Genomic DNA, 72,089 nt, shown 5'->3' with positions numbered 1-72,089 from the left:
TATTGTTGCTAACTGCACTGCATCACAGTGGTCACCATGGTGGCATATCTAAAGGGTATGTAAGAGTCCTGCAATATAACTAACAACCTGTCAGTGCAAGATGTGTGCACAGAGATGAACATAATGGTGGGACAAATGGCCTACAGTAGGGACATGTCTGAAACATCACCCTTATATAGTGCTACAACAGTGTATATACCACTATTACAATGGCAAATGTTACAGATCTACACAACGGCATATCACAATACTGCATTCCACAACCCTTAAAACCTGTAATGTGGTCCTAACATGAGCAATGAATGTGTAATATAGAATCCTATGTTAGGACAGCAAATATGGGGAATACATACCTTCACAAACACTGGAAGCATATGTGTGCATACACTCCAGATAACATATTGTGGAAGCAGCTTTTGAGGTACTGATAGCATTCGCTCTTCATAAGTATGGACCTTCCAGCAAGTACAGGTCCTCAATGTCAAACCAAGAAATGGTCTGCTGTCCAAGATGTTTGGCCATCAAATGTGCCCACTTACCTGCAGCAGAAGCAGCCGTGGCTTGCACACATCTTACAAGCCATGGAATGGATCCCATACCCAACAGGTAGCACCCAGTAGTTGGACATGTAGCCTTACTGCACCATTGCATATACCATGGCAAACATTGCAGACAGTCATGTATGTGGCGAGGATATATGGGACAGAATTAATGTAGAAAATAAACAGATGGCCACCCAAGACAGATGATGACACATGTTGCAAACTGGTCATGAAGGCTGCCTAGGAACATGCCACAACACTGAGGGAGTTGCAGGAATGTCTAGCAAGTACTAGCTGCGCAGTACCTGTGTTGGCAATCGCCTGGACTCTGCATAAGTGTGGCCCATGGGTTAGTGTAATCAGATGGGACAGTTTTCCACAGGAAATATCAGCCAGGGCTCTCTACAGGTAGTGTATGCATAACATCAAAAGTCCCCCAAAGGCATTCGTTGCAATGTATACTGGTGTACCAAGACCAAGTTGGAAACCTACAGACAGTATCAGTTAAGATAGATGTGCTGCACAACTAACACCTCACCCCACCTCAGACCCACCATCCCCATCTGTACCCTGCTGGTGCCAGTGTACACCTGTATGTTTGCCATTCATGAGCAGGGACTAGGCTGGTACACATGGTGTTCAGAGTTTGGGACACTGCAAAATGACACACATGTGTAGGCTATAGTTGTCAAGCATCTGCACAAAGGATGAGGATGGGGAGGGGGTGTCATCCTGAAACACAACAGTGCACTGAAGCAGAGATCCAAAGCTCCCTAAGAGTGGCTGTATATGCACACAGTCAAGGTCATGAATTCTGGCAGATATAACCCTGACTCCACAGCAATAGTAGCGGCACTGTGTGACCTCCAAGGGCTGTGCACATGAGTTGACCTTGCAATCATGCAAAGTTGGGGGACATTTGTAGGGCACAGTGACCAAATACTGGCAAATGCTGATGGCCCATGCTAGTATACCCCTTCCAGGAATAGTGACTGCTGTAGTACACATAACAGTTGGTGCAACAAACCATCATGATAAGGGTGTGCACACATGGATCACCTTCGATTTACCGAAACGCCAAAACGCCGAAACACAAATCATCGACACCAAAAGACCGACAACAAAAAATACCGACAACGCAAAACACCGAACACCATTACACTGACACACTACACGTAAACAACACAGTACACTACGTGACATATCCACTAGCCCTAACCCAAACCCTAACCCTAAGGTCCGACACTACTGCACACTTACCCTACCTGCACCCTAACCCTAACTCACTTACCCACCCCTAACCCCAAGGTCCGACACTACTGCACACTTACCCTACCTGCACCCTAACCCTAACTCACTTACCCACCCCTAACCCCAAGGTCCGACACTACCGCACACTTACCCTACCTGCACCCTAACCCTAACTCACTTACCCACCCCTAACCCCAAGGTCCGACACTACCACACTTACCCTACCTGCACCTAACCCTAACTCACTTAACCCACCCTAAAACATAAACCCGTCACTAACACACACTTACATTACCCAAACCCTAACTCCAACACTACCGCACACTCACCTTTCACACACCCTAACCCTACATCCCTCACTATTGCACACTTACCTGTCCGCTCCCTAATCCTAAATCCCTCACTATCGCATACTTACCAAGTCGCGCTTACACATTCCCCTTGTCGGTCTTCCAGCTGTCGGGATTCCAGCATGTCGGTCAACTGCGTTGTCAGTCCATTCGCGTTCCTCTTCCGCGTGTCGGCGAATCGGCGTTTCTGTCAACTGAAGGTGATCCGCACACATATGCACCCACAAATTGTATGCATCTCAATCAGCATCTACACAACTAATACATTTGTTTGATACTGCATTTGATTGCACAGGTCATATGTCACATATCAGGTTTGTGTAATGTTAACATATGCAGTAATGTGGCTCCATGGCATATCAGGGAAGAGGGTGCCATATCAATAAGGGTGTGTACACTCCCCATAGTCATGGTAAGGTTTGAAGGATGTCAGTGTAATTGTATTTTATTGGCCATACATGTACCACTGATGATGAGATCTGTAAATCAGACATCAGGCATTCACAAATTACATCTGTCCATATATCATCCCAGGTATGTGTCGGACAAACACATAGGGGCTGTGAGCAGCAGAGCAAACATAACTGACACATATACGCATTCAGCAATGGTGTGTACACCTGTGAGGTATGGTGCACAGTACATGCCAGGGTGCCGAACAGGTGCACAGCAATACTGTGTACATGGGTGCAGTGTGTTCCAGGGGAAGGGGCATCACCTATTAACACAACCCATGCATCACAGAGATGTATAATGTTGGTAACAGTGATTGACTATAGCTGCACTGCATGCTGTTGAGTGCCATAAGTCATGTATGTTGACAGATGGGTAATGAGAGGTCTGTGTGTAATATGTTTGTGCAACCTCACATGTAAGTGTGTGTGTGTGTGTGTGGGGGGGGGTGAATTTGTCTATAAGTTCCATCTGATGGAGTGGTTAGGGGTTGATGTATGTAGAATGCGTGTGTGTATGTGTGTGGGTGTGTGTGCTTGTGTGTGTGTCCATGTATGCACATGTGTGAGTGTGGGGTTGTTCATACCTCTCAACTTCCCTTAGAAATTGTGCAGTAGATGGAAATGGACAGACACATTAGACACCAGGTATACTTTTCTGAAATATAATCACAGGAAAGCTGATAGAATAATAAACCCTGCAGCATGAAAGATGCATTGGGAGGGAAAACTAGAAACCAGGGATACTTTTTTAATTGCAATCAGCAGAAAGGTGAAAGGAAACTCAAGTATGCAGCACTAAAGATGCACTGGGGAAATACTAGACAACACCAGGGAGTGTTTTCAAATATTACTGTTGTCCACACAAAAAGTTAATAGAGCAACAGATCTTGCATCTACTGAACAATAGTTAAGTATGAAACTCCAGTGCGTGACATTATTGACTGACTGTAGTAGCCCATGACATATGGGGGCCATGCTCAAGACTTCTGGACAAAACCAGGGTGAACACTTGATGACATCAGGGAGTCTTTGAAAAAATGACTCAAATCAAGTTAGAGTTAATGGAGTAACAGGTTATGTTTTGTCATAATTTTCAGAGCAATTAGAAGAATGATACGTTAATGATTGGTATTATTGACTGCAAGTATTCAAGACTGATGCAGGCTGGGGAAAATAAGAGAAAAACCTAGGGACATTCTGTAAACTCAGGGACAGATAAGTAGTATGGGGGAATGTCAGTGTGTGTGTGTGTGTGTGTGTGTGTGTGTGTGTGTGTGTGTGTGTGTGTGTGTGTGTGTGTGTGTATACTGTTAAGCAATGACGTACAGGTCTTAAAGTGCATTTCTTGTTTTCCCCTCACAGGTGGCGATGTGAGTCAGGGTCCCTCATGCAGACAATCTGAGGTTGGTGTCCATACAGACACTGATAATGATAATAGGTGTGTTGAGGCACAGGCGGGGTTGTCAGGGGCTGAAGCTGCACCATCGTTTGACATACCACTGTTATCCACCCCATCCCTGCACACAGTCACGTTGCCTATACATATCCCATCACCAGTGGCCATAGCTCAGGGACAGTTGGCAGTTAGTGGTATGGGACAGGACAGTGTGGTATCTATGGCACATGTGTCTGGACACAGCAGCCATAGCCGGATGTCTGGTGGGGTACCACATAGGCAGATGTACAGGAGTGCTCATAGGAGGGCTGCTGGTCATCATGCCCCTGGCAGATGTTCCACATCTGGTGCCACCAGACCCATGTTTCAGGCCATCATCAAGGCATAGGCATGTATGGAATGGTACACCAGACAGGGTCTGAGGCTGCAGAGGGCTACTCATTCAGCTGTTATTGACAATATCCATGATCTTGCAGGTGCCCACCATTATTTTGCAGAGGTCATGGATAGACAGTTGGGTGAGATGGTGGGAATCCTTGACCATGGAATGTCTGTGCTCAAGCATATGGTGGGAGTAGTGAGATGGCCATGTGGACATAGGCCAGCAACACCAACAGCTGGAGGTTGACGTGGATGTGCCAGAACTCAGAGCCACTCCCTTAGAGGCAGTACTAGCCCCAGCACTGCAGGAGTGGGTGCTGTCCACACCACACCACAATGGGCCACATGCACGTGGCCCTGGCCGATCCAGCGGACATATGTTATCATCAGGGGGGAGTACCATATCATGGCTTGTACCTGGTGGTGCCCGTGGAACCCCTGGCAGGCACAGTTCTCATGTCAGTGGCCAAAGACGGTGAACTGCACACCCTGCCAGGTATTGTCTGCAGTTGTCCAACAAACCCCTGTATAGGGCAGCCACATGGCAGAACTGTGTGCATGCACACACACACACATTACCAACACAGCTAGGGCAACCCCATACCTACACACACCACATCACAACACCCCAATTAATAATTAAACCCCCTCACACACACACATGGTGTCAAATGTATGGCTCAGCCTAGGCCTCTGGCAAACCAACAACAGACCCTGTTTATTTATTTATTTCACATTTGTTAACCGGGTTAGTCCAACTGGGTAAGAAATTACCCATTTTTCAATGGAGACCCGAGGGGAAAAGCCCTGAACAAAACATACAAATACATACAAATAGAGACAAGTTAACAATATAAAGAGCAAAACAAACGTATGGATACAATGGATAAGAAAAATAAATGTAATCCAATGAATAGTGCATAGCTATACACAAGGTCAGAAGAAGGAAAGTGCAAAAGAAGATAGGAGTAAAGGAGGAATGAAGTGATCTAGAGGGAGGAGAAAAAAAAGAAGAGCAGTAAGATAAAGTAAATTATATAAGGAGGGAGGGTATAGAAAGAGGAGCAGATTGGATAAAGTAAGATAAGAAAGAGGAAAAAGGTCTTAATGATAAGTCTATTGGAGAAATGGGAATATGGAAAGGGAGGAGATAAGTAGGATGGCTACAGGTACATATAGGGTTGTTATGGCGGTACAAAATAAGGTCATGTTTGAAGTTAGGAAGAGAGGTATGACTTCTAATATGGCGTAGAAGATTATTCCAAATAAGGGAGATGGAGTTTTTATAAAGTATAATACCTGTGCCACATCCCTGTCATCCATAACATTGATACAGGGACAGGCTAATATGGTTCTGATGCACAGGGTGACTGTACTATGGTGTATCAATGTAATGCTGTGTAACATGTTGTCAGCAGTAAAGTTTAATGCTTACATGTCAGGAAGTGTAGCTGTCCAGCCATGATGTATTATAAGAAGTTACGTCTTACCATAACGTTCCATATTAGTTGTCTTCTTCTCGCCTTCTTTCTTGCTGGATGGGTTCAGAGCCGAACCTTGGCTCCGACTCGGCCTATACTATAGCTCGAGAGCTATTTTTACCGGCTCGAGGCAGCCCTATATCCCGCAATACCATGCGCTAACTCCCCAGATTTCGTTTGGAAGCTAAGACATAGTATAAATAATAATATTATAATAATATTATAATCCTCTTTCACAAGTACAGATTACCTGCTAGTAACACTAAGGATACAAGGAAAAAGACGCAACATATTGTATCTCCAGAAATAGAAGGACTCAGAACCTCGAGTCTATCCAGGCTAGGGGGCAGGAGGGAGGGATGCAGGAAAGAAGGCGAGAAGAAGACAACTAACATGGAACGTTATGGTAAGACATAACTTCTTAATGTTAAGTTGTCATTCTCGCCTTCATTCTTGCTGGATGGGACTGCGTCCCTAGCATCTTAGTCCTGGGTGGCTCAATGGAACAGACTCCTGAGTACAGTGGAACCAAAATCAGCTCTATTTCTGGAGGTTAAATCAAGCTTGTAATGGGCAATAAAGGTATGTTTGGACACCCATGTAGCTGCTGCACAAATGGCATCTAGTGGTAACCGTGCTTGAAACGCCGTTGAAGTTGATAGTGCCCTGGTTGAATGAGCCTTAGGCCTAGAGGGAAGATGCCTGTGTCTCAACTCATAGACCAAGGTAATAATAGATGTCAGCCATCTGGAAAGAGTAACCTTCGATACCAGGAGCCCTTTCTTGCCTGCAGCATAAGAGAGAAAGAGCTGGTCTGACTTTCTGAATTGTTTTGTCCTGTCTAGGTAATACCGTAATTGGCTATGAACATCTAATGAATGTAATTTTTGTTCAGCCCTGCTGGTATAGTCTGGGAAAAAGACAGGCAAATCAATGGAGTGGTTTAGATTTGCTTCCGATAACACTTTTGGTAGGAAGGAAGGGTTTGTTCTGAGAGTTACCCTATCTTTATGAAAAACCAAATAAGGAGGACGGACAGACAAGGCTTGAAGTTCCGATACCCTTCTGGCAGATGTTATAGCTACTAAAAACAGCGTTTTCCAAGAAAGAAGTTTGAGGGAGCAAGAAGCTGCAGGTTCAAAAGGGGGCAGAATTAGTGAGGTTAGAACTAAATTCAAATCCCATTGTGGGGGTGGATCTTTGACTGGAGGTCTGAGCAAAAATATGCCCTTGAGAAAGGCTTTACAGAGTTTGTGGGACATAATATTTGCTTCTGAGAGTCCAACATGAAAATTAGCAATGGCCGCTAATTGCACCCTGATAGTGGCCGATGATGACCCTGAATGAAAAAGCTCTGCCAGAAAGTCTAGAACCTCATGAATGGGTGCATGGAAAGGATCTAAGGATCTAGTTTGTGCCCAGTGTGAAAAACGCTTCCATTTACTTGCATAAGTCTTCCTAGTATTGGACTTATGGGAAGCCCGAATCATATCATGAACAGGAGGAGAAATAAGGGGAAGCCTGGCTATGGCTGGAAGTGGAGCAACCAAGCTGTGAGGTTGATGGAATGTAGAGACTGATGCAGCTTGCCCGTGAGGTGGGTCAACAGATCCGGAAGGGGTTCCAGATGCCAAGGCTGTTCCAGTAGCTATTTGTGCAGGAACGGGAACCAAACTTGTCGAGGCCAAAACGGGACAATGAGGATCATTTTGGATCTCAATGCGGTTGCTTTCTGAATTAATTGCGGGATCAATGGAAAGGGAGGAAAGGCATAAAGAAGACCCCGGGGCCAAACGTGAACAAGAGCGTCTCTGAGGGGCTGGCCTGGTAGACGAGAAAGTGTGAAGAAGTCGAGGCGCTTGCTGTTTTGGGGCGTTGCGAAAAGGTCACAGCAAGGCTGGCCCCACTTCCAAAAAATTCCATCTGCTACCGCTTGATTTAGAGACCACTCATGAGGCATGATGATAGTTCTGCTCAATCTGTCTGCTATGACGTTGGACTTCCCGGGGATGTGCATTGCTATCAGAAACCGTTGAGATGAAATCGCCCATTGCCAAAGTCTGTGTGCTTCTCGACAGAGGGGGTAGGACCTTGTTCCGCCCTGCTTGTTTATGTGCCACACCACAGACATATTGCCCGTTTGAATTGCTATAGTCCCCATGGGAAGAGAGCTCTGAAGGGCTTGCAACATCAAAAGCACCGCCCTCATCTCCAGGACATTTATGTGCAGGTGGCATTCTGACTGTTGCCAAGTGCCCTGGACCGTCCTGCCCTGATAATGCCCCCCCCACCCGATCAGGGAGGCATCCGTTGTGACAGTGGCAACTGGAGGGGGGAGAACAAAGGGTCTGCCCTGAAAAAGCCGAGGGGAAACCATCCACCAGGAGAGATGTTTCTTGCAAGATGGGGTTATCAAAATGTTGTGGGTCATTGGTAGCTGTTGAAAGGACCACTGAGAAAACAGCATCCACTGAAGGAGCCTCATGTGGAAGCGGGCTAATGGAAGTAGAAGAATCGCCGCCGCCATGAGGCCCAACACTTTCAATACTAGCTTGACTTGGACTCTGTTGGGCTGAAACAGGAGCTGAACACTCCACCTTATGTCTGTCACTCTCTGAGGTGGTAATGTTGCAGACATTTCTGTGGTGTTTAATACTGTGCCTATAAAGTTTATACATTGACAAGGTGATGAGGAGGACTTTGCAAAATTTATAGAAATACCCAGACTGTTGCAAAGTTGAATAGTGTTATCCCTGGCCATTATGAGATCCTGTTTGGTGGTAGCAGAAATGAGCCAGTCATCTAAGTATGGAAACACCTAGAATCCTTTCTGTCTCAGGTGAGCCGTGACCACTGCCAAACATTTGGTGAACACCCAGGGGGCTGTGGTGAGACCAAAGGGCAGGGCCCTGAATTGAAAATGACTGACTCCCAGCCGGAAGTGGAGAAACCTCCTGGAGTGCCTGTGTATTTTTATATGGTAGTACGCATCCTGGAGGCCTAACGAGCACATCCAGTTGTCTCTGCTCAAAAAGGGTAGAATGGACTGCAGTGTTACCATCCGAAATTTTGTCTTTAGTACAGAGTTGTTTAACCTGCTGAGGTCCAAAATGGGTCTCTACTCTCCTGTCTTTTTTGGTACCAAAAAGAATCTGGAGTAGATTCCGGATCCTAGCTGATCTGCTGGGACTGCCTGGATGACTCTTTTTTCTAACAGCTTTTTTATTTCTAGCTGAGCCTGACCCCTTTGTGCGGGTGGTACGTCTGGTAGGGGTTTTGGCGGTTGTACCGGAGGGAAAGTGAAAGGGATTTTGTAACCCTCGGATATGATCTTCTGCACCCATGTGTCTTGGGAGAGGGATTGCCAGGCTTCCGGGTACAGAGATAATCTTTCCCCGACTGCCTCCGAAGACGGACAGTCGGGCAGCTTCTCAGGGATGCTGAAAGGGTTGGTCAGGGAAAGATCCCCTGGAACCCTGGTTCTGTGGACCCCCTCTGCCCCTGGGGTGGCGTCTGTTATTATTCCCCCCTCTGCCTCTAGGGGGAAATTCACCACGTGCGGCAGGCGCGACTCCCTGTGGTTTGCGGAACCACATCTTTCCACCCTTCTGTCCCTTAGGATAAGGTCTAGAAGGCGTGGAAAAACAGACTCCCATGGCAGAGAGAGTCTTACCATCTTGCTCGCATCTGGTGAGGGTATTTTTCACCTGAGGTCCGAACAATTCTGAACCAACAAAGGGGGTGTTGGTGAAGGACGCCTCGAAGGGATTGGCAAAGTTACAGAGTCGCATCCAAGCGTGACGTCTCAACGCAATGCCTGTGCCAGCGGCCCTACTCGCTCCATCGGCTGCATAAGAGATAAGCCGCCTGGAGAAGTTAACAATGGAGTTCAGGGTAGCCAGCTGAGAGTTTATTTTGTCCTTAAACCCCGCAGTAGAAGGATCCTGTACTGTTTCACCCAGCTCTTTGAGCAAGTCTCTCTGAAGGCGGGTGAAATGACATAAATAGTTCAGCGATTGCATAGAAAAGGTCGCTGAAGCAAAGGTCCGCTTGCCGTACCTGTCCATGGTCCTGGACTCTTTGTTAGGAGGATAAACAGATACAGAAGGATCAGCAAATTCCTTCTTAGTGGCTGCTGCTACCACCATAGCATCAACTGAAACACCTTTGGTGAGAAAGGATTTGTCATCTGGTGCAGAAATAAATTTAGAAGGCCTCCTAGGGGTAGGTTCCATTGAATCCGGAGCTGCCCACGCCTTTCTAGCCACTACCTCCATTAGTGGGTCGAAAGGGGGAGACACCCAGGAGGTGGAAGGGCGAGATCCAAAGGCGTCAAGGTAAATCGACTCGTCCTCGGAAGGTTTGAGAGTGGACCAATTTCCCCTCTGTCTTAGGATCTCCAGGATGTCTGAAAAGGAGACATCCTCAGAGGGGGATCTGGGGGAACCTTCCAACTTATCCAAGTTGGTGTCCAATGTGACAGACTCGGGGGAGTCTATGTGCTTCCTCTTGCACTTTCTTTTCCTAGGGGGTTCCCCTGAAACTTCAGGGGAGCCCTCGGAAGAGGAGGAGACACCCAAGGTGGGTACCCTATGCTTTGGATCTCTGCTGTCAGGTGTAGGAGGATGGCCAGAGACCGTAACAGGCACTACAGAGGGAGGAGCCACAGAACTTAACCTTGGAGTGGACACTGGGTCCAGCACACTCCTCATCACCTCGAAGGCTCCCCTATCAGATACCAAAGGTAGCCCCGGCTCCGAAGAGACTGGAACCGCCCCCAGAACTGACAGAGAAGGCTCCGAGAATGATGTTGGGGCCGAACTAACCAGAGCCGAAGCTCCGAGAGGGAGAGCAGGGTCGGACAAGGGTCCGATGCCACTTGCCCCCTCGGAGCCGACAATGGAGTCTCGCCGCCCGGACCTCTCCACAGACGGAACCAATGAAGAGGTCGGAGCCGACGGCTCCAGAGCCGAAGGAGGAAGTATCGGCTCCGACGTGGGCAAGGACACGGTTCTGACAAACTCCGGCTCCGAACTCGAGAGATGAGTCGGAGGAGGAATGGATAGCTGTATCGAAGGAGCCACAGTCTAGTGAGATGGGCTCTGGAGCATTTGGGCCAGCGCCTGAGATTTTATGAGTCTACTGACCACCCTCTCGATGTCGTGGTCGGAGAGCCTGGATGACCTCGATGAATGAGTCCTATGACTCTGCTCCGATAGAAGAGGGGACCTCGGAGCCGATCTAACGGACTCTAGTGAAGGGACCTAGAGTGCTTGCGCGCTGGGGTCGGCTCCGATGATGGTTTCGGAGCGGAAACCACTTTGCTTGCCTTGGAGCCAGACGGAACCGAGGTCGGAGCCATCTCGATAACGCCAGCCCTCGGCTCAGAAACTGGAGCCGAGGGTTTGGCGTTTTTTGACGACTTCCCCGAGCCAGACTTGGACGGGGAGTCATCAGGCTTTAACAAGCCCCTTAGGATGAGCTTGTTGCGCCTTTCCTGCAGGAGTCTTGAACTAAATCCGTGACAAACGAAACAAGAGTCCTGCAGGTGTAAAGGCCCCAAGCAATAGACACAAGAAGTGTGACCGTCTGTCAGAGACATTTTCTGACAGCACAAGTCACACTTCTTGAATCCCGAAACCTTAGGGTCCTTTGACATCCTGACAAAAAAGGAAAGGAACACAGTTAGTCCACACACACACACTTATTTAAGTTAAAGGGAACTGACTAAAAACCCACACACACACTGAAAGGGGTGGGGGAAAACTAAGGAAAAGCCCGTAGGCCCAAGATAAAAAACTAACTAAAGAAGGGGAAAAAGGGCTACTGAAAGGGTAAGGCAGTTAGAAGGGACCTAAAAAAGGGTAAGTAACTGGAAAGAAACTACTGAGACTGAATATATATATGAAAAAAGCACTTACTGACCAGAGCAGGTAAAAACAGACTACCTCGCAGCGAAGCGGCAAATGAGATCTGGAGAGTTAGTTCATGGTATTGTGGGATATAGGGCTGCCTCGAGCCGGTAAAAATAGCTCTCGAGCTATAGTATAGGCCGAGTCGGAGCCAAGGTTCGGCTCCGAACCCATCCAGCAAGAATGAAGGCGAGAATGACAACTTAACATTAGGTGTTATTAACACTGAATGATTATGGTTTCCATAATGTATTCAGTTTGTGTTGTAGGTGTCCATGTGTTAGCAGGATGATGGCTGCTGTTGTATCCTACAAGGGGTATGGCACTGTGATGACACCTTGGCTGTGCCATATCCTGGGTACAGGTGAACACATGTCACAGGTCTGTATAAGTTACTGCATGTGCCACATGGCTGATAGGTCTGGGGGTGTATACAGGTCAATGCATGGTGGTTGATGTCAGCAGCCCTTCCACAGTGGATAATGGTAAGTGTACTGGGTGGTACACACCATATGTTTGTGTATAACACACACAGAAGCTTTGGTGTTGATGCAATACAGAGAGAATACTGTACACATGGATGCATGTACCTGTGCAAGGAACCCATTTTAGCCAATGTAATTCCACCAAGAAAAAATAGGCACAACAACACATTGGGAAATAAGCAGTCTGCTAGTTTAATGTCAATGATGATGGTACTGGCAGGATATATGTCCCCTTCCCCAATATAGTGCAATCCTCAACTCAGTAAACATAGGTGTGCTGGTGTGGGTGGCACAGCCCTACTCTTTGGAGGGTGTGAGGTGCTGTAAAACCGGAGGTAGTGTGATTGACAACTACTTAACCTGTTAACATGAACTGTACAGTATTACAGCCAGCTAAGCGGGGGGATACACTCAACAGTAACTGTAATGATGGTGGCTGTGTCCACAAGAGCTCCACCCAGCTATATATACCAACCCCAGTATTGCTGTACACCTATACAGTGGGGAAGAGGGCATTTAAACGTCTACCACTAGTTGTGATGGAATGTATTTCCACAGGATGATACCTGTGAAATGTTGGCATTTGCCAGGCAGTTCTCAGACAGATGACCTCCTTGGACATGTATATTCTGCAAACAGAAGTAGATTCCTTCACATACATACATGCTCTTACTTGGCAACACTGGGACTAGAACCCCTACCAAGGTATGTAGTACTACTGATGTGTGTGGCCTTAACTGCACACACCACACAGCTTTTAGGATGAGGTGTGTTCCAGGTTAAATGTTATGTGAAGAACATCCCCAGTACCTGTACAGTATGGTAATGGGGGATGTACTGGTTGTTTATGGACAATACATAGTGTGACATACTGTCATATACACATTGACAAACACATAACAGTCATACACACATCTGAGAGACATGGGCTTATCAGTGCTAACCACCTTGTCAGTGTGTCCATTTTGTTACCGATAAGTTGCACACAGCACACGCATAATTGGGCTGGATAGTGTTATCAGTTACCTGTATGGTTGATGGTGACACTGGTCCCCATACAGTGGAACATGGGACATGTACTGGGGGTACCATGGTGTAAAAACAGCACACCCAGCACCCACACCCCACAGTGGATATTGTACGTACTGAAACCCATGATAATACTCTGACATACTCACCATCACTCATTGACCAGGACTGCAATACAACCCCTTGTTTATCCCAACAGTGCTACTACAGAGATATGCATCTAATGCACAAGCCACAGGGATAGTAGGGTGATGCATTGTCATGCCTCTCCTATGGTCAGCAACATCACTATCCCTAATACTGTGTGGCAAGGTGTATTGTATTAGGAGAATGTGGCCTCAAAATGCTGTATCCTACAAATATGCACACTTGCACACATACACACACTTGACAGAACTCAGAGGGTATCCCATGCCTATCAACCCATTTGTAACAGTGTTGTGCTGCAGTATTGTGCTGGTATTGCAAGCTCCAGGTAGCCCTTAGAGTGAAGAGTGTAACAAGGTACATGTAATGTCCAGTACAGCAGCAGCCACATCTAACTATGGCAATGGGGGTGCAGTGGGTGTGAAGGACCTCAGGGTATTATCAACTACAGGTCTACAAACACAGAGACACTGTTATTCTCAGTAATGCACACCTACACATTTGTCAGTACTGGGGTCCATCGGTGCAGGTGTTCATAGGTGTGTACCAGGCTACTGTCCATGGAGAGATGGGAAATGTAGGGATGTGTGTAGCGTGGTATCATGCCACCTGCCATGTGCCAGCAGGCCATCTAGAAACAGATACCACAGGGGTGATCCTCATGGTGAGAGTTACATGCAACATCCAATCATCTGGTTGCCTCTTGCAGATGGCCAGTGAGGTGCTCCAGTTGACATGTATGCAACATGTATTACATAACATGGTCAGTGTCTGTCTTGGAGACCTGTACCCAAGCATGTTCTGTTGACTGTGGTAGTGTAGTTGCGGTATCCATGGTATGTGGTGCGTACAGGGTGTGGATCCCTAGCTGTGGCACTCATAACACAGCTGGGCAGACATGTCAGTGTCACTCAAGCATAGATTGCCTGTATGCAGCCAAGATGGAGTCCCAACATCTGTACAGAGGACAGACAGACATCAGCTAGCCAACTGGTTATGCAGTAAGATGACTGTGTTGACAGACAGACGTCTGACACTGATAGGTCTGCCATTACTACATGACAGCAGCCCTCAATGACATGTCCTATACAAACAGTAGTCTAAAGTTAATATCCACATGTCAGATCAATATCTGGTAGCAAATACTTAATGACACACAGCTCATACACCAAGAACACGATAGTGAGGACTCAAGAGTCCATCTTTGCATGCAGGGATGTTGGGTTCCAGGACTACAATCTGCAATCTACTCTTACTTGGGAATGCACTGTCAACAGTAGTAATGTAATGATACACTACATGCCAGTGTGACTGCATATAATCTGGGATACTACCCATGTATCCATCATGCTTAGCAGGTTTCAGCATTGCTGCAATGTAAATGCTAAGCATATTTGTGTACTGGTAAGTGAAGCCTACACAGTGTAAGCGCCTTTTTGTTTAACCGTACGTTAGCAGTGTTTACCATCAAGCAAACTCACGCAAACCCACTTAAAGCTGCTCAAAACTGCTTTAACCACTCCGTATCCAACAGCCCTTGTTCTGCCCAACGAAAAAATAAACAGCCCTTGCAGGTCTTGAACACAGGACTTATAGTCACAGTAGTTAATCACTAAGACATCACAACTGTGAAAATGTTTGTTGTTTTTTCCAATATATATCTGTCAGTACACACACTGAATAGTATTGAACAACTGCTATGATTTCTACAATTGTGTAGTACTTGTTAGTGATATAACTGTTAAATCATGTATGTTATTATATCTAAATATACACGTATCAGATAAATACAGTGTGATACATCTGGGAAGGTATATACAACAGTCATGTTTACACATAAGGACATATATATATATATATATATATATATATATATATATATATATATATACATATGTTGATATATGTATACACGTAAATACACATATATATTTATATATATGTATTTATATATGTATTTATATACATCTGTAGATTGCGTTATATATATGGCCATATATAAATCTATCTCTATCTATCTATCTATATATATATGTGTGTGTGTATATCATATATGTATACAGATTCACTTCATAATCTCAAAAGACTGAAATCTCGAATTTCAGTTTTTTGAGACCATGAAATCGAATCCACACAACACCGAAAGCCCAAACCACAAAATATAAAACACCGAACACACAGCACACACCAGACCACACATATACCACAACACCCACACCACAAAATAAACAAAACAACACACATCCACAAACACATATCACAAATAGCACCACCCATGTATGGGGATGCGCTCCCCACACATCCCTACTTATATATACTAACTCCGCGATCGCACAAACAGCAAACAAAAGCAATCTCACACACACATTCTACAGTCCCACACACACACACACACACACACACACACACACACACACACACACACACACACACACACACACACACACACACATACAGACACACACACACACATACAGACACACACACACACACACACACACACACACACACACACACACACACACACACACACACACACATCAGCACACTCACATACACTCAAACTCCCACCCAAAACCCTTACAAAACACTCACTTACCTGACATTAGACCTAAATCCACACATGCACACCATCCACATACAACCCCGAACATTACGTAGCGTAAAGCCATAACTGTGAATTCGAGATATTCAAATTTGCGATTATGCACTTTCCCTATTTCAAAACTTCGACTTTATAGTCTTGAGATACTTAAATTCGACATTTTAGTATTTTGAGATTATAAAGTGTTTGCATGTAAATATATATATATATATATATATATATATATATATATATGTGTGTGTGTGTGTGTGTATGTAAATATATATATATATGTGTGTGTGTGTGTGTGTGTGTGTGTGTGTGTGTGTGTGTGTGTGTGTATGTATATATATGTGTGTGTGTGTGTGTGTGTGTGTGTGTGTGTGTGTAATATGTGTGTGTGTGTGTATATATATATATATATATATATATATATATATGTATATATATATATATATATATATATATATATATGTATGTATAACATATGTCAATAACATGTAGTGGAGTCATACCTCAGCACCAATAGTCACAACTTTTTAGTGCAAGTGGATGTCATGTAAGTATTGTAGGTATAAATGTAGACTGTTGCTACTGTAACAGGGGTTGTCTTAACAGAAATGTGTGTGAAGTCACATCTGATATTAACATGTTCGCCATCAGTTACTGACAGACATCATAAGATCATCATAGTGCAGTACCACAGATATCACAGTAATGATCCTGTGGAATACAGCAGAGATATTACCAATAAATGTGGACAGTCTGACACACTCTGGTCAGTCCAGAGGTATACACAGAACCCCTTAGTGCAAGATGTGTGGACAAAGCCTGATAAAGTGGATGTTTACAACCATGTAAATGGGGATATCATGAAAATACTGGAATAGATAAGCTCACACAGTTTATGCATTCACACACTCCTGTCTGTCCTGACACATAATAACTGAAGGAGCACAGGTCACAAGACCACATACTACCCATTAGTTAGTGACATACATCTGTACAGCATCCCACTGCTTTGTCAGAAATACACAACAGTTATGGTGGCCCAGCAACAGTACATCTGACAAATATCTGGACATAGCATCACACTGGGTAAGTACACTGAGCTGCTAGGCATATCACAAAGCACTGTGCAAACTACAGGCAGACTGCCACAACATTGGCCTACATTTCTTATAGGGGAATACACATGCACCTGCAAATATAGCAGGCTCTACAGGCATGTAGCAGCATGGAGTAACAGACACTTGTGTGAAAGTGCATACCCACAACCAATCTGAACACAGCCACAGTCACATATGGTAAGCATGCTTAATATTACAGTATATGGACTGTGTGAGCAACACCATCCTCATATGGGCCACTCACACACTAACCCTGCATATACTGGCCCAATACACAGTGTATTCCAATGCCTGACTGTGGTATGGGACATGTGTCGGTTTGGCCCTACAAACATGTACGCTGATAGGGTACCATATACTGGAGCAGCATGCAACATCAGACAGAACAGGAACAAGAACAATGACATCTACCACAGTCTGTACACAAGCCAAGGTACATATTCATAATACACACTCTGTCAACAATCACCATAAGTACACAAACCTCACTACTGTACACACTACAACAGAATGCCCAGGTTTTGTCCTCAAATATAAGCCCTACTACACATAACATGTCTAGCAGTCTGATATCTCACTGGCTTTTTAGCAGGTATGATGTCAGTAAATAATGATGTACTGAACATATGCACCTCTTACTGCATGACATATATATAAAGGTTGACAGAGTTGTGCCTGGAGGCACAAACACAGGGCCAATATTGACATGCTGCTGTGATAAACTCATACATTTACTGGTGTAACAGGGTTTGTTGTGACATATGTCTTCTGAGGGATATGAAGTCAGTAACTGACATGGCTGTCACCATGTACTGACTGCAATCCTCAGAGTATGCTACTGCATTTCTAAAGATAGGACAGGTGTGAGTAACACAACACATGTAAGACTCCAAACACTGGCCAGTCTGCAGATAGCCCTACAGGTGAAAGTTTCCTCAACCACATAACACTGTCAAGACATATATTAAATCATGTAGACCAGCCATATCCACACAAACCCCTTTTAAACCAACATTACTTCAAACGTAGAAGAGCAAGACTTACATTCTGTCCTCATGTCTGGAACATTCCCCTCCTGTTTGTTGGCCTGTCTCCACAGTGTATGTTGTAAGAGGTATATCCCACTACCCTCTGTAATGCTGTTTGCCAAACACTAAGATGAAATCCTGCTCACAGTGAATGAAAAGGGCCAACACCCACATGATGTTCCTAGTTATAGGAGTGTGTTTCCATGCAATTGGCTATGGGAATGTAATCACAGCTGTTCCACATGCAATCAGCTAGTGGGGGACTGCAATTCATGCACAGGCCATCAGCTGATCATGAGCATCACTTACAAAACACAAGCTGCTGCCAAAGCAAAAAGCAGGTGTACTTTTTCACATCCACCAGAGAGGGAGTGAGAGAGACAGACAGAGACAAAGTAAGAAAGGAAGGGGGTAGGAGAGTAAGAGCTAAGCATGTTTGTGTCACACACTTACCAGAACGGCGTTTCAAACCCCTGCCTGACTATGTATTGCTATTACATTTTTATGCATTTATTGCATGCGCCACAGAGCTTACATGTTGGAGAGCTGTCCAAAGGTATCTTTGAAGGTGAGTGACATCAGCAACAGTGATAAAGGAGGGATAAGGTTAGTGTAGTACATGTGCCTGTCCACAAAAGCAGCTGTCAAGGAAGACACAACCACACTCTCTCAGGGACTCACACACATTATCACAGTTGGCAGGGTCAGGATTAGAATTCCTAACTAACTAGTTTGCTACACTACAGTATTATGCAGGTATCACATGCACCACAGAGATTATCAGGCTGATATATTGGCAAAGGGTATGTCAAGGTGACTGACATCAGAAGGTATGCTATAGTAGGGCAAGGGGAGGTGTAGTGAGTGTGAATGGCTTTCAAATCATTAATCTCCACACACACACAGACACATATTTGCCAATACTGATATGCATGAGTTCATTGCTTCACAAGTTTGTAGTAGCTGACTGTGCCAGAAGGCTCTACAAGGCTAGACAAAAGGTATACCTTCGCATCAGGCCACATGACAATGGTCTGCAGTGAGACTCAGGGATGTAGTCCCTAGATTGGCCCACACAGGTGGGTATTATATTCACCAGCCACTCATCTGGGCTACTGTTGTGGGTGACCAGTGCTGTGCAATGCTCGCAATGTATATGTTCTATATTCCATAACACGGACGGTGTCTGGGTTGTGCACATGTCCCACATCCATGTTCTCTGACATGTGGAAGTGTACCTGGGGTGTCTGGGGCATGTTGTGTGGACAGATTGTTATCAGCTGATGTGGCATTCCTGACCTCATGTGGTGAGAACTGGCTATGGAACTGAGGTTGATCCTGCACCTACATTGACAGCATGATACAGGTATTCACTGGTGTTAGTGGCATCTGTCCATACAGGGCATGTATATAAGGCATGGTATTTCCTTTGTGTGTTACGTTTGCTGACTCTTCAGTTGTTGCATGTGTCCAGTGGGGAACATAACAAAGGACTACTGTAAGTAATTATTTGCCTATTGTAGGGATGGAACAGGGTGCTATGTCCTCTGTAGTCCTCTGCAATCACACAGTGGTTACTATCTGTGGGCAGTATGCAGGGAACTACCAACATAGTGGTTGTTGCCTAGCCAAGTGTGTTTGTGTATAAGACATGGGTGGAGAGTGTTCTCTGGGTAATACAAGGGTTGCCTATATTGTTTCCCAATCCATAATGTCATATGTAGGGGTATGGATTGTCTACATCAGCCTCTCTGTTGCTTGATATCTGTTGTCCTTGTAAGGTGGACATTGTGACATATAGTAGGTCCTCAATATAAGAATTTTGACCCCCCATGAGTCCTATTACACAATCACAGCTTCCCCCACACAGGATACTGATGACAAACACACACAGACTTGACAGTACTGAGATGCAGACCCCTACCTAGCTATGTATTGCTTCTACAGTGTACTACATTTATCAAACGTGCCACAGAGCTTATAGGGCTAGCCCTTCCCCACAGGTGTTCTTCAAGGTGAATGACATCAGCAGGCTTGCAAAAGCAGGGCATTGGACAGTGTAGTGACTGTGACTGGCCTCAAAAGCATTGATCCTTACATACACATACACACACACACACACACACACACACACACACACACACACACACACACACACACACACACACATACACAGTTGCCATGTCTGGGATTAGAATTCCTACCTAACTAGTACATCACACTATAGCATTACACAGTTATAGCACGTGCCATGGAGCATATAGGGCTAGCCTTTCCCCAAAGGTGTATTTCAAGGCGAATGACATCAGCAGGCTTGCCAAAGTAGGGCAATCTGGAGTGCAGTGTGTGAATGGGCCATAAACCATTCGTCTGGAAGCACACACACAACACTCAGTCACACACAGGTTTACATTTGACAGAAACATGTATACAACTGCTAGATGAATAATGACTTGTACAGTCATGTTACACAGTTATCACAAGCACCACAGACACTATAGTGCTGAGGGCTACCAGAAGCAAATGTCTACAGTGATAGACATTTGCACATCATGTGGTATTGGCCAATTGGATGTGTGCTGGCTGGGACAGACCTCATGATGGGAAGCTCTTTGTTACTGTCTGTCACTCTCTTCCACACATCTATGTATGTGTATGTTTGGCCTATTATAGTGTGTTTTATATGTGTGTATTCCTATCCAGTGTGAGTATGTGCAAAGCATGATTGGTGTTCAATGTGGAGTGTGTACACAAACATCTGCGACTGATAGATATGTGTAGTCCACTGTTGTTGCCAGACACGGGCTTCATTTTTGTAAGTGTGGGAGCATGCCCAGTATGACCTTTCAGTATGTTGTTGTCAGACAAGGGCTTCGTTTCTCTAAGTGTGGGAGTATGCCCAGTATGACCTTCTGTATTGAATGTGTGAATCCATTCCAGGTAGATTGTACTCCAGTGCAGGCATTTGTGTTCTACACCTACATCTAGCAACCTGTTTCTGCAGGATATCTGTAGATTGGTTGACAATATGGGGTCACAGTGGGCAAAGGATAGTGGGATACTGTAACTAATTGTGTCTGTGCTGCTTCTGCTACATGGTTTTGGTGTTAGCAGAGATATTCAGACATATGTACTGTTTTACACTGTGATGTTTTATATCATCTCCTGACAGGTATACATATTTGCTTGCAGTAATTTCCTGGGGAACACAAGATGAATGAAGCTGTGTCCAGTATTGTGGTCTGCAGCCTACATATTCTTGCACAATCATGCCATTCTGGAGGGGGAGCTGCAGACACTTGCTGATGGGTCTGTGTAAATGGTTCAGCACCTTGGTACTGTGGTGGCTGAGGATCCCATGCTTGTACATCTGTCAATGTGACAGTATGGCCATATCCTGCTGTGGCCATACCTCACAGCTGTACAGATTCACACAGGTTATCCAGAGGCAGGGCTCATATTTCTGGTCATTACCCCTTCACATTGTGGTTTACGAGCAGGTTTGTAGCCACCAATTCCTGTGTTTGCAGGCAGGGATAGTGTGTGCACACATCTGAGTTTCAGACTTCACATACTCCATGTTATCCATGCTTCTGCCCCCCCCCCGTTATTCTATCCTCTTCCAAACGTTATGCAAATGATATCTGATAAGTATCCCTATAGTTATCACTTCATCCCAGCAGTATTTAGGGGTTGGTCCACAGTTCATGCAGTAGGACATGGTAGACATGCTACTGGGATTTGTCGACATAGCCTTGCATTTGTGTTCTGTGGACTGTGTTATGTTGTTATTTGGGAGTCCATAAGATAACATACATTGGCAGTATGGGTGAGACACAGTCCTTTGACAGAGGACTGTAGGGCATTTGGTAGTGATGCAGGCCATCTGTAACAGCACAGTACATTGTGTCACTCCTACAGTCCCAGGGTGCAAGCCACTGTATTCCCCCGGGGTGATAGGGTAGGTATGCAAGGTGTTAATGTCAATAGTTTATGTCCTTATTGAGCCATTGGTGTGGATTCTGGCAGGGTGCTGCTTACAGCTAAGGACACACCTGCATGGGACACCTCTTCAGCATGCTGCTGTTCCCATACAGAGGTGGGGATCATATTGTACTCATTCCCAGCAGCAGGGATATGACCTGTGAGGTACCTGTGGCTGATGGTGGGGTGAGCTGGGTGCATGTGTTCTGTAGAAGCTACTTGCAGCTGACTCACAGATATACATGGGACATTCCACTTATGCTGGCTTGTGTGGAGACATCAGCAGTTTCTCAGTACTTCATACCTGTGCCTTTTGTGGTTTGCCAGTGTTTGGCCAGACTACATCAGTATTCCATACTACACAGCCAACCAATGTGCTGCTAACCTATATGTACAATTCCAAAGGTGTGTCCATTTAACAGTAACATTTTATACACTCTCTGTCTAGGGTACTTCCACCTGTGTAATGTTTGTATGCCTGGGCCCACATTCATGTCATGTCCATCTTTCAGATGGTGACAGATATTACATCCAAATAATTAGTATGGATTACTGCTGGATTGTGTCTTGCTGGATGCATTGTGTTTGGCACTGCAGTTGTGAGAACTTGGCCCTGTCATCAACAGTATTGGCCATTGGCCACCAGGACCCAACCCTCCATGCCTACGTGCTGACCACTTTCACACAATATACAACACACAACAACCTAACACACAGAGCCCTGCATATTTTATATGTGCAACAATCTATCCTGCTACTTTGGTCAGCTCAGGTAATCTGTGCTCCACTGTTATTATACCTACACGTACATGTTACTACATTTCTACAGAGGATTGTTGGGGGGGGCACACCTGACAACTGTAAACATTTGCTATGACTGTACTGGTATTTCAGGTACTCTGTTGGCTTCCATTTCATTCTGTATTCTGACCTATCCTGCAGACTAGAGGCATATCAGTGTACTACAGTTCTTAGGTTTGATTGACCTACATTTCAGTTTCAGACTTCTTACCCTTCAGAACTAACATTCCACTGCCTGACCTGTTGTAGTCTGTCTGTGTAGGTCTGGAAGGGGGCTGTTCTCCATAGCCATCAATCAGAGGCCTTAGCACAGCCTTTCTTTGTGTTTGTCTACACCTGCCCTGCTGGCTGAGACTGTTGTTGGGTATGTGAGCCTCACTGACATGCATGTGTGTGTCCTATGGACACAGATTTGGCCGACCACATGTCCTGCAGTGGGTTTTGGCACCTTGTCTAGTACTGCCTACTCTGTTGACACCAGTATTTGTTAAGGATTTCATGCTGCCGATATAGGTGTCTACTATCTGCTGCCATCCCATTCAGCCACCTGATTCCCTTACATGCTCACATCCATACCATAGATACAGGTAGCAGAACATACTACTACATTCAGCAATAGTGAGAGTGACTTACCTTGTGGCTGTGCCAGTATTGAGGATGGTGCTGGAGGGATGACTATGTTGGATGCACATAGTACACTCCCTATACATGGTTAAGTACAGGTTGTGTCATGTTTGGCATCCCTTTTACTGTATGTGCAAGTCAGAGAGAGGTGTCATTCCCTGGGTTCCTACCGTGTCAGTGTATGTGCTATGCATTGCCTCTTTGCCAAGGCCTGGGCATACTGGGCATGCCTCCTTCTGCCTACAGGGGCAGGCTTAGGTTGTTCCTCCTCCAAGTCACTGTGTGCCTGTGCTGGCCTTGGCAATGGTGGGGGGCTGTGTGGCCCTGCCCCATACTGTTCCTGCTGCAGCTGCTTCTGCAGGATCATATTGTGTAGCATGGGACATACAATGACAATTTGGGTACATGTAGCTGGTGAGTACTGCAAGGCTCCACCAGATATGTCCAGGCACCGGAACCGTGAATTGAGCATCCCATACACATGCTCTATTATGATTCTGGTCTGTGCGTGTGCCTCATTATGGAGTTCTTGTTCGGGTGTGTGTGCATTTCTGATGGGTGTCATCAGCCACGGCTCCAGTGTGTAACCAGCATCCCCCACTAGGTGGCCATATGGGATGTCCCCAGTGGCAAATCTCTGGTAGAACTGCATCATATTACAGATATGGGAGTCGTGATAGCTTCCATGGCAGCCAGCACACACATTCATTATAATGCCCTGGGCATCGCACATGACCTGGCAGTTGATGGAGGGGAAGCCCTTATGGCTTATGTAGACTTTACCCCGCTCGCCGGGTGGTGCTTTGATGTGTATGTGTGGTCAGTCTATAGCACCCACTACCTCAAGGTATTCTGCTATTTGGTGGAAGAGACACATATTGCTGGTCAACGCCTCACGGGTGTTGAGGAAATATATTTGCTCACCGGCATGTGCTGACATGGCATCCAGGAACTGGTGGAGTACCCTGGATGCTGATGCCTGTGAGATCCTCATTATATCCCCAGTTGGCCTTTGGAAGATACCTGTGGCTAGTATTCTTAAGCCTACACATACCTTGGTATCCACTGGGATGGGTTCCTCTCTGTTGGTTCTGTGTGTGAGGCGTGGCCGGCACAGCTCAACAATTTTCTGTAGGAGGTTCCTGTCTACCCTATAGCACTCCACTAGCTTCAGCTCATGTAGCCCCTGGTAGGTTACCCTGGCTCTGTACACTCTTCTCCTTCCCCTCATTGTAGGTTGGTCGTCAGCATTGTCATCCTCACCACCCTCAGCCTATTTCATATGTTGATTTATGAGAGCAAAAGCAGCCCCTATCATTTTGTTGCTTTTGTTAGGTAAAATTTCCCCATTTGTGTACACTGGTGGTGTAGAGTTTGTGGGAAAAAACAGACTGAAAGGTGTTTGCATAGTTTATAGTAGTGTGCTGGGCTGGGCTGCTGCCTGTGTAATTGGCTGATTCTGATATATTTCACCTGTTAGCTATGCTAGTTCTCCTTGATTACCTTCCTACTGCTGCTTTCCCTTCCCATTGCCTTCCTGTTTAAGTCCAGATGTACGTTGCACAAACCCAGTGCGCAGATGTGAATGGAGCTGCTATTTCCTGGTTTATTTTTTTTTTTTGTTTAAAACCCGGTGTGCGGTGCGCACACCCGTTTAGGCAATGTAAACACTGCTAGGAAGTTTCAGACACACCTTCTTCCTTAGCTCTGCTAGGTTAAGGGCAAACCCGAGCCACAGAGCTCCAATAAGCTTATAGTATGCTTGACACACCCCTCTATGATGTCAGTTAACTCTTAGGCTTGCACCATGGTTTTCCTGCACCTACACGGTTGGGTGCTGGCTAGCAATGAGGGGAAATGTGTGATTCAGTATCATTCCCCTCATTTGCATAGAATTGACTGCTAATGCCTAGTTACAAGTCTAACACTGAGCCTTCCCCCTTAGCAACCACTATTCAGTGGCTTTGTTGTCTTCTGCCTGCCATTGACTATAATGGAAAAATTGTGATTTTGCCTAAAAAGCTTTTCTCAAGGTTTTATTTTTATTTTCGGGCCAATTCTGTTTGTGCACCACTGCCCTACGCTTAAATGGCCGAAATCGGCCAAAAAAAGTTATTTTTTGTTATTTTTAACCTATTTTCCATACCAATGGCCATATATTTGGCCATTGACATGCCTTCCACATTATATAACCCTTTATTTGGAGCTGTCATGGCTCTGTTTTGTAGATTACAGAAATGTACTTGGTTACTAGCTGAATACATTTCTGCAGGTTACATTACTCCTGCATGGATGACTGCCAGCTTCTGGATCACTAATTCACCTAATTTGCATGATTTTCACCTGCAAATGGGGTAATTAGCATACAGGAGCTGTGTATGTGCAGGAATAGTGCAGGAGTGCTCGTGCACGTCCTGGGAGCTTGTTCCTCAATCTCTCGGCAGCCATATTGCCTCCAGCAGCTCTTGCACTTTTCCTGCATGCCGTGCAGAGCTTGCTGAATCCCAGGGCAAGCATGCATAGCTCTAAACTATATATGATTTTGCAGAACATCCCTGATTTTGTCTCATAGTTTTGAACTGCCCTTCATAAAATGTTTGTTTTTTTCTGGTAATCTCTAAAGATTAATCAGTTAATAAAGCCAAATATACTTCTTATTGTTCAGAAAATGCACTTTGATGCAAAACTTGTTTCATTTATTTTTAAAGTGAATTAGTGTAATTGTCACCAATTTTGAGCCTTTGCCTCCACCACCCCTTTGTCTGTTTGAAAACCAGTTAAACCCACTGGACACAACTGTCCCTTTCCATGGGCAATCTGGGAGTACTAGTTAACTGACTTGCTCAAAATCACACAATATGAAAATGAAGATGAAAGAATCTAACTCTGTACCCTGGACAGGAAGCAGCTCATTAACACCTTAGAGGTTCACCCCTCTATGCTAACTGTCTGATTTTTCTGAAGAAAAATTTTGAAAGTTATACAAGCAGACTGTTCATGTTCATTCTCTAAAAAAAATAAATAAAACAAACTAGTAACCTAGTAAAAAAGTAAACATTATGGAAAACAGCACTCTATTAAACAAGCTAAGTTGAAAAATTAGACAGAAACATTAGCAAAAATATAGTATGAATCAGTTAGTCACACACAAAAAAATGCAATTGCAGAATTACTGAGATAATAAATAGTTGGTAGAGAAAGGATAAAAAGACTTGAGCTAAAGTGGTGCCATACCCAGAAATTGCAAGCGTTGGCCAGCTATGTGGCATAGATGAATGGAAACCTGATTGCCACCTAAGGGCTTAGGCTCATTTAGAGAAGAGTGAGTTGGTGGGAGTGGTACTGGGTGACATTTTTTTCTGACTTTGGGGGACATACAGCTAATGATACAGCTCACAGTGCAGGCTGTGGGCTCCAGCCCTGTTGCAAGTGACTGTGGAATGCATAGGCAGAAATAACTGTGGATTTGCTCTAAACTGACTTCTTAATGTATTCTGGATTGGAGATATTGCAATAAAAAAATAATTAAACAAACAAACAAACAAATAAATAAATAATAGCCCATCTCAACAGACGGTAATGAGGCTTTTCCTAAGCAGTGTAGTAAACAAGTCAGAAGAATGAGAAAGAGACATGATGATCGGGGTATAAAGGGGAAAAAAGCATATGCAAGTGGCCACTAAAACCCCTAATAAGTCTGCTAAACATAGAGAATCTTTACATCTCATAGCAGCCACGCAGGTAGTTTCAAAAGACATGGGAAAATTAGAAAACAAAAGGCAAGCATGAGATTTAACCACACAGTAGTTCAAAACATTGAGACAATGGTAATGTCTTGTGTTTTAATACAAAACAGAAACTGAACTGAAATTGCTGTAAAATCCTGGGCAGCTAGATTCACAGATGTCCATCACAACTGGTGCCAGAGCCATGGCCTAAAGCTAAATGCCAAAAAGTGCATAGTCATCCCCTTTGGGAAAAACAAAGTGCCCACAAATTACCACATAGGTGGTAATCCATTAAGTATGGAAGAATTAATTAGGGATTTGGGGACCCAAGTAGATAGCAATCTCTCCTTTGACAATCACGTTGCCAAAGTGGTTAGAAAGACCTTCTATATAACCTACCTTATCATGAAAGGGTTCACATCTAGATCAAGAGAGGTCATTGTGCCCCTCTACTCATCACTCATCAGGCCCATAATTGTATACAATGCCCCATTTGGGATGTACCTTACCCGACACCTGCAGCAACTGGAAAGACCCCGAAGGTACCTCAGCAAGAGGATTAAGGGACTCAAACAGATGCCCTACGCAGTTAGGGTAAAGAAACTCCAGCTCTACTCAGTTGCTTACCGCCTACTCAGAGGCGATCTGCGCCTGACTTATAAAGCCATGTCCAACCCAGAATTAATGGACATGCTCCACCTCAGGAAATCCAAATCCCTTAGAGCTACACGCTCCAGGGACTTAAACCTCAACACAGAAATAAATAGGACATGCTGGAGGGACAGATTCATATCCCAGAGGCTCCCCTCACTCTGGAACAAAATCCCAATCCATGTTAGGCAGAGCCCCTCAATGACCCTCTTCAAGAGAAATCTTGACGAGTGGATGGGAGATCGTAGGTTTACCCCTGGGATCTCTTCTGTGTCCCTACTAGACAGAGGCACAGTAAACTAATCTAAGGCTTATAAATGCCCTAGGGCAGATAGCCTAGTATCAACCTATGAACCTATGAACAATGTGTACCAGAGGTAGCATGAAAAATGCCTTGGCTACATGAGTGAGAGATGCATAATTCATAAGAAGAATCCCATGCCCAGTACTCTACTGTCAATGCATCATAGACAGAAAGGAATGGTGCACTGAACAAAACCACAGTGTGCCATTCAGTACTGACAGTGGCACATCAGGAAAAGGAAAGAAGCACTGCACTAGAGGGGATCAGTAGCATGGAACTGCAGGGAGGGGGTGTTTACTGTGCACATCAGAAGCATTTTTTAAGGAAATTGGCTAATATGTAATGGATGCAAGCCATCCAGTAACAGCAGGTTGTGCTCCATTAGATGAACAGGAAAACTAGTTACCTGGACATCTAAATCAGCACCTATAGGATGTACAGAGAGGGTAGGCAGTGTGCCCATTATTTAAATAGCGCCATGGACTGCTAGACATATCTATAGACTTCCAGTATGCAAAAGAAGACAGGATGAATGCTCATTATATAATGAAATTATATGAACAGTGCAGTGGGATCAGGGTATCAGATAGTATATTTATGGAGTGGACAGCTTGGGCAGGCATTGCACTATGACAAGTAAACTCTTATGTGCAGCAAGACAGGTACAAAATACATGGCTGGGGGATTCTGCTTAGACAGGTGACACATCCATAGTCATACACAGTATAGGGCATATAGGAACATGCCTTGCAAAACAATGGTGCACAGCTATTGAACTTTGTATCCTGGTGCCTACAGCAGGGCAGTAGGCATCCTTACATGGGACTGTAGCACTCTGAGTAAAGTATGGAAAAAAAATTCTGTCCATAGGGATCACTCCTATTGTCTCATTAGAGTTTTGCACTCAATGAATTACATTCTTGTCTTTTGGCATTACATATTCTTATTAGCAAAGTCTATGTGATCTAGACAGCACATGGAGCTGGGCAACCTTATATTGCAATGATGTAGCTACTGTGCAAAATGTTCAGTTCTAGTAGCTTTGGTTTTACTGTCCCTGGGTAGTCTATTCATTGCTGGATATGGACTGCTGTGGCTATGAATATGGACTAGTGGTATTAGCTTCCATTTATTTATTTATTTATTAACTTATTTACTGGGGTAGTGCACTGATCACAACAGACCAATTGCAAGCACAGCCAGGGTGAAGAAAATCACAAAAAAAATAAAACAAAACAAGTTCACAAACAAGGTAATTACACAAGGTAGATAATCCCACAGACAACTGCTATCTATCTGTAACCCGTTTTTCCCATTTTTGCACATGGGGTTGGGTTGTCACTTCAACAATGACAATCATCTAACACCAAGGTTTACAGCGCAGGGTGGCTAGCCCTACCACAGAAAAGCAAATGTGAATTCATTTTAGTAGTAAATATGAGAGGGAAGCAGCAGCATCTGAAAACAGAGTCAAAGTAAAAATTATGCAAATGAGAAGGGAGTTATTTTATATATCCTTAAATTTCTATGGACTTCATCTGAACCAAATTAGGAATGGTGCAGACCACTTCCTTAAAAAACATACAGAGTGTAAACGTCCTGTTCAAAATACTGAATCTTAAAGGGACATGCACCAAAACCATAAAACATTGTTGTTATGTCCATATTAAAAATAATATAATCCAGACAGCGTGCAAATACTATATACAATAAAAATTGCTAAATCTAAATATTTTATCACAATAAAATATAAAGACTGTATATTTATGTAAATAGCTCTTAAATTTTTTTAAGAATTTACTATTACAAATTCATAAAAAAGAGGAACTTATTTTAGGTGAAGGTGAAGAAGGAGGTTATTGCCAAAGTTTGGGTGCAAGAATGGAGAAGGAATGGTCAGTACGGAGGAATTTGGGTTGGGGTATCTGGAGTGAGGGAGTTAATTGGGAGAGGTTGCAGTGATTGTAGGGATGGTTTTGATATGGATTTTGGTGGCAAGAGATGAGAAAACACATGACTGAAGTCGTTTGAAAAGGAAAGACACTAGCAGTAGCTAAACTCTGCAGGAGACTGATAGCTATTCAGCTTTGGAGAAGATGATGCATTGGTGTTTTGGGGGGGGTGGAATATCTGCCAGTGATGGGCAGCATTACCTGTTATTTCAATTTGATGAGTCCTAGAGTTGTTCTGTGGACATATGTTGCTGCTACTTAGTGCAGTCATTTGTGTTTGCACTTCTTTATGGATAGGCAGTAACTTGTCTATGGCTACGAGGCTTTGCTTTCTGTACTGCAATGCAGAACATTCTGGTTTGTCTATGAATTTTGCAGGTGCTGCTATTTATGCTTAGATATCCATTTGCTTATCTATAATGCAAAATTAGCTCAGCTGCTATCCAATACCATAATAGTTATGTGACCCCGTTGCTCTATTGCCTAAGAATTGTGTGCGTTTCTTTTTTCAATACAGACACTCCTTCAGGGCACTGCACTGACACACTGAGTACCATTTTTGAATACTGGCTGTGGTTTTATGTATCTTGTATAAAGAACAGTGAAAGGCTCTATCTCCATAGTGTCAATACAGAAGAAAGACAAAACAAAAGAAGACTGGATATATAGAGGTTTCTAAGTTACTTTCAGTTCAGTATTGAAGGTTGTGAAGCATCCTGACATCTTTCACTGAGATTTTCACAATCCTTTAATGAATAAGGGGTAGTGATTATCAAAATGTACTAAACTTACTGCAAGACAAGACATATAAGTATATATATAGATATATATATATATATATGTATATATATGTATATATATATATATATATATATATATATATATATATATATATATATATATGTGTGTGTGTGTGTGGATGAGTTGTATAAAAATAATCTACAATTAATATCAATAATGGATTAGTCACTAAAATAGACTTAGTCTCCAGGTAATATCTGAACATACTAGTTGGAAGATCACAGTAGAGTGAGAATACTAAGAGATTCTAAACACAAGGTTACCAAACATTACCCAGATGATGTAGGAGACAGATGAACAGCATTTACAGAAACAAGGGAATATCCAGGGCATTCTAACAAGTATGAACCTAGAGTAAATGGAAATAAAAGCATTTTTTTCAAATATAAACATGCTTGATGCAAGTATGTAAGAAACACAAATAGATTGCACAAGGTGCAATACATAGTGTGGTTATGTTAAAAATCACATACATAAAGCAGACTGAAGGAGAAACATAAGTACTTCATAAACAAGCATCAGGATCAATGAAAATATTCTTGCATGCTGAAACAAAAAGACACATACACAGAAACGTATTCTCAGTTTGTGTATCTGCATAATGTCTATGCATATGTGGAATTTATGTGCTTGCTCTTCAAGTATTTCTGCCCAACTATTATAATTTAACCTCTTAACTATGCAATATTTTTAGAATATCTTTCTCCAGAATCCTGTGTATTTTAGCCTTATTTTCTTTTGATACATAAATGTAATTTATCTTTCATGAATTTGTCAGGGAATATTATTGGTATAATTAATGATAATTTATCATTATACTGGCTATCTGTCCCTGCCCCAAAAAGCAAAAGAACTGCAATCGAAGAAACAAAAATGTAGTACCTTTTTTATACATCTGCATATAAAAATAACAAAAAGATCACTGTGATACATAAATACATACCTTTGTATTATACATCTCTGATAAATTCTGTGCTGTTACTGTGAAAAAAAATGAAAGTTTAATTTCTATTTTAAGTCACCAGTTTCCAAATGTTGCAGATTATAAATTCCAAAAGGTCATTTTGCTCTGAATTTGATCCTAAATTCAAATGTCAATATCTCTATGTTAATTCAAGATTCTCATATGTAATTTTCTGGACAGGACACCTACATAGTCTGCCTTATTCTACAAATTGCAAGCCTTAATACCAATTAGGTAAAGCCAACAGAATAATTTCCTTCATTCTTTCAGATTTCATAACAAAACTTTCAGGCAGTAGCAACAGAGTGTTACTCTACAAAACACCCACATGAACTAAGACAGAGTTATACTGGTACTTGTGGATCAATGACCTGAGTGCTTGTGTGACTTGATGGATCCTACCCCCAGAAAGGCAGCTAAATGTGGCTCTCTCCTTACTCAGTCTGGTGAGGGAGACATCGGTGTGCCTCACTATAGAATCACCAATTACCAGTAAATTTGGCTTTGCGCTGGTTTGACTTAAGGGCTTAGCAGTTGAGTCAGTGGATACAGTGTTACTATGTGTAGGAGTTTCAACACACCTCAACAATTAACTTGATTCCATCTTTTTGCCTGCTCAGCACTGTGGGATTTTAGCTATGGTATATTATAAATAAAAAATTTATTTATTATTTTTATTTTACATTTGTTAACCGGGCTAGTCCAACTGGATACATGTCCATTTTCAGTGGAGGCCCAAGGAGAAAAGCTCCGAGCTTACAAAACATTTAATATTACAAGTAAATTAAAAACAACAGTACAAAAATGTATAACAAAACGTTACTAAGAACAAGATTTGTACATAGTATAAAAATGATTTGACTATTTTCCCAAAAAACAATAAGTAAGTAAATAGAGAAAAAATGGGGATATAAGGATACTAAGGACATCTACAGGATAAGACAGCATTTGGAAAACAGGATTGGTGGTTAGATGGGATAGGTAGAGCTGGAAAGAGTAGAAAGGTCAGTGAGTAAGTATGATAGAAGGATCAACTTTAACAGAGAAAATTAGAGGGAGACATGGTAGAGCAGAGGACAAGGAAGTGAAAAAGCAGTTAGTCAGGGTTATTACAAGAGCATAACCAGTGGTTGGAGAGGAAATGTTGAAGATTAGTTTTGAATAGTGGGAGAGATGTAAGAGCTGTTAGGTCAATTGGTAGGAGATTCCATATTTTACCAACAAAGTTAGGAAAAAGAGAGTCTCCTGCAGAGTTATTAGATAAAGAAGTTTGCATCAGCATTTTTTTAGTTGAGCGTAGCTTTTTCAGGTTATAGTATGGTGTTATGAGGGTAGAGAGAGTGGGGGTATTGTTAGGTTGATAAAGGACTTTATGGGCAATAATAAGTTGGTTAAATTGTAGGAGGTGAGGTAATTCAACCCAGCCTAGTTGTTTTAGGTTTTGACAGTGATGAGTCCTATATGGTGAGTTAGTGGCAAATCTGGCAATGTTATTATAAGATCTAGCTAGTTTGTTATGATTATTTTGGGACAGGTTAGTATAGATGGGGGAGGCATATAATAGGGTAGAGATTAAGTGAGTTCTTGCTATTGTAGATCTGGCTAGAGGTGTTAGAAATTGTTTAATTCTATATAGGGATCCGAGTTTTTTGTTGGTAGATTTTATTATAGTGTTAATGTGAGTGTTAAATTTAAGTTGATTATCTATTATGATTCCTAGGAGTTTGGTGGTAGTGTCAGGAGAAATTATGGTACCATTGTTGGATTCCAATGTAAAATGAAGAGGGGGAGATGAGTGTGAGGGTGTAAACAGCAATATACAGTTGCTTAACAAACAAAAACAGCAAAATATTTTTTTCTGCAGAAATATGAGTATATATCATTTTATTTCTCATGTAATTAATGCTTATTATATTTTAAGAGTATTCTTATAATTAGACTGAACACAATCTAGTGAAAGGAACAATTCTGACACAGTCTCAAAGACTGAGTTCAGTCTATATCAGAATGCTTAAAATGCTCAGAAATACTGAACGTTTCAGTAATGTGTGTGTGTGTGTGTGTGTGTATGTGCACTCATGTGTGGTAGTACTAGCATTATGGCTTGTGTTAAGGTTAAGGAAAGGGCTTGTGTAAGGTGTGTGTGTGTGTGTGTGTGTGTGTGTGTGTGTGTGTGTGTCTTGTTTAGTGCTAGACTTAGGTTTCTGGTTAGGGATAGTAAAAGATGGATGGGCCTTGTTTAGTGTTAAGGTTAGGGGAAATGGTTAGAGTTATGGTTCAACCTGGAATTAGAGAATATGGCTGGGGTTAAGCTTATCATTGGCACATATGAATATGGTACCGCAGGGCATGGTTGTACATGCATAGGCAGTTTGTCAAAGGACTTGCCAAAAACAGGTCCTTGCTATTTCTCTGTTACCAAGTGATTACAATGTTCAGGCTAATGCTGCTATGTGTTTTGCGAGACCAGGGATGTTTGCTGCTGTGCTAGGATTTGGAAATAACTGCTGTGTTTCCTGCTGTATTTCTTTGTATGCTTTGAAGGATTTAGTTGAAGCCTTTGAATATTGTGATATTTGCTTGAACTGGTTTAGGAATTTTGAAAGAGACAGTTACCAATTTGTGGTCAGACTTGACAGGAGAATGCTATACCTGTGTGACAGTACATATAGCTGCCACATCTGTAAGGAGCAAGTCAAAAACAGTTTAGTATAATTTGATTGAACAGTACTTGACTGCAAATTAATTTTTTGAAAGAAATTGACTGAAGACTAATTAACCGAAAGCTCATCTGACTGAAAAGCAATTGACTGAAAACCCATTTCAATGAAAATATTCAAGATAAGAAAATACAACATAAAATAGTGTTTTGCAGGAGGCAAGCCCCTCTGCATCCCACATGTGGGATGCTTTACCTTAATTATATATAACTCCACAGCCGCACAACCACTTGAGAAAAGAAAAAAACACCATGCTCAGTGAATTGACATTGCTGTGTTGTATGTTCTTTTGTTGAATATTTTCAATGATTTGTGATTCAGTGAAGTGGACTTTTAGTCAAATGTTTTTTCAGTCAATTGCTTTTCAGTCAAACGGGTTTCACTGAAGTGGGATTTCAGTGAAATGGGCTTTCAGTCAATTAATCTACAGTCAAATTCTTTCAAACTTGATTTCAGTCACTTAGACTACAGTCAAATTCTTTCAAACTTGATTTCAGTCAGTCTACAGTCAAATTCTTTCAAACATTTCATTTTCAGTCAACTACTGTTCAATCAAATGATAATAAACCATCAAAAACATTTTGATCTCTAGTGGGCTCATTGACTATTTGATCCGGGGAATTCTTGTTTATGAAAGTGAGGAATTATTGTGTGTAGTCTATACTTGAGGTATAGGCCTCCCATTTTATCTCGAGTAGTTAAACTCTTTCAGGAAGATGTAGTTAGTGTGTGTATATGAAAGTTAATTAAATGCATTTAAGATAGAAACAATGTTTCTGGGGGTCATCAAGGGGGGTCTTGTACAGATCTGGAACTCAAATATCTGACATTATTATATGACTCCAGTCTTCAATGATTAGCCAGAAAACCACACATTTAATGAGGAACAAACCAAAAATATAAGGAAAAACTACAGACATTCTGCAAAAACCTGGACAGTTGAGAGGTATGCTGTACACTAAAAAATTATGGGAATCAAAATGATGTTTTTTCATTGCAAATTGCAGATATAACAGGAAAACAAAAACATTGGATGCCGTCAAAGCAGCCGTTAGATGAGCCTTTTTTGTTTGTTTGATGATCTCTGAGCGAGCATACACCGACTTTGAACATTACTATTGCAAAATATAGGCTGTAACTGAAAAAAAGATAAATTAGTGATGTTATGCAATATACAAATATATTTTGCTGTATAATTTATTAACAGTACAGCACCAAGTGTAAGGCATACCTCTCAACTGTCCAGATTTGTGGCTCGTATTTATGGTCTAGCTCCTCGTAAAATTTGCGTTTTTTTTTTCTGGCAAATCACTGGGATTATTTGAGGACTGAAGTAGGGTTACCACCTGTTCATAGGTTCATAGGTTTATAGGTTCATAGGTTTATACTAGGCTATCTGCCCTAAGGCATTTATAAGCCTAGCCCAAAGTTTTGTGGCTTACGCCACCCCTTATGTTAAAAAATATTGTGCCCATTAGTTTGTTTTGCCTCTGTCCAGCAGTGACACAGAGATGATTCCCGGGGTAAACCTACGATCTCCCATCCACCGGTCAAGATTTCTCTTGAACAGAGCCAGCGAAGTGCTCTGCCTCACATGGACCGGGATTTTATTCCACAGCATAGGGAGTCTCTGAGTGACAAATCTATCCCTCCAGCATGTCTTATTTATATCCGTGCTAAGGTTTAAGTCGCTTGCTCTTGTGGATCTGGTAGATTTGGATTTTTTGAGCTGGAGCATGTCCATTAATTCCGGGTTGGACATGGCCTTGTATGTCAGGCACAGGTCACCTCTGAGCAGACGGTATGCGACTGAATAGAGCTGGAGTTTCTTCAGTCTGGCAGCATATGACAGATTTTGGAATCCCTTTATCCTTTTGGTGAGGAACTTTTGGGGTCTCTCCAATTGCTGCAGGTGTCGGGTGAGATACATCCCGAATGGGGCATTGTTCTCGATCATTGGTCTGATAAGTGAAGAGTACAGGGGAACAATGACCTCACTTGATCTGGATGTGAATCCCTTCATGATCAGGTGGGCAATGTAGAAGGTCTTTCTAACCACTTTAGCAATGTGAGTGTCAAAGAAAGGCCACTGTCAACCTGGGTCCCCAGGTCCCTGATAACCTCTTCTGTGCTTAGTGGATTGCCACCTATATGGTAGCTTGGGGTTACCTTGTTTTTCCCGAAGGGTATGACTATACATTTTTGGCATTTAACTTCAGGCCATGGCTCTGGCACCAGCTATCAGTTTCCGTGAGACCCCTCTGAAGGATATCTGTGTCCGATGTACTTTCCACTATGGCGCCCAGTTTGCAGTCATCTGCAAACTTTGTCAGCCATAGTCCTCCTATGTTTGCCTGTACTTCTGAGAAGTAGATGCCGAACAACAGGGGGCCAAGGACTGAGCCCTGTGGGACACCACTTGTGACTGGCTTGCAGTCTGACATGGTGCCAGCAACTCTGACCCTGTGGGTTCTGTCCTTTAGCCAGTTTGCAACCCATCTTGTGACATATGGGTTTACATTTAAGCTGGTAAGTTTCTCTATAATACCTGAGTGGGGTATTGTGTCGAAAGCTTTTGCAAGGTCAAGGTAGGCTGTATGGACTGCCTTTCCCTCATCAATGGCCTTGGTGACTGTTTCGAAGAAGTCGACCAAGTTCAAAAGGCATGATCTGCCCTTGACAAAGCCAAACTGGGTCGGGTCCAATGTCTGCAAGTCCCCTATGTCTTTGTTTATGAGTTCCACTTTGCAAGTGACAATCCTTCTTTGGGCAGTTGTGTCCTGCAAAACAATTGTAAAAATGACAAATGTCTTGAGATTTTAGGACACAATTATTCCCTGTGTTTTATGCAATAGTTGCATAAAACAGTTAATCTGTATCTGAAACACCTAGATGTTATAAGAAACAGAATAAGCAACTAAAATGCTACAAGAATAAGCTTTTATTTAGGTAAAAAGGCGAAGTTCTGTCCTTTGTACTGGCCATGGGTATGTTTCGGCCTACAAAAGCTGACGTTTGTACCAAAAAGTCCCTCTTTGGGTATTTGAAAAGGTGGAAGCCCTAGACTGAAGTCACTAAATAACAACGTGCATCTGAGTTTCAGACTTCAAATCCTTTAGAAAATGTATGTTAAAACAAGCTTGCTATAGTAACTTTCTAAGTTTATAGGAACAATATTTAAAATACGTCCCTACTGTTGTGCTTTTGTTCCTCCACATTGTCAGGCTTTGTCTAGATTTCTTGCACGAAGAGGCTGAGAGGTATGGTACATCCCTAAGCTGGCAGTGTTTCATTGGTGTAAATTCATGAAACACTGGTTAGCCACAAGTACTAAAAGAACCCAAATCGCTGGGAACCAGAAAAAAAAAACGTTATGATGTTGCTACGGGGAAAGAAAACAAAACTGGTACAAGGAGTAGCCCTCAAATGTTTCGTACTGTAAGCGATGTGAAACAGCTATGTTGGGTAGTCTAATGTGAAAGTAGTTAAATTGTTATAAATATACATTTCTAGGTGTAAAAGGATATGGCAGTGTTTTGTGTTGTTAAGGGATACGCTGTATCTACAAGAAAACGATTACAGCCTTGCAGGGCATCGGAAAAATGGCATTGCCCTTTAACAATCGTCGCTGCTTTGAAAAGGATTCCGACGACTTCTTGCTTGAAGTTTTCTTTTACTTTCGCTTTAATCCAGTATACTGAACAACAGCTCTTCCCCCAGCCAATTATGTTTCATTTTACAGAAACATTCTGTGTTTTGAACCAAAACAGTTCAATCTGAACCAATCAGAGTTTCCGACCCGCCTTTCTCCTTTTACCGACAGCGTTAAAGCGAATTGCAGCTATTAGCGTCCTATCAACTCAGTATTTTCTGACGTGTTCCTCCTCCAAGTAGGCGTGATTAACCTAGCAAGTTCTACCTTTACTACGATGGCGATGCCCATGTTGGTGAATGTTTATTCAGTTTATCTATAGTTGTTGCATGATGATGTAGAACCATTCTACCTTTTAAGTGGGCATGTGGAGGCGATACAGCTTAAAGTAATTTGACGGTGTTGTCAGTGCAACCATTTCCAAACTCGACGTGTGCTCTTATCCAGTAATTTTATGGCTTTGGTTTTAAGCACTTCAGGAGAAAGCACTGGTTGGTACAACACGCGTTATAGGTAATTCAAACCTCGAAAGCCAGGAATTGAAGAAGTGTGGAGTAGAACAGCGGTAAGCTGAAATGCAGTTTTTCTAAAGAGGTATGCTATGCTGAAACGAGTTTTGCGTTAAACTTTGAAGACTCCATTTGAGGAAACCAGTTGCTCATTCATCATTTGGTATAAAAGAACAGATTAAAACTTATGGGCTGAACGCTGGCATTCTTGGTTCATTCCGGCATTGTCTGACTTGTTTGTGTTACAGTGTGGTGGGTCATTACCTTATGACTTTGCTGATATTTACCTGCCAACCATGGAAAGTGTTTTCTTAGTCCTGGACGTCATCAAATTTGCACTGGATATAACATTGTTCTTACTTGATGTGAACTTTTGGATTGTTTCATCTTTTGTAAATATTATTTTGCGATTAATAGCAATTGTTTATCATTTTCCATCGACTGTGCTTTCAGGTTTGGCATACTGTGGTAATACAGTATTATTATCTATGGCTACGGTGGCAGATATGGCCTTCAGGGTGGTTCACAACTCATTACAAACTCTGACAAACGCATATGGCGTAGTTGCTGAAAGTTTCAAGGTGTTTGGACACTTGTCTTCTTATGTGGCTGTGAGGAGTAAAGAGCTAATGAGCAGAGGAGTATTAACTATTGCCTTGTCAGGCCAGTCATTGGTTCGCCAGGCTTGTGACCTGTTTGGAATTGTGTTAAGTCTCCTTGCTTATTTTATCAACACTGTCATTAATGTGTGTTTGATTGGAACCCAAAACCTGCTTTCATCGTTGCTGACTTTCTGGGATGTTATCTTACTGACTTTGTTGAGAACGTCAGATTTTGTTAGTGCTTTCCTTTCTCACCTTTCCAGTGGTGCTGTTGCTGTGATCATCCTCCTTTGGACTCCATGCCAAATAACAATTGACTTTTTGTTCCCTGTGATCAGATGTCTTTTAAATTTAGTGCTGCTGAATTTGTATGGGTTAGTGTTGATGGTATTGATACTAACCATCAGCACTTTATACTTAAACCCTGAATTCTCAGCGAGAGTATTGGACCGCCTAACAGAATACATGAACAGTGTGCCTTCTTTGCAGCGTATTTGGAGGGATGTTTGCCAGGTTTTTCGAGTTGCCTTGAGAATTGTGGAAGCCATGTTGAACACTGAGACCTGGCAAAGTTTATCAAGGAGGAGATACCAAAGGCGAAGCAGACATACAGGAACAGAGAGAAATGACAACCAGATGGTCATTCCTATTGCTCGACAGGCTACAGCGGCTGAAGGGGAGCAAGCATATAATCAAGTTGGAGGAAATGGACTGGGTGGTGAACTGCATCCAAATCAGTCAGTAAATCCTCATAGTGTTCCAGCCCATTCGCAAGGCAGCAGGAGTAATTCTGGGGACCATTCTGCTCAGATACCTTCTACCTCACGTCCGTCTTCTAAACCTGGGTCTAAATCTGATGCAGTAGATCGGAGCAGTGAAGCTGCCCCTCAGGAAGAGCTTTGGTCACTTTTGAAGGAACAAGAAGAGCGGAAAAAATGTGTTATTTGCCAGGATCAGGTGAAAACTGTGTTGCTTTTGCCCTGCCGTCATCTTTGCCTTTGTGGTGATTGCAAAGATCTTCTGATGAGGCAGCCAATATACCAGCACAATTGTCCACTCTGCAGACACCTTATTTTGCAAACTTTGGATGTGTATCTGTAGTATATATGTCATGCCTTTTGGGTTTTTCTGCCAGGAAACCTAGAATTAGGTAATTTGAGCAGATGTATCCATGTAAGCTACCTGGTTTTGAAAGCTGTGATGCAGGTATGAGGCAGTTTCATGTAGTAGGAGTTTACCATTTGTACACCCTTTGCAGGCTTGCAGATAGCCTGGAAAATGCAGATGTGCATTTTAGATATTTTCAAAAATAAACAAATGTAACACCTGAAATTGTATTTGTAGATTTCTGACAGGCTATCAACAGTGTACATCGTATATTAAAGTGTTATGTTTTATGTATTTTTAAGCTATGCATTCTATGCTTAACATTTTAACAGCTTCATCACAATGGGTCATGATGTTGAGATGTTAAACCCTTGAACCTCAGCAGTCTGTGTAAACATTTGTAAAGTGCATGTACTGCATAGCATTTTCTTATGTGCAGAGGCTGTCTATAATTTGACATTCAGAGCAAGCTTAAGTATTAACATTTTAATGTATGTATATATATTTTTTTATTTTGCTGCAGTTTGGCTTTTGTGGCCTTATTGTGCAATTCTTATGTTCCATTTACAGCCTTGCTACATCTGCAGGAGTTGGGCCCTTTATTTAAATTGTGACGAGGAGGACTTAACATTTCTGTCGTTTGGTAAAATTGAAACTACATGTATCGATTAGTTCATTCTAGGATTAATGATGCCTTGCTACTTGATCCTGTGGTTTACTTGTTTTGATGGTTAAAAGGATGTAAATCGAAGGTTGTGGTATGCTGGGAGGTGTTTGGGGAATGTATTATGAATGCCTGTAGTGTGTCTCGTTCATCGCCTAAAATTATGCAGCCATAATATGACTACAAGGTAGTAGAGAACGTCTTTTAAGCTAAACACTGTGGACTGAGAGTGGCTTCAACCATGAAGCTAGTGAAATACAGAACTGATTTTTACATGCTTACATTTGAAGATGAAAATGTTAGCTTATAACATATAGAAGCCAAATACAAGTTGGGAATGTATGGATAATGTGTTGGAAAGGACCAGTTTGCTCTTCAATGGCACCCTTCCATTTTATTGTATTGTGTTTTTTGGTTTTGTAAAGTAGGGATACAAGTCACCCAGCTTGCACTTTCCCTGCAGTGCTTATTGTTGTCATGCTAAGAAAAGCTAACACATTGATTCTTTTTTTTTCTCTCCCCTGGTTTTTGTCTTCATTGCATGCCGATCGACAGCCTTTCCATTTTGGTCTCGCTACCTTGTTTATTTCCCGTACTCGGGCCACTCACCCCCACATTACCCCATTGGGGTGATCCCGAGTCTCCACCAGAGATTAATAAACTTGCACTGTACTCAAGTGCCCAGTTTGGGTGGGGCTTCGTCCAAATTGTAAGTGGTGGTAAATGATTTTTATTCTCCTCCTTGGCTTGGCAGCTCCCACATGGCCGCCTGACTAGTGTGGTCCTAAAGTGCCCCCTTAATGATCATGCAGGCATCTTTGTTGGCTGTTGTGCTTGTACAGCTTAGTGGGTGGGCACATCTCTGCCTGTAATGCTGCAAGCTGAGACACCCACTTCCTCTTGATGTTGGACATGTAGTGTTGGCATGTCTTCCTCTCCTAAGATCAATGAGCATGATTTTTGGCCACTCATGCCTGTGCTCTTCAGTGCATCAGCCACTGCTCATACCTGTGACATCTTGGTTTTAGTCATGGCTTTTAAACTACATAGGTGGTAGAGAATTTGGTCTAAATTGACTTTTTCTGTATGAATGGTTAAATTAGTGTGAATTACCAAAAAATAATGGGTGGAACAATACATCAACCACATGGCTTTTAAGCAAAAGTGTGTTGACACATTTTTCACTTTGTACAGGGATTATTGAAAAGGTTGTGTGGTCTTACTTCCTTAAAATGATCCTTTTTACTCTTTCATTATTGTGTGTTCCAAACACATGACTTGAAAATGAAATACCAATCCCCCCCCCCCCCCCAAACCTGGGATCCCCAAAGAATTTTGTAACAGGAAGTGTCGGACTGGAGAGGCCAAATTTTATGACACTTATGTGAGTAGTGGTTAGGTTTTTAGAAGGGATATAACATTTTACAGTTGTATTCTGAGAGGCTGAGGTCTCTGTTTAGATAACTGCATAAGTTAATATTTATTCCTTACCAAAAACGACTTGAAGCAAAATGTAACCAAAGTGTACCACTTAACTTTTGCAGTATATTGTTTGGTGCTAGCCCATTATTTTGATGCACCTTGAATTCCTCTAACATTGTGAGTGCCAGAATTCTAGCTGAGTGGGAAGGGATTGAGCGTCTTAGGGCAGGCTGAAGAAAATTTTCACTTTTATATAAGTTTAACCAGTTGTTTCACTGATTAATTTAGTTTGGTATATTTTATACTTGTGCATGTGTAGCTTAATCTGCCTGGGAGGACTGCTTGATGGGTGATATCAGCAAAAAGGCGACAATGGAATAAGAGACAGCAGCCTGGTCGGCGGGAGAGCACAAAGTGTTAGGTCTGTTTCAGATGTTTACTTATGGAAAAATACAGAATTTTTAATGCCAAGCTGGGCAGTGTAGTTGCTACAGTCATTCAGCTATTGCTGCTTGCATAATTTTAAACTCAACACTAACAGTAGAAAAGCTTTGATGTATTTACATAGTGGCCCATAGTCCACCTTACATTCATTTGTTCTATTTAGGAAATTAATTTGTTTTTGTTTATTTTATTAATCTGTACAGTGTTAAATTCTGGGCTGTCTTGCTGTTGTAGGCAACAAGTCCAGTGAATTTTGTTTCTTTATTATTTTTTTAACTGACAGATAATGTCTTAAGTTTTGTATGTTTTCAGTCTTTTAATTAAGAAAAACACTTGTATGTTTTCAGTCTTTTTTTAATTAAGAAAAACACTTGCATTCCATACTGTATCTTTTTTTTTTTTCCAGAGTGACTAGCATTGCTCACTTTGCAGTATTTTTGAGACGTGGTGTTTGTGTGTCTAACCTGTTGTGTAGTGAAAGAGCGGTGATGCTTTGGTACAAAATTAACTTTAACATTTATTTGCATTTCTGGAGACCATGTTGGAGGATATTAAAGGTCATTCCACTCTTTTGTGTTTTTCTGCAGTATGTTCCATGTTACATACTGTTTTTCTAAATGTTACAACTACATGTTCTTGATGATGAAACAGAAAAACATCTACAGTATTTGTAATGGGGACTGTCCCCCCCAATCCTTTTTCTTGGTAGAATGAAGAGCTGAACAAAATAAAATCCTGTTTATCAGATTATAATTGTAGTCTCTCAAGCTTATTACGATACTACTGCATTAGGCATTCAGTAATGTTTGTGCAAGTAACAGTGATGAAAATGATTTGGATATATTGAGTTATTCATATTTACTTTGAGATGTGCCACCTCAACCGCAGAGTCTGGACCATGATAAAGATGACTTTTTACAGTCTGTTCTAGTGATAGCCCTATGGATTAAGAGTAGTCCAGTTTTTTTCTACCTCCAGAGGCGTGTTGCTTGGGTATTAAGTTTGTGTGAGAGGGTGACTACAAGTTTTGTTTCCTGTATAGTGTACCCTGCCTAGTGCTCAGTGTTTTCATACTAGGCTTTAGTTCATTGTACCTCTTGAGTTTTTGCTGCTGATGATTTCTGAAAAAGTACACATTAAAACGAGGACGGCAAAAGTAATACAGGATTTACAATACCCTACACCTCTTTTTTTTTTTTTTCCGCGTTGATATGGCAAATGCCATGAGAATTCAAGTATTCCTTTACATATGTACAAATTATAGAGATTGCACTTTTACACTTTTTTAATGCCATTCACCTTACAGTTATAATGTAGCAGATTAGTGGGCGGTTGATTTTTACGCTTTGTAAAGAGTATTACAATTCTGTAATTTTCCCAAAATGTGTTGCTGATAAAATATGCAGGTCATTTTGGAAGAAAATGATAGTGAAAAGTTCACTGAATTTATTGTTGGCTTTTTTTTTCCCTTTGGAGGCAACATTGTGCATTTAACTCCGATACTCCAGGCAGATCTGTGAATTCATTAGATCTTGAAAAATTTATTAATGTTGTTTGGTGTTGGATTGTGTGTGTGTGTGTGTGTGTGTGTGTGTGTGTGTGTGTGTGTTGACTTGCACTCATACTTTGGGCCAGATTCTATAAAGTTCGGAATGCGGCACATTTTTTCGATGTCAGAGCTAAAATTGTGTATCAAAATGTAATCCACAGCTAACATTACCTAGCAATGGATGCAGGAGTTGAGGAACACAGGTAATGCGCACAACCAAGGAAAGTGGGAGATAGAAAAGATGTGAGAGATGGGTGAAAAAGGAGGGAGACACGAGGGTTGAAGGAATAGGAAAGTCAGAAGGGCAGGGGCAGTTTTTTTTTCTTTTGTTATGAATAGGCTCCATTTTTATTCTTCTTAACAATAGAAAGAAAGGTAGGGGAAAGAGGAAGGCACATGACAAAGTTTGGGGCAAAACAGGACAGGTAAGTTACACAGATGGCACACTGCACAACAGGGGCAATGTAAAGTTGTCAAAGAGGGTGGGGTTGCATAGCATCCATGGTGAAATGCAGAAAAACCTATCAACCTATGAAGTTGGGACATGTTGCTAATGGCCTTGTTAGTCATACATGGATGTGTATGGTAGGGTAATAAATAAGGATCACAGTAACCATGTTCCCTCCTTGGGTATGTGTTTAATCCAAGCAACATCACAGATGAGCAAATGCAGATCTAAGACTGCTAGATAACTCCCAACAGAGGACGAGCCGAACATACATATGAAAGGCAAACAACCAAGCACTGTGCCAAACAGCAGTACTAGAGCAAAGTGGCAAAATTGCTGCTAAATATACATGTAGGTGTAGACAACCCAAATAAATTTGTAATGGAATGCATATATTTGGCACATGCATCCAATGTCAAGGGCAATAAACAGGTGTAGGCAGATATGTATGACTGTCAGTGGCCTAAATGGACGTGCATGAAAGCAGTGCCAATACACGTACAGACACCAATGAGATGAATGGTTCCAAAAATCTAACCTTGCAATTTAAAAATATATAAGGTTGCGCCCATGAATTTCAGCAGTATGCATTGGTTAACACACGGGTATAACTAAAACGAGGATGTATTAACAAGCGGTAGCCAGTGACTTGTGTGTGCAGGTATCCTGCATCAGTGACCCTACTTTTGGCACTTGTTCACCATGTCAACAAAGTAATACAAGATGATGGTCAGTAAGTGCAACAAAGGCAAACTATGTAAATATGAAGGTGGAAGTGAGGTGGACATATGGGCCCAGATCATGGGAAAGCAGAACAAGTTAAGTTTACACATTGCAACTGCATGTGTGCTGTTGAAGTCAACCTAAAATACATTTAAGCAAATATATTTCAGATGAGCAGATTGATTGCTAATGTCTGCAGAAATGGGCATGTGGAAATCACCCATACACCATAATCTCCAGTAATGTAACTTCAGGCATAGGGGAACAAGATAAGAATTTCACTGCTATACAAAATATCCTGTCATGCCAGTGTGCAACCGCAGGTGTATGTCCCGTACCATGCTCATTATTGAGCAGAGGACACTCCTGTGAGCATCATTGTAGCACATGGATAAGTCTGACTGCTTACATGTCAAAGATACAGTTGCGTCACTATGGATCAAACTGTGTGCAGGCACAAGTGCAATAATCACTTAATATGTACAACTGTTGGCGTAAGGTGTGAACTTGTAGCAAACCCAGAGTGCGACAGAGGCATTCAGTGTAGTCGGAAATGGACTGCCCTTGGGTATGCACATGTGTGTGGCCCCACATGGCTTCAGTATTGCCAGGCTTCAGTATTGCCAGCACATGGTGCACACCACATCATGCAAGTGGGACAGCATGACAACTACTATCCAAAACACATGGGAAATGGAATGTCTTTCTGTTGCACATACATAATATTGCAATACACTAATTTGAATCGCACCACAATGGTAGTATTGGATTGTGGACAACATCTGTTGTCCGTTTCCCTCAGTAAAACAGATGTTTACAGGCTAATTGTTGCCAGACTAGCTGCAGGTTAACAGCTGCAATGCATGGGAGTTGAATGTTGGATGAAAGTATAATGTGTGTCATGCACACAATGAAACGCCATTAAATGTCTCATGATGTCTGCATGGTATCTTTGTACGTGTAACACAAGCATGACAGCTACATGGTATGCACACACAAGAATGCGTATACAGTCCAGTCGGTTATATGACAATCAGCATTGTTGAGAGCATAATAGAATTGGAGCACACCAATGATACTTGCTGGCCTGAGGGACCAGGCTGATGGGGATGAGCCTCATAAATGACGACCTGGGTATCTCCACGAACAAGTCATGGATAGCCCATGTCATATCCTAGAAGAAGTTCGCCATCATGTCCCTCATCTTTGTTTGAAACGTGTCCATCTCAACCTCCCGATAATTGCCTTGGTTTTTGTTGTGTGTTTTGTCACTATCTGAAGACTCCAGCAGTGGCCTTTCATGTGCTCATAGTCTGTCTAATTCGGGATCATCCATGGGTCCTACACACTGTGGAGATAAATCACAAAACACGACAGAAATGAAAAGCTAATGTCTCTCCTGCCTCATATTTCCTTTAAGATTATAGCTGACCTTAAAACGAAACTGAGCTGCACATCTGCAGTATAACATGCGTAAATAACATCCTGACATTTGAATGGAGTCATGCCCAACATTGCCTCGTGCGATTTAACAACTGAAATTTGACAAAATAAAAGCTTGTAAATGTCAAGATAACATTATTATTGCAACCTGCACGGTGTAATAATGTCTTCTTCAGTATTGTTCATCTGAGTGTTTCGCAGCTTGTCATTATTCCCTTACGTGTCTGTCCTGAGCATTTATGTCTGTGTGTGTGAATGTAAATTGCAGTTTGGGCATGCAGTGTGTCATATGAACAGCCACCAAGGGACATTGTTAAAATGAAGACAAAGTGAGAGATCGGTATTGTAGAAACCAGGCAAGTCATATGACAAACATCTGAGCCAGGCAGCATGTTCCTAGGTCCCTCACCAATGGGTCTAGTTTTAGGGATGTGCTATCAATATTTTAATTTGCAAGGATATCTAATTTACCAAAGGTTATGATTATGCATTTTTTAGCATGTAGTCTCAGACCATGGTTTTTGGCACTAGTCATATGTCATTTTTAGATCTGTTAGTAGGATGTCCTCATTGTTTGGGAATTCAGTGATTAGTCCCAGCTTACAGTCGTCTGTGAACTTTGTGAGCCAGAGGCCCCCAACATTGGCCTTCACTTCAGAGAAGTATATTCCAAACGGGAGGTGTCCCATCAATTAACCCCTTGGGACACCACTAGCAGTAGGTTTTATTATTGGTAATGGATTTAGCTATCTAGACGGTGTGTCCTGTGAGTGAGCCAGTTTGCTGTCCATCTGACGATGTAGGGATTTATGCCTAACTCAGTAAGTTTGTCTATGATCCCCAAGTGGGGGATTGTGTTGAAAGCTTTGGCCAGGTCTAGATAAGCACTATGTACCATTTTACCCTTATCCATGTATGGTAAGGTCTCGAAGTCCACCAGGCAATGCCGCCTTTTGACAAAGTCAAATTGGATGTGGTCTGGTGTTTGGAAATTTTCTATGTTATTGATCAGGCTCATGATAATTCTCTCCATGGCCTTACAGACAAGACTGGTCATGATTTTGGATCTGTAGGTCTTTTAGTTGATGGGCCCTCGTTGTGCAGAGGGACAACTTTTGCAGTCCTGCATTCTTCTCGGGCAAAGCCCATCTGGAGGCTATGGTAAGTGTTTCTCGTGGCCCTGCTAATTTTGTCTTAAGCTATTTAAGAAGCATCCTTGAATGTTGTCCGGACCCATGGAGGCTGTGTTTTTTTGGCTTTAGTGAGTGCATTAAAGACCTGTTCCCTCGTAATAACCAACAGTAGGAGGATGGTTGCAGGTATTTCTTTGCTTGTGGTAGGAGATGATGGGGTAAGAAGTTTGAACTGAACTTGTTGGCCAACAGGTTTGCTAGAGTTTCAGTGTGGGTGTAAGTGTTACCATTCATGATTAACTCTGCACATTGCTGACCATTTATTTCTCTTGAGGTTCCGAACATAATTTAAAAAAAAAAAGCTTTATGGTTATCTTTCACCTGCAAGGCTATCTTTGCCTCGTAGCTTGCTCTGACAGATTTGACCAGCTCTCTAATCTGTTTAGATTGGCGAGTGTCTTTTTGCACTGTTTTGTCTGTTTCTTCTTGGCATTGAAAATAATTTTGTTCCTTTTGTTGAGTAGCTGTTTATGCTAGAGGTCTACCAAGGTGGTTTATTTTTGCCAGTAATCATAGGTTTGAGTCTGGCAGGTACTGCCTCCTGTATGCAGCTATGAATATGTTTGTACAGTGCTTTTCTGTACAGCACAGAGTAGGCCTTAATGACATCTTTGTTTGGACTGGTTTGTAAGTTTAATAAGCAGTCACTTCAGTTTGAGGTAATTAGCCTTGGCAAAGTTCTTAATAGGTTTGGAGTTTAGTGGGGACTCTAGGTTAGTTTTAATACTAAAGTGGATCATTTTGGGGTTAGATTTTTCCAGGGAGGCATGTTCCTGAGTACCAGGTCTAGGATATTTGTACATAGTTGGGGAGCTGACTAGTTGTTCCCGGGTGTTTGCATTGACAAAGTCCAAAAAAAAAATCCATGCAAGTGAATTATGGGTTGTATAAGTCTCCCATTTTATGGAGGGATAGTTGAAGCCACGCATAATTATGGTGTTAGGCTGAATGTTAAAAGATTCCAGTAGGTTTGGGCAAAATGAGTGGTTTTCCAGACCCATGTTTTGGGATCTGTAGCTAGCAAGGATATGATGGGGGGGGGTCGCACCTGTGGTTAGTTGGGCATGGAGCAGTTCAAGCAAGTCATGTTGGACAAGCAGGTACTGAACACTGAGGCACCTCCTCCCTTTATTTATCCTGACCGGAGGGGGATAGAAATATATAAAAGGCATTGTAGACTTTGATAGCCAAGGTGCTGTCTGTGGTTCTGAACCAAGTTTCCGTGACTGTACACGTGTCTGCATCTTCCAGGGTGAGGAGTGCTTCCAGGGAGTGCAGTTTTTTATTTAAACTCCTAATGTCGAGCAGCAGTACCTTTTAGGTGTCCGTGAGTGTTTTTTGTGGTGATAGAGGGTTTTAACTTGGCATGGCCTAAAAAAGGCATTATGGGGATAAAGTTTTAGCCAGTATACAGAAGCCAACTGGATGGTTCGTGCTATCCCAAACAGAACCAAGATGCTATCCTCCAAAAAAAGGAAGCCAATCTGGTGGTCCCCTGCCATAAACAAACTGTACAACAGAAGGAAGAAATTGTTGCAAAAGAGAGTAAAATCCCATGAGTGGAGGAGCTCCCTGGTCAGCCTCGGTAAGTAGCTGCGATCCCTTATAACATCCTCAAAAGCTAGCTACGAAACAAAATCGCCACTAAATCCATGGACAACCACAAAGCATTCTATAGCTATGTCAAGAATCTAGATGGCAGCACCCAGATCTGCTCTGAGTTACAGCACAAAGGCACGAAAATTACAGAACCAACTGATATTGCCAACATCCTGGCAGATCAGTTCAGTGCTAAATTTACCCCTCTCACCCCCTAAAGGGCCCATATCTATACAGGAAGAATGCATAGTCCCTGTAATCACAACTACCTGGTAAAACCTGCACTCTCTCTAAAGCCAAAAACACAGCTGAAAGGCAGATCATGCCTCCTGAACCTGATAGACTTCTTTGAGGCAGTCACCAAAGCCGTGGATGAGGGTAAGGTGGTTCACACAGCCTATCTTGACCTTGCCAAGGCTTTCGACACCTTCCTCCATTCTGGAATTATAGCTAAACTCACTAAACTAGGTATAAATCTCTACAAGATGGGTTGCCAACTGGCTCACTGACAGAACCCACACTAAGTTGCAGACTCCAAATCTGACCTCAAGGCAGTGACAAGTGGAGTGCCACAGTGTTCCGTCCTGGGACCTCTCCTGTTTGCCAAACACAGAAGGCCTCTGGTTGGCGAAGTTCGCAGATGACTGCAAACTAGGAGCCATAGTCAAGTCCCCAAATGATGTGGACATCCTACAGAAGGGCCTCACTGAGACAGATGCCTGGTGTCAGAGCCATGGCTTCTAGCTCACTGTCAAAATGTGCAGTGTCATCCCCTTTGGTAAAAACTCTGTACCCATGAACTACCACATAGGCAGCAATCTACTTAACACCAAATGCGTGATGATACCTTGGGACCCAGGTGGACAGTAGTCTCTCCTTTGATAGTCACATCACTACAGTAGTCGGGAAGTCCTTCTACTTGGCACACCTCATCATAAAAGGGTTCTCATCCAAGAAAAAAGAGGTCATTGTTCCCCTCTACTTGTCGCTCATTAGACCCATTGTATAGTACAACGCCCCTTTTGGAATGTACCTCACAAGACATCTGCAGCAGCTGGAAAGGCCACAGATGTACCTCACAAAGAGGATTACTGGCCTCAAACAAATGCCCTACACTGACTGCCTCAAAAAAACTCCAGCTTTACTCAGTAGTATATCGCCTACTCAGAGGTGATCTCTGCCTAACATATAAAGCTATTTCAAACCCAGAGCTGTTGGACATGCTACACCTAAAGAAATCCCAATCCCTCCAAGCTACACAATCTAGGGACCTAAACCTTGTCACCACAATAAACAAGACACGCTGGAGAGAGAGATTCCTGTCCAGGAGACTTCCTAAACTCTGGAACAAGCTACCCATCTATGTCAAGCAAAGTTCTTCATTAGCACTCTTCAAGAAAAATCTTGATGAGTGGATGGGAAATAGGAAATACACCCCGGGGATCACTTCTGTGTCTCTGCTGGATAGTGGCACAGGAAAATAACTTTCTTGGGTGGCGTAAGCTATGGTACCTTGCTGGCTAGGCTTACGTAGACCCTTGGGCCGATAGCCTAGTGCCTACCTTTGAACCTATAAGTGTAAACCATCTGTGGCAAAGCATTGTTGTTTGTCGATCATGTCTCCCCAGGCTGACAGATATTGGATTCCCCTTGTTGTGACACCAGAAACTAAGCCAGTTGTCATTTTTTTGCTGGTACTGTGGCATCATCATTGGGGAGGGTGGGATGCTTTGAGTCATACCTGCCTGGGACACACATTCAGAGAGCTCCATCATGTCTCTCTTCATATAGTCCAGTAAGGCATGTCCTGGGTCATTTGTGCCCACATGGTCTGCGACCTTGTCATACTAGTACTTGTGGTTTTAAGACCCAAGTGCTTATGTGATTTGTCATATACCTGGCTCCAGATAGCAGCTCATTGTTTAGCCTGCTAAGGAGGGCATGAGTATGTCTTGTGATGGAATCCCCAATAACTAGAATGTGTGGCGTGTTGCTTTATGTGCTTGGAAACAGGGCTATTATGATTTTCAGAGTTGTGTTATGTGAGGTGCTGTCCTTTGTGTGCATGGGGCCACTGAGAGATGCTTTTAGGAGGTTTTGGAGATTTGGGTATTTTACATGTGAGTACCTCCACATATGCGGGTCTTTCTATTTGTTCTTTAGTGTTAGTAGTGTGTGGTTTGGGTGTAATCGTGACAACCTGGTTTACATTTTTCATATGTGTATGGGAGATCTTTGCTTCCAGTGACATTGTGTATCTACATCTCTCATACACACTGTTTGTTCTAAAATTAAATGGTTGTCAGTGAAGAGGAGGCAGTTAACTACACTTCCTCAGGATGCGCATATCCACCAGTCCAGAAACAGAGGTGACATGGAAGTACCTATCCATTATACCAGATACTTCATAGATGGGAAGGAGTAGAAATGAGTCAAAGGTCTAAGTGAGAATGTTTAATAGTATACTGTAGGATGACCTGCAGTGGTGCTGCCCTCTGAGCAAACTGACCACTCTTTGAGCCAGCTGTGAGTAGTGGAAGACTGTGGAGAGCATTTCCTATAGAAGATTATAAACTGGAGAAGTTTGCTTATGTACAAAGCATGGGTATCCACATTTTTGTCATGTGCAAACATGAGGTTTTACACAAGCAGGATGAAAGACTTTTACACAGTTAAGCCCTCAGACCAATCCGATAAAACAGACAATGTCTTCCTCCAGCAGTTTCCAGCTCTGATTGGTTGAATCAGTTCTCTACTCCCAGTAGAATAAAGCCATCTCAAAGTAAAACTGATTATGAGCTCAAGTGCAGTAACAAATGCTTTACAACAAAAGGTAGAACCGCAGTATCAGGAGTCCTTAGAAGTTTGAAGAATAACCAAATTTATTAGTAACCATGCACAAAATAAATTGTTATATCAATAAGTAGTTGATGTAGAGAAATATTCGATTTGTATGAAATAAATCAAGATAACAATTTTATGTTTCTCCTATGTGGATTTGAACCCATATGTGCCAAAAATAGGCATGCTGGGCAATTTCCTTACAGGGCAAGCTAACAAGGCAGCACATGATGTTCATCGTGTTACACTGCTGCAGTCATTACACTTGGGTTATCCTGCCGTCAGGCGGTCCCGCAGTCGGCCAGAGTTCCAAAGTCTTGTTCCGGCTTCGGTTGCTGGCGCTTCTTCCCTGACGTCAGTGCGCCAGGGGTATATAAGATGCATCCGACGCCATTTTTTCAGTCTTTCTTGCCGCGCGGTGCTCGAAGCAGAAGCAGTTCGCAAGTGCCGGTTGGCCGCCTCCTGAGATTTTCGAAGTCGAATTTCAGATCCGAAGTCTTCAATAAAGCTAAGTACCCCGTTGGGGAAACTTTTTTCTTGCCTCAGACAGAGTCAGAAAAAGTTAATAATTGTATTTCTTGTGGGAAGCAAATACCTCATAAGGACTTCCACTCTTACTGTATTCCATGCCTAGGCCCTGATTACGACTTCACTAGTTGTCAGTTTTGTGCTAGATTTAACAAACGCACTTTTAAAAAGACGTTTTGATTTTGCTTTGCACTAGTTTGGCCAAAGGTTTAATTATACCATGCCGCCGGATCAACCGACTACCTCAATACTGAAAAAACGCAAAGACAAGGATAAAGACAGGCATCCGAGGTACAAAACCGACGACAAAACCTCTTCTAGGCCAGTCGCCGGTTCTCAGTGAGGTGCTTTTGCAGCCCCTGACACCCGCTACTTCAGAGCCACAGGCCGCTTCCGACTCCCACGTGGAGACAACTAGGCCTCTGGAAACTCAAGGTATTGAGCCTACGGAAACTAATCCCTCAGATGGGTCCGGAGCCGCTGAGCAGGCATCGGCTTTTGAGGGTGTTTTCAGACCTTCACAACTTACCATTAAAACAACAGCCAAGACAAAGGTACCATTAAAGACAAAGAAACAAATACAGCATTCTCCTGGACAGTCCTCCATGCCTAAGAAACAGATGCTTAAAATGGCCGAAGACCTCATTACTGTAATCGGGGGTGCCCATGCCCCTCCTGAGAAAATGCCTAGGCAGGATACAGACTATGATTCCTCTGATCAGGTTTCCATTTCCTCTGATTCCTCTTAAGACAAGGGATACTACTGATGCTGAAGAGTCTATCCCTTCAGCCTCTCCTCCTGAGGATTATTCTTTTGGGGAAACTTTACATACCACGAGGGATAATTTCCATTGGGAAAGTCAGGATTACTCAGAATCCAAGAAAAGGCTCAGGGATTTCCTTTTATTACCTCAGACAAGGCCGCTGGCTATTCCGCCTGTGCTAGACATTGTGGATGATGTATTCTCTGAATCCTGCTTATCTCCTGATTCTTTGCCCCCTGCTCCAGCCAAGCCAGACAGGTACTTGAGTCCCTGACTCTCTCAAGTTTCTTTACAAAAACCCTTCTGCTGATCCAGAAACTATTTCCCAGGGTCCAAAAGGGGTTAAGGCTTCCATTGCAAAAAATCCAGTACGCTCTGACAGAGATTCCAGAGCATTGGATAGATGGGGGAAGAAAGTTTACACTTCTGCAACTTTAGCAGTAAGGGCTTTAAATTGCCAGTTTCACATGCTTAAGTACCAACAATATGTAATGGCTCAGTTAAAACAGAAAATGCTTGCAAGCTCAGAAGCTCCTTTTTGTAAAGAAATGCAGGATTTATTACATGCAGTTGAACAGGTGGGAAAACATACTCTGCAATGTGGTTTTGATTCTTTAGAGGCCTCTTGTAGAGCCGCAGTTACAGGTTTTGTGATTCGCAGACATGCTTGGTTAAAAGAACAGAGTTTACCTGATCATGTTAAGGCAAAATTATTGGATGCTCTTTTACAGCATGATACCTTGTTTGGTGTTAAGGCAGAAGAGGTGTTAAAGAAAATGGAGCATAAAGCTAAATCTATGCAAACAGTCAAGGATTTCTTACAGGTACAGCCACCTTGGTTTAGCATAAATTGGCCAACAAAGAATTGGTCCTTTCCAGTGTCAGGCAGGCCACAGAGAGGCAGATACAGATGCCTAAGAGGCAGATCTCAACCCCAAGGCTCAAACAGGCGACAGTGGGGCACCTCAACCCCAAGTCTCAACCTTATAGGAATCACAATGACTTTCCCCTTCGTACGCCAAGCACGTCCCTTTTGGAAGCCCCCTTAGGGAGAAAACTAGCACTTTTTTCTCAAAACTGGCAAACAATCACCCAAGACAAATGGGTTGTGAATATTGTGTCTCAAGGTTACAGGTTCCACTTTCATACTTACCAAGACTAAAAGGAATGCCAGACCTGCCACAAAATCAATGGGCAGAGGCACAAAAACAAATTTCAGCCCTCATGGACATGAGAGCTATTCAAAAAGTACCACCACAAGAACAAGGACAAGGATTTTACTCAAGACTCTTCCTGGTCCCCGGAAAGGACAAGGCCTGGAGGCCCATACTAGACCTTTCAGTTCTGAATACTTACCTGGATATTCCAAAATTCAAAATGTTAACATTACAGCAGCTTCTACCCATGCTGGACAAGAAGGCTTGGCTTGTTACTCTGGACCTCAAAGAGGCATACCTGCATGTCCGTATCAGACAAAATTGCAGAAGATACCTCAGATTCAAAGCTGGTACAATGCACTACCAATTCTCTGCACTGCCCTTTAGTGCCTGGCACTGGTAATTTCATTTTGCAGACAAAGAGGAGTTCAAATATATCCATACCTGGACGACTGCCTCATTCAAGCAGAGACAAAGGACATTCTTCTACAGCATCTGGCGTTTGTGAAAAGGTTGATAATTTTTCTAGGGTACACAGTAAACGAAAAGAAGTCAAAACTAGTGCCATCGCAACAGAATATATTCCTGGGTGCCAGCTTAAATAACAATGGCCCAGATGGCTTACTTCACGCCAGACAAACAAGTTCAACTAACTCAATATTTTCAATTACTGGCAAAAAAGTCCATCTCCCTGCAAGAACAATTCTGCAGGCCCTGGGATTCATGGCATCCTGCATTCTACTAATACCATATGCCAGACTGCATATGAGGAAATTACAGTGGTACCTAAAAAGTGTTTGGACTCAACACTCTCACAATTTAGAAGCAGTAATACCAATGATTCCCTGCCTACAACAGGAGTTTCGATGGTGGGCACAGGCATGTCACCTAAACAAGGGCCAACCTTTTACCCAACCCACAGCCAGGCAAGTTCTAACAGTTGCTTTGGATTACGCCTGGGAAGCACACATGGCAGGAAAATGCATTCAGGGCAAGTGGACCACAGACCAGATGCATCTTCACATCAATCAAAAAGAGATGTTGGCTGTTCAAAATGCCCTAACAGCTTTCAAGGACCTTCTGCATCCTGGACAATTTATTACTAAAGACAGACAACACCACAGTAATGTGGTACATAAACAAGCAAGGGGGCACTCATTCTTATCCCCTATGCAGGCAAGCCATGACCTTGTGGAACACAGCTCTAACGTATCAAGTTCACCTGCAAGCACAATTCCTGCCAGGAAAGAAAAATACTTTGGCAGACGATCTAAGCAGAAATATCATGGACCCTCATGAATGGAAATTGAATCCACAAATCTTCAGCATGATAACGCAGAAATGGGGATGCCCAGACATAGATCTTTTTGCCTCCCCACTGAATTGCCAACTACAAAAATTCTGCACAGGGACTTATCACAAACAAGCATGGAAAGTGGACGCTCTCTTGTTCAGCTGGAAAAACCTAAAAGTTTATGCCTTCCCGCCACTGCCTCTCCTTTTCAAACGTACTCCTAAAAGCCAGACAAGAAAAACCACAGATGATCCTGATTGCTCCAGACTGGCCACGCCAGCACGGGTACCCTATCTTAAGGAACTTGGCTCAAGGACCACCATGGATTTTGCCTCAAATTCCACACCTGACTCAACAAAACCATCAGATCCTGCACGGTCAGCTCAAAACCCTAAACCTAGCTGCAAGGCAGATACACTAGCCAAACAGGCAGCACCTCTCTCTAAAGCTGTTATGGATGTCATTTTGGAGGCCAGGAGGCCTAGCACCAGGAAAGCATACTCAGAAAAATGGAAGAGATTCTGCACCTGGAACCAGGCTCAAAACCTTGACGCTCTTGTTCCAAACATTCCTCAGATTTTACAATACTTAACTGAGATGCTGGACAGAGGCCTATCCTTCTCATCAATTAAGATCCATGCCTCTGCCATTTCAGCACATTACAACACGGATTCTCCTTTATTCTCTCATCCCTTGCTAAAGCAGTACCTCAGAGAGGCTAAAAACATAAGCCCGACTGGGAGAGCACCAACACTTGGGACCTCAATTCAGTTTTGGAAAAACTGACCCTACCACCTTTTGAGCCAGCCAACACAGCCAGTCTAAATTTTTTATCCCGGAAAACAGCTCTGCTCCTGGCAGTAACTTCAGCACGAAGAGTCTCGGAGCTACAGGCATTAATGGCAGTGGAACCTTTTATAATTTTTCATCAAGACAGGGTTTCTTTAAGGACAAACCCTACCTTTATGCCAAAGGTGATATCTAGTGTGGCTCTTAACCAAACCATCCATTTTGCCAACTTTTTATCCAAACCCCCAGAATAAAGGGGAGAAACTTCTGCATTCTTTGAACATACACAGGCAGCTACGCTTCTACTTGGACAAAACAAAAGCTTTCAGGAAAACTGAGCAACTCTTTGTAGCATATGCTGCAGGATCACAGGGCAAGGCTATCTCAAAGCAGACTATATCCAAATGGATAGGACACTGTATTCATTACTGATACACACAGCATGGAAAATCAGTCCCAAATACCATTAGGCCACATTCCACCAGGGCAACAGCCACTTCAACAGTCGTTCTCAGAGGAGTACCTACCAAGGAAATTTTGGAGGCAGCAACTTGGAGTTCAGTGCACACCTTTACCAAGCATTATCACCTGCCTCTTTACTCTAAATCCAGAGCAGGATTCGCCACTGCAGTTCTGCAGGGCCTCATAGCCAATCCTAATTCTTTATAGACCAGCCACCCAACCTTAGCTTTGGGATTCTACCCAAGTGTAATGACTGCAGCAGCGTAACACGATGAACATAGTACAGTTTTGTACCTACCATAAATGTAGATGTTAGAGCGTTCACACTGCTGCAGTCCAGGTTACCCTCCCTCCATCCCCTCTGAACTAGCTGGACTTTTATCCTATACAACCTTTGTGGTGTATTTGCTTGTAACTGAAGGTATTGTTTTTATTTTACATGTATATTTTTATTAGCAATATGTATTGCCTACCTATTGGGGGCACCTGACATCTGGGGCATGAAAAATCAAGAAAATGGCGTCTGATGCATCTTGTATACCCCTGGCGCACTGACTGGGAAGAAATGACAGCAACCGACGCCGGACCAAGACTTTGGAACTCTGGCCGACTGCGGGACTGCCTGACGGCAGGATAACCCAAGTGTAATGACTGCAGCAGTGTGAACACTCTAACATCTATATTTATGGTAGGTACAAAACTGTACTTTTCTTCTTAACACATTTATTTCTATTCCTGTGGGTAATGGACGGATGCAGAAACTTGCACTTATTGATCATTATAATCTAAAGAAATAGCCATCAGTACATAACTGAAAATGCATTTCTGTTTGCTTAAACAAACGGGATTGTAGTAAGACTGTTCACTTTATTGGGAGAAATTAAGCAGTTATTTGAGTTGCTATTCAGACATGCAGAGCTAGATTGGGTGACACTGTCGTACTATAACAACTACAAAATGTGTAGTCATCAGTGGCCTAGGCGCCGTAGGCAGCAGTAATGCACGACTGTATCGTGTGTGTAAAGTTATGTCATTAGGTGTTCGAAAACTGGGCTTTGTTTTGGTTCCTGTTACTGTTACACATCCTTATTTGGAAGGAAGGAAGTTTCTCTGCTTACCAGTGGGAAGCACTGAGCAGCCTATTTGTCCAATTTGGTGGGGTTTCAGCCAGAAACTAGTAGTCCATTGGCCGTTTTGGGCCAGTTCCTAGCTTTTTTCAGCCCCCTGCTATAAAACACGCTAAACACGCATTTTCAGCATGTACCTACTCAGCACAGATCCTCGTGGTGGCCTGCAGAGTGATCCAAGCAGCAGAGAGCAAAAAGAGCGACTTTTAACTGTATTTTTTTTTGTGGCTTTCCCTCTGTGATAAACCTAGCGACTACATTTCGCCTGTTTTGCTGCTATATCTATAAGAGTTTTCTGCATTTTTACTGTTGTTTGCACTTGAAGTATCTAATTGTTGCAGATTGTATCAGAAGGCTACACACTAAGTGCGCTAGCCGATTTAGAGCATTTAAAGCATTTACTGTCTGTTTTTTCCTTGTTTCTGACAAGAGATATTTTTTTGTTTTTTTTTTTTGTTTTTTGTTTTCCTGCCTTACTGAACTAGAGTAGTCCAGTTTCAGAATTTGCTGATCCCTGGGCTTTTAGTTCCTGTTACTGTTACACATCCTTATTTGGAAGGAAGGAAGTTTCTCTGCTTAACAGTGGGAAGCACTGAGCAGCCTATTTGTCCAATTTGGTGTGGTTTCAGCCAGAAACTAGTAGTCCATTGGCCGTTTTGGGCCAGTTCCTAGCTTTTTTCAGCCCCCCTGCTATAAAACACGCTAAACGCGCGTTAGCGCGGAGTTCCCACTGTAGCACACAAGAGCAGCGGCGGTTAATCAGGGTTAAACTATTCGGGCTACCTAAAGTCCACTCTTCAAATTTTCCCTTAAAACAGCCTTCCTTGAACTGTACTACTGATCTTACCAGCGTATCCTATAACTAAAAAGTTCATCTCTACTTGATTCCTAAGTTGACTATTCTCTATCTGTAAAACCTAGCACTTGCTCCTACAGTACTTTCTCACCTTGATATAGCACTTTTATTATAGATAGTACCCCACCTGCCTAAAACCCCCTTCTCGATCACCCACATCCCCCGGAGTCTTCTTTTAAGTTTTTGTCTATTCCTTCTAGCATGTCGAGGGATCAGTTGCTAGTGTCCTCTCCTGCTCAGCTGGTGAACCTGGGAATATTGAGGCAATGTTACAATTGCCTCATGTACACAGACAACCATCTCCTTCTCCCACGAAACACAAATACATGCGAGAGATGCAACTATACAGCCAAACTGAAGGCTGAGCTCTCTCAACATAGGACTGGCAAGACCAGACAGGAGGAGAAGGTAACCACACACACCACATACCCAGACTCACATAGTACTATCACAACTTCAAATCATACACATAAACACAAAGACATACTCGGAGGCTCTGATCAAAAATCTACCAAAACAGCAGAGGCCACCAAAGCAGACACCCAAACAACTACCACCTCAGGACACAACACATGCAACACCTAGACCACACACTCAGTGTGCCAAACAGTCACAGCCCTTAAGGTCAAACACAATGCCAGACGCACTCGTCATTGGTGACTCCATAGTCAGACACACTGACGTCCCGCTCACCAGCTTGAGTAAGGAGAAGGTAACAGTAAGCTGCCTGTCGGGCGCTAGAATCCGCCACATAGCGCAAGCACTCAGGTCTCTCAACAGCAGGTACAAGTACGACTCTGTCATTGTCCACGCTGGTGTAAACGACCTGAGACGTACCTCCTTGGACTACATGAAAAGAGACATTGAGGAGCTCTCTGATTATGTAGCCCAGGCAGGTATGACCCTGACCTTGAACAGTATCCTACCTTCACCAAGAATGATGCCACAATACAGAGATAAGATGATCAGCTTTAATAATTGGCTTAAACTCTAGTGTCATTCAAAGGGGATCCAATGTCTGTCTGCCTGGGATGACATGCTGGACAAGCCACGCTGCTTTGCAAGGGATGGCTTGCACCCGTCACCCCTGGGCTTCCGGATATTGGCAAAGGCTCTTGCCACCCCTATAGTGCCTTTTTTAGGCAAGGCTCAAATTCTAAACCTACCACCCTAGAACACAAAAAAGGAAAAAAACTAAGGGTAATGCTGCTCAATGCCAGAAGTCTCAACCTCAAGATGCACGCACTCGAGGCCCTTCTCAGTATGGAGAACATCGATGTCTGTGCTGTGACTGAAACCTGGTTCAAGGCTCCTGAGAGCACCCCGGCACTATCAGGTTTGACCTCATATCATGCATTCTGGCCCCAAAATCTGGACAACACCAAGAAAGGAGGGGGGGTGTCCATATTCATCAAGGACACCCACACCTCAAGGTTGGTGGCAACGCACGATGCATCGGAGACCATCCAGGTGCAATTAACCATAGGCAAGACTGCTCTGCAATTTGTAGCATGTTACAGGCCACCCTCTCAAACTCAGGAACCTCACATACATTTATCCCCTCCAGTGTTTTCAGGAAAGCTATCTCCAAACACCATCATACTAGGTGACTTCAACTACCCTAATATAGACTGGGATCACTACTCAAGCCCAAACACTCTAGCCCAAAGGTTCTTGGAGTTCATAAACTCAAATGCCATGGAACAACTAGTCACCATCCCCACAAGAGGTGAAAACATACTTGATCTCATCATCACGAACATGGGATCACAATGTTCAACACTGGAAGTATACCCCTCACTGGTGAGATCAGATCATAAACTAATCTCACTGGAGGTCCTCATCCCGCCCCCACCTGAGATAAAAAAGACCACAGTGAAGAACTTCTCAAAAGCCGACTTCACACTTCTAAAGACTAGTGTGGTCTCCTTTAAGGCCCCAGAGCCGGTGGAAAACATTACTCAAGCCGCTGAATCACTTACAAATGCCTTCTACCAGCACCTACAGGACTGCATGGATCAGGCAATCCCAAACAAAACAAAGACTGTTTGTACCAAAGGCAAGCGTCCAGTCTGGTGGACCCCAGCCATAAACAAGCTCTACAACAAAAGGAGGAAGCTACTACAAGATAGAGCAAAATCCTTAAAAGGTAAGACACCTTTGATCATTATAAGTAAAAAACTAAGAGCTCTGATAAAATCATCCAAGGCAAATTTTGAGAGAAAAATCGCTAAGGACTCAAAAGACAATCATAAGGCCTTCTTTAGCTATGTTAGAAACCTGGGAGGAAACTCCCAGATATGCTCAGAATTAGCTCAAAATGATGTGAAAATTACTGAACCTACAGACATTGCCAACATACTGGCTGACAGGTTCAGTGCAAACTCCCCCCCAAAAGGAGAGATATCTATACCAGAGGATTGTAGCCCCCCAAACATCTCTCACACCCAGGTGAGAACTCTCTCCAAGGCGAAAAACACAGCATCCATGGGACCGGATGGTGTCCCCGGCTGTGTGCTCCACGAACTCAATGAGGAATTAAACCCGCAGTTAGGACAGCTGTTTAATCTTAGCCTCACCTCAGGATACGTACCCAAGGAGTGGCTCATGGCAACTGTGGTCCCACTTAAAGGCGGTGCCTCCACCGACCCTGGAAATTACCGTCCCATCAGCTTGACAAGCCTGATCTGCAAAGCTATGGAGAGGATCATAATGGAACTCATAAAGACATAGGGAACTTGCAGACTTTGGATCCAACCCAGTTTGTCTTTGTCAAAGGCAGATCATGCCTTTTAAACTTGGTTGACTTTTTCGAAACAAGTCACCAAGGCCATTGATGAGGGAAAGGCAGTCCATACAGCCTACCTCGACCTGGCAAAGGCTTTCAACACAATACCCCACTCAGGTATCATTGAAAAACTCATCAGCTTAAATGTAAACCCATACATCACAAGATGGGTTGCAAACTGGCTTAAGTGACAGAACCCACAGGGTCAGAGTTGCTGGCGCCGTGTCAGACTCAAAGCCTGTCACAAGTGGTGTCCCACAGGGCACAGTCCTGGGCCCACTCTTGTTCTGCATCTACTTTTCAGAAGTACAAGCAAACACAGGAGGGTTATGGCTGACAAAGTTTGCAGATGACTGCAAACTGGGCGCCATAGTCGAGAACACATCTGACACAGATATCTTTCAGAAGGGTCTCGCAGAAACGGATAACTGGTGCCAGAGCCATGGCCTAAAGTTAAGCGCCAAGAAATGCATAGTCATACTCTTCGGGAAAAACAAGGTTACCCCTAGCTACCATATAGGTGGCAATCCACTGAGCACAGAAGAGGTTATCAGGGATCTGGGGACCCAGGTTGACAGTAACCTTTCTTTTGACACTCACGTTGCTAAAGTAGTTAGGAAGACCTTCTACATTGCCCACCTGATCATGAAGGGAGTCACATTTAGATCAAGGGAGGTCATCGTCCCCCTGTACTCATCACTCATCAGACCAATGATTGAGTACAATGCCCCATTCGGAATGTATCTGACCCGACACCTGCAGCAGCTGGAAAGGCCCCAAAAGTTCCTCACCAAAAGATAAAGGGTCTCAAAAATATGTCTTATGCTGCCCGACTGAAAGAACTCCAGCTCTATTCAGTCGCTTACCGCTTGCTCAGAGGTGACCTGTGCCTGACATACAAGGCCATGTCATACCCAGATTTGATGAACATGCTTCACCTCAAAAAATCTAGATCCTTCAGAACTACAAGGGCGGGAGACTTAAACCTTGACACGGTTATTAATAGGATGTGCTGGAGGGACAGATTCATCACCCAGAGACTCCCTATGCTGTGGAACAAAATCCCGGTGCATGTGAGGCAGAGCACCTCGCTGGCCTTGTTCAAAAGAAATCTTGACCAATGGATGGGAGATCGCAGATATACCCCAGGGATTACCTCAGTGTCACTGCTTGACAGAGGCACAGCAAAATAATGGGCATAGTTTCCTTCAAACTAAGGGGTGGCGAAAGCCACAAAATTCTGGGCTAGGCTTATAAATGCCCTTGGGCAGATAGCCTAGTATGAGCTAGTATGAACCTATGAACTGGTATATCTACAAAATTCAGAATTATGTATGTTATAAGCATTAGTAAATTAACAGTATGGTAATAGAACCCATACTTGTATGGAGAGCAGTCACTGTGTCTCCTTAATTATCCAGATGAACTAACAGCTGCTTACTGGTTTAAAGAAGAAAAAAAAAAAAAGCTAAATTTAACTTGTGTGAGAGAATACGATCTCCTGGTTCCAAATCCAATTAGAAAAAGGGACATTCCAAGTCTTTGTTAATGACCCAACTGTTTCATAAAGGAACACTCGATACAGGAGTGCCAACAGGTTTGGTATTGGGACCTTTGCTCTTCTCTCTTCATAAATGACTTGGGTTCACAGCCAAAAAGGTACCCTGGCTTTTGCCACCCAAGAAGATTGTTTTCCTGTGCCACTGTCGAGCAGAGCCACAGAAGTGATCCCCGGGATGATCATTACCATCCATATTCAAAAACTTGCTCAAATCACAACTTTTTAGTACCTGATTATGCCCTTGTATCCCATAACCCTACCCACACTGCTGTTAACTCCCCAAACTCTTCTCTGATCACATGCTGGATCTCTGATCCCCTGTAGGCTTGGTCATCTGAAAGGGTACTTTTAACTGTAGAATCTTTCTTGATATATTTTCTTCTCTTACCAATGTATAACTGACATTGTCGTTTTACCTATGTTCTATATAGTCTTTTACCTGGAGTGTTTGTTAGAGAAACTGTGTACCCTATATGCAGGTGACTTCTTCCTGGATGCAGATACAGCCATTCCTAAACTTTAATCCTAGCTGTAATTATCTTTTTCAAAACTTTGCCAGTGGGACTCTGGCAATAAACTAATAACTCCCAGAAAGACTAACATTGTTGTCTGCTGCTCCTCGTAAGTGTAACTGTGACATATCTCCATTTCCATGCAACACTAATAACAGAATCCCTTTACTCAGTTAATGCAGGTACCTGGGATTGACCCTCAATGTTCCCTTAACTTCTATTCAGACATAGACATAACAGTAAATAAGGTCATGTCTCAACTCAGACTTTGCTATAAGATGTCTTATCTACTTTCCCCCACAGTACGCACAACCACAGCCAAGAATATACTGCTGGCCAAGCTTGGCTGTAGGCACCCACTCCTAACATTTCATTCCATCAGGAATACATATATTCTAAAGACTTCTGTAAACAAAATATGGAGATTTACATTATTAACTGTGGCACACAGCCATCAATGCAAAATTTCACAAAAATAGGCTGGTTACCTACAACAGCTTGAAAGAGCAAACCTTCTAGGAATCCTGATATTTAACATTAAATGTAGGATATTGTCCCTTCTGAGTAGAACGCTCCCACTAAAAGAACAAACATATTCTTTAAGAAACCAACAAAACGCCACCCTGATGTTGTGCAGACCACCTTTTGATGCTGTACTTTTCCTCCCGACATATGCATCCTTTTAAAGAACCAGTGAGTACTACTAAGACTGTAAACTGTATTTTCTGTTTGTTTCTCACTGTTGATATTTGGAATGTGCCTCTGTAACTTGCCATCGATGTAATATTTGCTGCGATTTGAATAATAACTATACATATTTTCTGTCCTGTGTACACATCTGTAAAGTACCTCTAAGACGCAGAGTCAATGTAAAATTTGCTGTGTGGCTATAATATTTCCCTGGATCATGGCAGAAGAGCAGCCTCAGACTAGTCAACCTACTTGATTAATAAATTAATTCTAAATGAAAAAAAAAATGCTACAGTAGACTAAACTATATGGGTTATATCCTGCTAGGGGTATAACATCTGGCCATTTTCCAGAGTTTCAGGGCAATTGATTAAACTGAAGGGAATTTACACGAGTGTAAATAATATAATTATGTCTATATAATTGTGCTGCTACTGGTGGATAGAATCACATTACAGACCCAGGGCAGAGTGCTGCTCGCTATATTTTTTTATCTGTGACTGCATAACTGTCTGAGGTTTCTTCTAACAGATGTTTTTCCAATTGGCTCAGTATCTGCGTATACTAGTAGTTGGTTCAAGACATATATTCCTGTATGCAGTAGCTATTTGCTCAGTTTCTTTTTTGTAATCTTTATAATATATCTTTACCATCTCAAAAGTGCTTAATCCTATCTGTACTCTTCTATTCTAGACCTAACACCACTCTTTTAAGTATTCAACTGCGGTACCACCTTTAACATTCTTATAAGAAAAGCGCAGTCAGGGTCTGAACTGTCTGCAAACAGCTAAAGTTAACTTTGAGTGTGTGTCTACCTGTTTGAGCCAATATTCATTTTCCCCTGGAGAGCACTCTGCTTTGGCTTGTAAGCAGCCCCCCCCCCACACACACACACACACTCATCTTCCACTTTCTCTTATTCCCTTCTGTTAGCAAATAATATCCATAACTGATCAATACTGTGTGTGTGTTAATTTAAATTGAGTCCACAGTAGCCTGATATAATGTTATCCTGTTTGTCCACCTGAGAAATGGTTAAGAAATAACTTGGTTTCAGAGCAGTCCTTGGTCAATTCTGATTGTTTCTTAAACACAAACTTGTCTTACTTGTCTTTGCTTTGGCACATTAGCAGCAGTACAAAAGAACTGCCTGCTCACACCCTTGTTCTCCCCCTTCCCTGTTTATTACCTTAAGCCAGTCCCAAAGTTAATAAATAAATATTACCTGTGGCAGGCACCATTTTTAAAACTACAACCACCCTTTGTCACTATCACATGTTCATTTATCAGTTTACTCTGTTACCTGATTGTTTTTCCAGCCCCCTCTTAAGTGCATCTAACAGGATCTCTACCCGCTTTGCTTCCCACCCCCAAGTGGTCCTACCTTTATTACACTCTTAATCCCCTCCCATCTTTCCAATAGCCAACCGCAGCGCTAACCCAACACTACCTCCTCCATCTTCCCACTATCATCACACCTCCTCAACTATCGTGTACAAGCATACCTTACCTATGCTCACTGCATGCACTCTCCTTGCATATCTTAGATCCTACCAAAGCTTCATCATTCCCCCACTCAACCGCTACCACTGTACTACTACTCACACCACCACTCCTGTCTCACCCTCACTCAGCTCCCCTCGCACCAACTCAAGAACCATCCCTATGCACCCCCCACATATTCTACCAACTATGATAAACATAAAGCATCCCTACAACTTAACATAGTAACCCTCCCACCATACCCATTACCCACAGAGTACAATCATAAAGTTTCCCTAATAAACAAACACATTCAAAAACTGCAAAAACTAATAACCTCATGCATATCAAAACTAGCCCTAAGTGGAGACATCCACCCCAACCCTGGCCCTACCATCTCCAACCCCAATCCTCATAATCAGACTAGAAACCGCAACTTCTCCCATATCACAGCCAATAGAAAGCCAAGTGACTTCCTTCTACTAAGCCTAAATATTAGAAGTATATCCAACAAAGTCCATGAACTCCATGCCACCATAGACTTGTACTCCCCAGATATAGCCATTCTGACAGAAACCTGGCTAAAACCAAACATTACCAGTGAGCAAATACTCCCTACCGGTTACGGCATACTAAGAGTAGACCAGCTAAACGAAAGGAGGCGGTGTAGCTATAATATTTAAACAGCATCTAAACAATCAGATCTTAAAATCATCAGCTGCACAAATAGACAATGAAGAAATAATATATACCAACCTCAAAATAAACGAAAACAAAACCATCAACATAATTGATGCTACTTCCCACCTGGCCAAAACATCCCTCCAATAGAAAACCTCCTCCACTGGTCTACCCACCATCTCCCCCAAGGTACTATAATTTTAGGTGATTTCAATATTGACTGGCAATCTTGTTCTGGCAATCATCCAACCCATCATGTAAACCTCCATGGCTTCACCCAATTAGTCCAGTCGCCAACCAGGATAAATAAAAACTCCAGCAAGCACACTACCCTGAATTGGATACTAGCCAGTAAGAGCCCCCAGTCATATATAACAGGCTGCTTATCAGATAGCCTCAGTGATCACTCCCCAACATTCCTACTCAAAAAAATACCTATACCAAGCTAAACCTGTCATCTACCATCAAATACGTAAAAATCTAAACTTTTAACCCACTCACATTCATCTCATCCCTCAAAGAATGTAACTGGCATCCTCTAAAGTAAATCAGTCTTGATGATGCAGTTGAATTTTTTAATACTACCTTCCTAAGCATCCTTAATTACCATGCCCTCATAAGACTTTCAAGAACCAAAGCACAACCCTCCCCATGGCTACAGAAAACCACGAAGTCAGAAATGAAAAAAGGCGATAAAGCCTGGGAGCACTGGCGCAAAACCAAAACCCCCTCGACTAGACAAATTCCTAGAACTACACAATAGAGTCAAAAAGCTAATAAAACAGGACAAATTCCAATACTACCAGTCTGCCCTAGACTCCTCCCAACACAGCCCCAAACAATTCTGGTCTTCCATAAACTCTCATTCTCCACCCAGGTAAAGTCAGTACCCCTCCTCCTAACAACCCTCACTCCTCCGAAAATATTGCTACCTCATTCAACACGCACTTCACACAAACCATACTGTCACTAGCTAAACAGCACAACCCATACCTTCAACTAGTAATCTCCCCACTGCCTTCTCTTTTTCTCCGGTACCTACCTCAAACATAAAAAAAAAACTCTTGACTAAACTTAAGCCCACCAAATTAGCAGCAGACAACCTCCCAAGTGAATAACTACAAATCGCAACTGATGCTGTGGCCTACCCGGTATCTATCTTGATTAACCGATCTGTCAGAAAGTTACTTTCCCACACTGTGGAAAATATCACAGATAATTCCCCTCCACAAAGGCAGCCCCTCCACAGAACTAACCAGTTACCACCCCATAGCTATTCTCTCTCCACTCTCCAAAATTCTAGAGAGATGCATACACTCTCAGGTCTCAGACTACCTCCTTACTAACAACCTCCTTTCCAATACTCAGCATGGTTTCTGACCAAACCATAGCACCACCACTGCCTTACTGTCCTTTACTAACACTCTTTCAGCATAAAAACCATGGCTATCGCTCCTCTGCTACTTTTCTAGACCTATCTAAAGCATTTGACATGGTCCCACACAAACAACTCATATCTGTTCCTAATAACCTATCCTTCTCTCAATCAGTCACCAACTGGTTTCAGAGTTACCTGTCTGACCGCCAACAATCCGTTGTATGACAGAATGACACATCTCCCCAACTACCTGTCTCCTTAGAGGTTCCCCAAGGATCCATCCTTGGACCCCTACTCTTCTCTGTTTTCACCAATAATGTAGCCTCTGCCACCAAACATGGCACACTCCTACAATACGCAGATGACTCAACCATCATCTGCTCAGCCCAGTCCCTACCTAAACTGCAAAAAGTCACACAGGAAGCCTTTTTCTCTGTTGAAACTTGGTTATCCGATGCCCAATTAATACTCAACCCAAACAAAACTAAACTACTCATCTTCCAACCCACCAAACATACTCAAAACGACTCTCACTTTAACATCACAGCAAAAGACAACACCACTATATACCCAACTGAACACACCAAATTGCTAGTAGTGGAAATAGACAATAAACTAAAATTTGACATTCGCATATCCATGACCATAAAAATAGTCCACAAAAAAACTAGGAGCGTTATACAGAAATAAGCAATTTCTCTCCAAAGCAGCAAAGATTTCAATAGCAAATTCCCACCTTATCTCCACCCTACTTTATGCCTCTCGAATATATACCAACCTAAGGCAATGCGATCTAAACAAGCTAGAGACCTGCTACAATAAAATCGCCAAATTCGCAACAGGGGCAACCTACCGTAGTCACTACTCGTTCACTTGCTGAACTGGGCTGGCTTGAACTCCCTCACTTCCTTCAATGGTATCAACTCTCACTCGCCCACAAACTAGTAAACCATCCACTAAATGTCCCATCCCTCCAGAATCTACTCCAACCCTATCGCACCACCAGACCACTAAGATCCAGCAACAAAAATCACTTGCAGATCACTAAAGCCAATAACTCTGCTGGTGAATCATTATTCTCTTGCGCCATAGCCAAATTATGGAACTCCCTCTCACCCACAATTACCTCCGTACCATCATGCACCCACTTCAAAACTTTACTAAAAGCGCACCTAAAAACATGCTGGCTATGCCCTTGCAACTCCCTCTCTAATATCACCCTCTCCATCCAACCACTACCTTTCTTTCCACCCCACTAACTACCCTGATTATTGCAAGCTCAGATGCTCATAAGCCTAGTACTTATACAGCAGGAACTTCTTATTGTAACATTTGTTAATGTCTGTTATGTACTTCGCAGATAAAGATTCTAGTTGTCTACTGATGTACTATGTTCCTTCATTTGTAAATATGTTTGTAATTAATTGCTACATTAGATTACATAGTGATTAACAATTTAGTATAACTACTGTCTGTTTATTTAAACTGTGGAGCTTTTCTCCCCGGGCCTCCGCTGAAAATGGACCTACGTCCAGTCTGACACTCCCGGTCAACAAATGTAAATAAATAAAAGGGAAGAAAAATATATGAGGTGTTCTCCAGAGATGGATCAAATCTTGGAGGACCTTCTGATTCAGTTTTCCTTCATGATGGTGTGTGCTGTCCTGCTGAACTTATCTGATGCACAGTTTTGTTCTGACAGTATGTACAATGCCTGTACATTGAGACTGTGGTGAAAAAGTTATATCCCAGGCTACCCATGGCTAGTCTGCAAAGAAGGTAAGATCTGGTTCCCCTTCTACTTGTTTTATGTACCACAACACTGTGGTGTTGACTGTAAACATTTTCAGAAGTCTCTGGGAAAAGAAAGTTGAGAGCATTTCTAAGAACCAATGTCTATGTTTATATTTGTGTGTGCTGTGTCTTTGTTTTTAAAGGCCCTGAACTTTTACTTCATTGACACTGCTCCCTAAGCAAAGTCTGAGGCGACTGTTGTGAATGACTGTGTTGGAACATGGGGGGAAAATGAGGGACATGCCTCCACCACGTAATCTCCCTATTCACAAATCCCAAAACGAATTTGAAAAGTCAAGGGATGTTGATGCTGGGACTATAGAGATTTCATTTGGTAGTAATACCTATTTGTTAATCAGGTAATTCAACTAGAAATACAGTTCCTTTTCAAGGGCGACCTAGCAGCAATGTCCTGTTGAATGACTTTTTCAAGTTCACACAGTAGGCAAATGGGCAGAGGGAATCTATCACTGTAGCACAAGGGCTATAACTTACTGCCTTAACCCTCTGCTACTGGATCTTTATCATGTGCAGTTTAGCTAGAGGCATCATGGCTATTATAGATACTATGAAACCCAGAATCCTGAGTTATTAACTTGCTGAGACAGAAGTCAGAGTGAAAAACCTCGGGAATAGTTTTAAACAGAGATCTATTTTTTTTTCCTGTTGCAGAAAAGCTCTTTGAAATGGACATCTTAGGAAAACAATCCTGTGAGAAAGTCAGAAAAGACTTCTCAAATTTCAGCCTGTGTAGGAGATCCCTTGCCCAACTGACGATTCTTGACACTTTGTAAAAGACTTTGCAAAGGTAAGCAAGTTGTCTAAAGATACCATGCAGTCTGCAGTAGGCTATCACAGGAGTTAGACATTTTGTGAATACCCTTGAAGCAGGAGATAGGCAGAGAACTGATAAATGTGATCCAGAAACTGAAAACCTAAAACATCTGAAGTCTGGAACTGTAGGAATGTGATATGTATCTTTTAAATCTAAGGTCACAAAACTCAAAAATGGAAGCTAAGGGGTTACAAGTTATGAAGTAATGTATTTTGAACATGGGCACTTATTACAGACTGTTTCAGTAAGGAAAGGTCCAGAACTGGTCTCCAAGAATATTTCTTTGGCACTAGCAACAACCTTAAATAAAGCTCATCTCTTGACTAAGGAGGAGGAGGAGCAGCAGCTAGTATGACACCCTGTGTGAGTAGCTGCCAGGAGAGTTGAGAGTTTGGTGTAGTGAGTGAGGAAGAATCCCCCCAAAAGGCGGTGAAGAGACTTCCATTACCGTCTGTACCCTTCATGCATTACATGCAGAACCATCTCAGTGTTGCG

General features: G+C 42.7%; 1 protein-coding gene across 1 annotated transcript; it reads left to right on the top strand.

Annotated features, from left to right (window-relative positions):
- Positions 1 to 38,550: 38,550 nt before the first annotated feature.
- RNF26 (ring finger protein 26) lies at positions 38,551 to 43,853 on the top strand. The gene has a single exon (XM_044081047.1). It carries the CDS (start codon positions 39,158 to 39,160, stop codon positions 40,562 to 40,564), a length of 1,407 nt encoding a protein of 468 aa, XP_043936982.1. The 5' UTR covers positions 38,551 to 39,157; the 3' UTR covers positions 40,565 to 43,853.
- Positions 43,854 to 72,089: the final 28,236 nt, after the last annotated feature.

This window comes from Protopterus annectens, chromosome 8.part0 (assembly GCF_019279795.1).
Source record: "Protopterus annectens isolate FY-2018-M chromosome 8.part0, PAN1.0, whole genome shotgun sequence".
NCBI classification, from domain to species: domain Eukaryota; kingdom Metazoa; phylum Chordata; order Ceratodontiformes; family Protopteridae; genus Protopterus; species Protopterus annectens.
Note: the sequence above shows the minus strand (reverse complement) of the source record. Positions and strands in the feature narration are given on the sequence as shown.

Bases quoted from the DNA above. Each gene is read 5' to 3' on its own strand.
- RNF26 (XM_044081047.1), top strand. From the start codon at position 39,158: ATGGAAAGTGTTTTCTTAGTCCTGGACGTCATCAAATTTGCACTGGAT.